General features: G+C 36.7%; 1 protein-coding gene across 3 annotated transcripts; it reads left to right on the top strand.

Moving 5' to 3' along the window:
• The first annotated feature begins 17938 nt into the window (after positions 1-17938).
• NAA15 (N-alpha-acetyltransferase 15, NatA auxiliary subunit) lies at positions 17939-63118 on the top strand. Of its 3 annotated transcripts, XM_036239794.1 has the most exons (19): positions 17939-18022; positions 21065-21169; positions 23907-24064; positions 25384-25518; positions 26753-26906; positions 30976-31095; positions 32482-32577; positions 32729-32835; positions 34792-34864; positions 37963-38132; positions 39248-39400; positions 39966-40094; positions 41164-41377; positions 45105-45298; positions 49490-49598; positions 51579-51677; positions 56244-56390; positions 57874-57971; positions 59648-63118. In XM_036239794.1, the coding sequence occupies exons 2-19, from the start codon at positions 21076-21078 to the stop codon at positions 59846-59848; spliced, it is 2451 nt and encodes an 816-aa protein (XP_036095687.1). In that variant the 5' UTR covers positions 17939-18022; positions 21065-21075; the 3' UTR covers positions 59849-63118. The 3 variants fall into 3 exon arrangements, with proteins under 3 accessions (XP_036095687.1, XP_036095688.1, XP_036095689.1); XM_036239795.1 differs by lacking the exon at positions 17939-18022 and having other exon boundaries at positions 21031-21169; positions 56247-56390; positions 59648-62389; XM_036239796.1 differs by lacking the exons at positions 17939-18022; positions 56244-56390; positions 57874-57971; positions 59648-63118 and adding exons at positions 54195-54225; positions 55828-55849 and having other exon boundaries at positions 21031-21169.
• Positions 63119-70101: the final 6983 nt, after the last annotated feature.

Genomic DNA, 70101 nt, shown 5'->3' with positions numbered 1-70101 from the left:
GTGGCTGCCACCTACATGACCCCAACCAGAGCCGGGGACAAACTGCAACTGATGTATGTGCCCTTAGTGGGAACTAAACCCAGAACTCTCTCTGGTCCACAGGCTGATGTCCTAACCACTGAGCCAAACCGGCCAGGGCTATATATATTCTTAGAGAATTTTTATAAGTGTTTACTTGAGCCAAACTGACAACATACCTGGGAGCAAAATCTCAAAATCTGAAACTAGTGATATATATTTTTTTAATTTTCTTTTTTTCTTTATTGGTTTTAGAGAGAGGAAGGGGGAAGGAGAGAGAAACAGAAGCATTCATGAGAGAACATTGATTGGCTGCCTCTTGCATGCCCCTCACTGGGGGTCAGACACACAACCTGGGCATGTACCCTGACCGGGATTGAACCAGTGACTTCTTGGTGCATGGGTCAACACTCAACCACTGAGCCACACCAGCCAAGCGAAGCTAGTGATTTTTCTTTTTTTTAATCCTCAGTTGAGGACATTTTTGCATTTATCTTGAGATTGAGTGGGAGGGGGAGAAAGGGGGAGGAAGAGAGAGAGAGAAACATCAATGTGAGAGAGACACTTCGAGTGGCTGCCACCCACATGACCCCAGTCGGGCCAGGGACAAACCACAACCGAGCCACCTGCCCTTAGCAGGAGCCGAACCCGGGCCTCTCTGGTCTGCGGGCTGACGCTGTAACTGCTGAGCCAAACCAGCCAGGGAGAAGCTAGTAATATTTTTGATCCTAAAGATTACATTTGAGCCTGGCCAGTTTGGCTCAGCTGTTAGAGCGTCAGCCTGCGGTCCAGAGAGGCCCGGGTTCGGTTCCCGCTAAGGGCGCGTACCTCGGTTGCAATTTGGCCCTGGCCCTGGTTGGTCATGCGGGTGGCAGCCACTCAGTGTGTCCCTTTCACATCAGTGTTTCTCTCTCTCTCTCTGTTCCTTTCTCTCCCTCCCACTCTACCTGAACAAAAAATGGAAAAAAATGTCCTCAAGTTAGGATAAAAAAAAAAAAAGATTACATTTGATTTTTTTTTTTTTATAGATTATTTAAATATGTCTGTGTGTCATCTGTAAGAGTTGTTTAATCTGGTTTTGCATAAAAGGAGAAATGAAAGTTTGTTTTTAAAAATATAGACCTAGCCCAGCTGGTGTGGCTGTTGGTTGAACATCTCATGTACCAAGAGATTGCTGGTTTGGTTTTATTTGATTCTTGGTCAGGGCACATGGCCTCGGTTTCTGGCTCAATACCCAGTAGGTGACGTGCAGAAGGCAGCCATTCGATGTTTCTCATTGATGTTTTATCTATCTCTCCCTCTTCTTTCCTCTCTCTCTAAAATCAATAAAAATATATTTAAAAAAAATTAAAAGTATAGACCTAGAAGAAAAATCCCTTAGGGTTTGTTGTTTTCTTCCACATATGATTGTTGTTCCAATTTAAAAAAAAAAATGTTTTCTTCCTATGATAATGGTTTCCATTAATATGATATTCTTTATTCTTCCAGAAAACTCTCATGGAGATTATAAGATCACCTTGATTATTAGTGCTTGGGAACTGGAACAAAATCTTAAGAAGTGGGGAAAGAAGCATGCTGGCATTTATTGAACATCTATTTTGAGCCAGACTTTATGCTAGACTTTTTTTTACACGTTAGCTGATATAAACTTTGCATCATTCTTTTGAGGAAATTATAAAAATTATTGCCAATACTTAGGATTAAATTGTTTAAAGTATATTTCTAGTTGCTTTATATACATACAGTCAGTCACTTGTATTATGTCAAGACATATGGGTTCCTAAAAGTTACTGTGCTATGCAAAATAATTCAATGAAAACAACTGGGCTTGTAGGCACACTCAAATGATCTAACTTGGTGATGTAGAGGTCACACAGCTTGGGTTTGGAGTAGTGCCTCCTTTACTCTGAAGTGTGACTAATTACTAAGCCAGAAGTTCTTCATCTAGAACCTGAGAATGCACCACTACAACTAAGGAGACTTAAATTTCTTTCAATATTTTCTTTGTTAGAAGAAGCTTTGTACTCAGAGTATCAGAAGTTTCAGGCTAATTCATTTCTAAAGATTTTTGTGGGGAGACTAATACTTTAAAAACAAGGAAATAAAATATTACATATTTCTTCAATTTGTGTTTTGAAACAGTTTTGATGCTCAATCATGTCTCCTGGTGTGGAAAGAATAATAGAAAGATTCTGGGTTTGAATCCTGGCTCTTCTTTCCTTTATCCCTTACCTTCTTTGAGACTGTTTGTAGATCTGAATAATAAGAAAATAATATTTCTCTAACCTACCTCACTGGTCAGATAGTGAAATATATATGAAAATGCCTGGCAAATAGTAAAGCATCTGTATTGGTACTTGCTCTATTGTAAGTGTAGTCCAAAGAACTTTGCCTTTTTGTTGAATTGATCCCATCTTTGTTTTGTTGTCCTTACCATGTATCTTTTATTCTGCTGGATATTTTTGGTATTTTGGAAGGTTTATATTTTTGTTTTAGTCAGTTATCTTTATATTTATACCTTTAAAAAATTTCCTTAGCCCTCTTTTTTTTTTTTTTTTTTTTATCCTCACCCGAGAACATTTTTTCATTTTTTGTTCAGATAGAGTGGGAGGGAGAGAGAAACAGCGACGTGAAAGGAACACATCGAGTGGTTGCTACCCCTACAACCCATCTGGGGCCGGGGACAAACTGCAACTGAGGTACATGCCCTTAGCGGGAACCAAACTCGGGTCTCTCTGAACTGCAGGCCGACACTCTAACCACTGAGCCAAACCGGCCAGGGCATAGCCCTCTTTTTTTTTAATCCTCACCTAAGGACATTTTTCTATTTATCTTCAGATAGAGTGGAAGGGGGAGGGAGTGAGAGAGAGAAACATAGAAATGACAGGGACACATTGACCAGGCTGCCTATCACACAACCCCAGCCAGGGCTGGGAATGAACCACAACCGAGGTACATGCCCTTGGCCGGAATCAAACCCGGAACCCTTTGGTCCACAGGCCGATGCTGTAACCACTGAGCCAAACCGGCTAGCTATTCTGACTTTTAAAAGTTATGAAAATGGCCCAGCCAGTGTGGCTCAGTGGTTGAGTGTCAACCCATGCACCATGAAGTCTTTGGTTGGATTCCCAGTCAGGTCACATGCCCAGGTTATGGGCCAAATCCCCAGTGGGGGGCATGTAGGAGGTGGCCATTCGAGGTTCTCTCTCATCAATGTTTCTATCTCTTCCTCTCTAAAATCAATAAAGAAAAAAAAATTTTTATAGTTATAAAGATAACTTTTTGTGTGGGTATGTCATTTTACTACCATTCTTCCACCCTCATCAATATGTTTGTTTTAGATTTAGTTCCATAATTAAATATAGTTAATATTCACCAACAGACCTTTTGCTGAAGTTTTCCCAGTCTCTTGGTTGGATGAAGTTTATTGTCAAGTAGAACTTTCTCAGCAATGCTTGTGAAAATCTCTTAGGTTTTTACATGTTCTAAAAGATTTCTTATAACCTTGATATTGGACAGCTTGGCTGGATATAAAATCCTTGACTCGCATCTTTTTTTAATTCTCACCCAAGGATATGTTTTCATTGATTTTTTTAGAGAGAGAGAAACATCGATTGGTTGCCTCCTGCACACCCCTCACTGGGCATTGAGCCCACAACCTGGGCATGTTCCCTGACCAGGAGTTGAACCAGCACTTCTCAGTCCATGGGTCGATGCTCAATCCACTGAGCCACACTAGCCGGGCTCTTTGCCTTTCTTTTATATCTCTTTTCCTTCGATTCTTATTTAATTTTTATCTGTGAAGCATTCCTATTTTTTATCACTTGAGATTATATATCTTATACTATGGTTGTTATTTCCAATATGATTTTGTTTTTCTTGTCTCTTGAGTTCAGTCTCCTCTTGTGTTACATCTTCCTATTGTTCATTCTGTTTTATATTTTGAATATCTGATTTGAGGTGGTTTTTTTTTTTTTGAGGTGTTCCTTTATGTCTACATTTGTTATTTAATTACATTTATTTCATGATGGAGTATTGTGTTATATCTTTTATTTTATCACTAGGGTTTTTGGTGTGTTCATCTGCTAAAAAATTTTTCACCTTTTAAATTCCATATAAATAGGTTGATATGGATGCTGGGTTCTTTTTTCTTTTCTTTTTTTTTTTTTATCCTGACCCGAGGACATTTTTCCATTCTTTGTTCAGGTAGAGTGGGAGGGAGGGAGAGGAACAGAGAGAGAGAGAGAGAAACATCGACGTGAAAGGAACACATCGAGTGGCTGCCACCCACACAACCGACCAGGGCCGGGGACAAACTGCAACCGAGGTACGCGCCCTTAGCGGGAACCGAACCCAGGTCTCTCAGGACCGCAGGCCGACGTTCTAACCGCTGAGCCAAACCAGCCAGGGCTCTTTTTTCTGTTCAGGTTACTTGTGATGGAGTTTACTGGACCAACAATAAAGACAATTTCATTTTTAGAGTGAGGTCTGGGTGGCTTCTTCAGTCTCTTGGTTCAAGAGCACCCTCTTGTTGTTACAACAAAATGCAATTTTTTGTTATTGTTTTGTTTTTTTAATCCTTACCCAAGGATATTTTTCTATGTATCTTCAGATAGAGGTGGGGAGAGGGAGAGAGAGAGAAACATCACTGTGAGAGGGACACATTGACTAGTTGCCTCCCTCATGACCTGGACCAGGGCCAGGGACGAACTGCAGCTGAGGTATGTGCTATTGACTGGAATTGAACCTGCGACTCATTGGTCCGTGAGCCAACACTCTAACCACTGAGCAACTATCTTCTATCGATGTAAAAAGCTATTTTATTTGTCTTGTCACAGTTCCTATTTCTAGAGAACTTTTATTTTTTTCCCTTTAATAAGGATATAAACAAAGATAATGAATTTTTTTCTTCAGTGTATAACCTTAGGTTTTTTGGGCTGCTCACAACTTGTTCAACAGTTTTATAAATATAAGCAGCCCATTGTTTTGTAGATGATTTTCAACATTATGACAAAAGTTCTATTTCTGTTTCCTTTTTTTTAAAATCCTTACCCAAGGATATTTTTCCATTGATTTTTAGAGTGGGAGGGAGAGAGAGAAACATTAATGCGAGAGAGACAGAACAGTTGGTTGTCTCCCTCATGACCACCACCAGTGCCAGGTATTAAACCCACAACCCAGGTATGTGCTGCGCACTTGATCGGCAATCGAACCTTTGACCCTTCAGTCTGTGGGCTGCCACTCTACTGCTGCGCCAAGCCGGCCAGGGCAAAAATTTCTGTTTCTTAATATTGCACAGGTGATTAAGACTTTGTTCTTTTTTTTTATCCTCACCTGAGGACATTTTTAAATTTTTTATTCAGATAGAGTGGGAGGGAGAGAGAGAAACATTGACGTGAAAGGGACACATCGAGTGGCTGCCTCCTGCACAACCCAAGCAGGGCCAGGGACAAACTGCAACTGAGGTACGTGCCCTTAGCGGGAACCGAACCCGGGTCTCTCTGGACCGCAGGGCGACGCTCTAATCACCGAGCTAAGCTGGCCAGGGCAAAAGATTCTGTTTCTTTACATTGCACAGGTGATTAAGACTTTGTTCATTTTTTTAAAAAATCTTCTCCCTCTCTGTTATTCAGATTGGATTAATTTTGTAGATCTATTTTTTAGTACACTGATCCTTTCCTGTTCATCTTCATTCTGGTATTGAGCCCATACAGTGAAGCCCCTTCCCCCCTAAAAGTGTTTCAGAGTGTTCACTGATTGCTTTCTCCAGCATTTTTATAGCTGAAGTCTTAAATATCTCTCTTATCTCTACATTGGTATCTGTTGATTGTCTTTTCCCATGCAAGTTGAGATTTTCCTTTTTCTTTACATGCCACATAATTTTGGATTTTATCCTGAACATTTAAAATATTAGTTTATCAGACTCTGGGTCTTATTTTAAGTCCCGTACAGGGACAATGTTCATTTTGTTTTAGCAAAATCTGGTTAGGTTTGCCTGGCTGCTGTGGCTCAGTGGTTGAGCGATGACCCATGCACCAAGAGGTTGCCGGTTTGATTTCCAGTCAGGGCACATGCCCAGGTTGTGGGCCAAATTCCCAGTGGGGGGCATTCAGGAGGAAGCCATTTGATAATCTCTCTCATCGATGTCTCTCTCTCTCTCCCTCTCCTTTCCTCTCTAAAATCAATTTTAAAAACTTAAAAAAAAATCTGGTTAGGTTCAAGCTGCAAGTCCCAACTCTGTAAACAGTGGTTATAATATCTTTTGAAGTCTTTATAGTCCTTTTTGGATCTGTCCTGCTTATGTGCCACCTAGTAATTAGTGCGTCTGGGGCCTGGACAGTGTGTTTGTTTAGTTCAGTTCCAGAGGTCTTTGCTGTCGTGAATAGGATCAGATCCATGGATATGTTGTTTGTCAGTGAACCTTGAAGCTCATAAATAACTTTGTGGGGTTGTTTTCCCCAGTTCCTCCTCCTTTGTGATTTTCTAATATTTTATACTTCCCTGGGGCACCTATTTTCATCCTTTGGCTAGAAAGCTGGGGCTCTAGTTTTTTTCACTGTTCGGTGTATTTTTGTGATTATGCCCATGTCTGGCTAGAGGTTTATCAATTTTATTGATCTTCTCCAAGAACCAGTTTTTGGTTTCACTGATTTCCTCTATTTTTCTTTTTATATTTAATTGATTCTGCTTTTACCTTTTTTATTTCCTTCTGCATATTGTGAGTTTAATTTGCTCTTATTTTTCTAGTTTCTTAAGGTAGAAACTGAGATGATAATTGGAGACCTTTTTATAATAGAGGCTTTTTTCTGACTACTTTTCTAGTTTTTTCTTTTGCCATTACTTTTCAGCAATTGGATTCTGATGTGCCTACCTCTAGTTTTATTTATTTATTTTTTTCTATGCTTTTAGTTTATTCTGCTGGGGTTTGTTGAGATTCTTGGATCTGTGGGTTTAGAGTTTTCATCACATTTGCAATATTTATATTTTTCTCACTTTGGTCTTTCTGTCCCCTCCCGATATTCCTTTTATGTATATATGTATTAGATCATTAGACAACTTGATGTTGTTCCACAGCTCATTTAATTTCTCTCTCTCTTTGTCATTTTATTCTTTCAGTTTCTATTCTGGATTGTTTCTATTATGTTTTCAAGTTCAGTACAGCCACATTAAGTTCTCTGCAGTAGTTTTATTTTCACTGCACTGGCTTCACATTCACTGCAATGTCTCATATTTTAAACCCATATGGTTATTATTTTTTTTTAAATCCTCACCAAAGGGTATTTTTTAAATTGATTTAAAAAATTTTTTTTTCCCTTTATTGATTTTTAGAGAGAGAGAAAGGGAGAGGGAGAGAGATAGAAACATCGATTGGCCGCCTCCTACATGCCCCGCCACCCTGGGGATTTGGCCCACAACTTGGGCATGTGCCCTGACTGGGAATAAAACCTGTGACCTCCTGGTGCATGGGTCGATGCTCAACCACTAAGCCACACTGGCCGCGCCCGTTTATTTTATTTTATTTTATTCTTTTAAGGGGTGGGGGTTGTGGAGAGGGATAGACAGAGAGAAGGGCAGGGAGGGACATTGATGTGAGAGAGACACATGGATTGTTTGACATCCGAATGTGCCCCAACCAGGTTTGGGATCAGTGTGTGCCCTTGACCAGGAATGGAACCTGAGACCTTTTGATGCATGGGCCGACGTCTTAACCACTGAGAGACACCGGCCGGGGCTAATTTTTCATTTTTGGTATAATATTTTTCTATTTTACCATTTCCATTTTAAAAATAGTTTTTATTTTTCTATTGAAATTTTATTGTTGTTAATCCCTACCCGAGGATATTTTCCCACTGATTTTAAGATGTAGTGGGAAGGAGGAAGGGGAGGGGTTGGGGGAGAGAGAGTGAGAAAAAGAGAAACATTGATGAGAGAGAGACACATTGACTTCTTGTCTTCTGCACAACCCCAACCTGGGCCAGGGATCAAACCCTCAAATCTTTGGTCTGCAGGCCAATGCACACTAACCATTGAGTCATACTGTCAGGGCTCTCTATTGAGATTTTTAAGTTTATTTATTGTGTCCATTGTTTCCTTTCAGTTCTTTAATATTACATAATAGTAACTGTTTTAAAATTTTGCTACTTCCATCATTATTGTTTCTGTTGATTGCCCCCCCCCCCCCCGCCATAAGTCATGGGTCAAAATTTTGTTCCCATTTCCAGTAGTTTTTCCGTAATATTGGGTATTATGGACTGTCTGGCTCCTGTTATCTTGAGTTTTGTTTTGGCAGTTATTTTGCTTGTGCATCAGCTTGTTCTTTTCAGGGCTTGCTAAAAGCCTTGATAAAAGTGGATCTAGATTAGCCTTATTCCTAAAGTGTGGTATTTTGGGTTGTCTTTGCTAAATCCTGGAGTGTTTAAAGAAGTCTCTAATTGAATGTTAGGAACCCAGATGTCTCCCTGTGTGGGCACTGGTAGTTGCTCAGCTCATGCTACTTGGTAGTTGTTTTTGCCCAGCTTCAGTAGAATCTTGCAGTGTATCTGCTCAGCTTAATATTTCACCAGAGATTCCTGTGCAGATTTATGAAGCTTCATCTATATATAGTTCTCTCTGGTACTCTGCCCCATGAATTCCAGCTACCTGAGTAGTTTCTAATTCAGATAATCTGCTTAAATCAAGGAGACCATCATGTTCTATATGGGTTGTCCCTCCCTGTTCTACCGTCTGGAAAATGCCTCTAGGCAGAAAAAAGGATTTTCTTGGGAATTACCTTGTTTTCCTTCTGAGACCACAGTCCTTTGTTGGCTCTTATCCAACAGTTGAAAATAGTTATTTTATACTTGTTAGTTTTTATTCTTAGTAGAAGCATGATCTGGTGGCAGAGTATGGTACAGTATTTAGCACATGGGATTTTAAAAAATCTATTAGAACAATTTATTCTGTTTTAATTATATTCTGTTTTTCTTTATTGTTCCTATAGCACAGTGTTAAAATGTAACTGCTAATAAAAGATAATAGTCTACTGTGTTCTAGTATTTTTGAAACTCTTGTATTTAAATTTTTAATTAACATATGCCCATGTTACAGGCAAGAGGACAGATAGAGTACTACGGTATTCATTCTATACCAAGGGAAACCCTTATTCACAAATCTGAAATGTCAAGAACTCCCCCAAAGACAAATTTCAGAGATAGGGTTGTAGACTTACATTTTTATTTAAATAGATGATTCTACTGTGTAGAACTTAATGTGTCTGTCCACCATGTTGTTTTGCAAACGACGCGGTATTTGAAATGAATTGAAACCTTTGCTCAAAGCCTACTATATGTAGTATTTTGCATATCTCTTTCTCTAAATAAAAGTAAGGTAAGTTACCTAAAGACTTCAAGCCTACGGGTTTGGTTAAGAATTAAGAATCTTGTTATGATATCCTTCTTCCCATATAGTTCTGCAAATGGGCGTAGACATAGTAGTTACATGGCATTTTTTAAAAACAAGCAAATGATAAAACACCAATCAGAAAGAATATATGTACCCCCATCTTTGTAGCAGCTCTATTTACAACTGCTAAGATCTGGAAACAGCCCAAGTGCCCATCAGTAGACGAATGGATTAAAAAGCTGTGGTACATATACACAATGGAGTACTACGCAGCGGTAAGAAAGAAAGATCTCTTATCCTTTGAGACTACATGGAGGGACCTGGAAAGTATCATCCTAAGTGAAACAAGCCAAACAGAGAAAGACAAATTTCATATGATCTCACTGATTTGTGGAATATAATGAACATAACAGTTTGAGGACAATCCCCTAAGGAGTGGGGAGGTGAGAGAGGGATGAACCACAGAACTTATATGCATGTATGCATGAACAGTGGACATGGACAACAATCTGGGGAAGGGGCAGGGAGGGAAGGGGGAGGGGGGAATCAGTGGGGGAAAAAAGCAGAATCATTTGTAACAAAAATTAATAAAAAATAAAAATAAAAAAAAATAAAAACAAGCAAATGAACCTATTTTTAAATGTTGTACAACTACACCATTTGAATGGTTCAAAAAAGAACTCCTTATAATTATATCTTCTATTATATTTTAAGACTGCTTTTATAAGGTTCTATTTTAATTAGACAAAAACCGGTGTTAAAGCTGAATTATACGTAGATCTGGTCTTACAAGTTTGGGGGAAAATTTGTTGAATGAAATATGTACTTTATTTTCTATTTTTCTTGTTTAACTCTGTTTGTTACTAGAGTTTATCCTTGGGTAAGAGCAGAAGTTTTGAGGAAAATTTATAGGATAAACTAAGTTGAATATTTATTTATTTTTTCCATTAAATTGTGAGACTGTTACTCTCATTTGTAATGAGTGACCTGTTGTAGTACTGCTTTTAGGAAAAAAAGAGATTAACATTTATTTCCTGAAACACTGGTTCTTGATGAGGAGAATGAATTCTTAGTAGTTATTGGGCAAATTATGTCATTCTGAGTTATTTTTACAGGTCACATTGACAGGAGATAATTAGGTTAATGACATTGAGTATAATTTCAATAAGGAAGACTGTCAAATTTTATTAATTAGGAACATAATTATTAGAAATTGAAGCTTAATTACTGTTTTAAAGTGTGATAAAATAAAAAGCCAAGTGCTATATAGTATTATCTTATTCCAAGAAAGTGGGAGTTTGGTTTTTAATTTTAATTTATTAAACTTAATTATTTGGTGGGATTATCCAGTTGATTTTGTGTGTGTGTGTGTGTGTGTGTGTGTGTGTGTGTGTATTTATTTTTCTCACCTTGTTTTTTGTATTTTTATTGCCAAACTAATAATTATGACTATACTGAGTAAGCAAAGAAAACAAAGCGAAATAACAGTCGAATTTGTTGATTAGAAGATCTGTTAGAAGATTAAAACTCTTGGCTTTAATAAAAATTATGGAAAAAATAACAAATTATGTTAATAAAATTTAATACAATTTCCATATGTGCTGGAAAGAGCTTTCCGCTGGGACTCAGAGGGTATAGACTATAGTCTAAATTTTGCCACTAGGTATATGGTCTCTGGCAAATTGCTTGTTTTCTAAATCTCACCTGTACAATAAGTATTGAACCTTTTGTGTTTAATTTACAGGAGTATCATGAAGATTAAATGAGATGTTAGTGTGAAATCTCTTTGAAAAAAATGTGGTACTATAAACAGTGTAAGGTATTTCTAGTAAGACCAAGAAGACAACAACTGGAATCCTGAGTATTTTAAGTTCAGCTATACAAAATAAAGTCACATTGTGCATGTCAAGTATGAATATCAGTGTATATGATCCTCTCCTCCCCCCATTGATCCTCAGAGAGAGAGAGGAAGGGAGAGAGAGAGAGAGAGAAACATTGATGAGAGAGAACATAGATTGGGCATGTGCCCTGACCGGGAACCAAACCGGTGACCTTCTGGTGCATGGGTCGACACTCAACCAGTGAGCCATACCAGCTGGGCAGTGTCTATGATTTTATGTGCTAGTTATGAATTATATAGGTTTACTTCATACTGTGGGATAGTAGACTGTTCTATAATTTTTGTATTAAAACTTTCTTGTTAACAACAGAATGCTAATAGCAGTTGTCTCTGTAAAAGGGAGTATGGTTTAATTTTTTTCTTCTCCAGCTCTCTCCTTTCTACAATGACTTTATGTGAATTTGTGTTAGTGGTTTTAAAACTTTTTTTGTTCATTTTTCCTGTTTTAGGCTACTTGACTGTAGTAGAGAGGTAGTTTTAATGGTTAAGTGAATGGCTCTGAATCCTGATTGTCTGGGTTCACATTTTTTTAACGGTCACTTAGTAGCTCTGTGAACTTGGCCAGATTATATAGTGATTTTCCTGGACCACAGTTATATCTCATCTAAAATGAGGATAAAAAGATACCTACTCATGCCATTGTTAAGATTAAATGAGACAACAACAAAAATTTATGATAAAAATATATATTCGCCCGGGTTATGGGCTTGATATGGGGCATGCAGGAGGCGGCTGATCGATGTTTCTCACATCGATATTTCTCTCTCTCCCTCTCTCTCTAAAAAAAAAATCAATAAAAATGTTAAAATATTTTCTTCTAGAAGCTTTATTATATACCTCTCACATATAAATCTGTGATACTTTTAGAATTTAGTTTTCCATTGTAGAGTCATTTTGACTCTGCTTATTTATTTTTTCTCTTATTTCTTCAATTTGGGTAGTTTCTATTGCTGTATGTCTTCCATTTTACTGATGTTTTCTTCTTCGGTGTCATAATTGCTTTAATTTTATCTGATGAAGTTTTCATTGTAAATAATCCTATTTTTCATCTGTAGAAGTGCTATTTGTTTTTTATTTTTATCTTTTAATTTTTTTTTTCTTTATTGATTTTAGAGAAAGGGGAAGGGAGAGGGAGAGAAAGACAGAAACCTCGATGAGAGAGAACATTGATGAGCCACCTCCACATGTCCCCCACTGGGGCCTTGGCCTTCAATGTGAACATGTACCTTGACCAGGAATCAAACTAGTGACCTCTTGGTGCATCGGTGGACACCCAGCCACTGAGCCACACCGGCTGGGCTATTTGGTTCTTTCTATATGTTCCATTTCTCTCTTCATGTTTATATTTTTAAGTTCTTGAGCATATTTAGAATAGATGTTTTGTTATCCTCATCTCATTATTCCATCATTGCTCTCTTTCATTTCTCCTGGTTATGGGTCATGTTTTCCATTATCTGTTTCTCACCTAATCTACTGATTTTTTTCATTGGCTAATGGGCATTATGAATTTTACATTGTTTTTATTGCATTTAACTCTCTTTAAAGAGTATTGGACTTTGTTATTGCAGGCATTGAGGGTACTTATACATCAGTCTGTTACTTCGTTAGGGTGGGTCTAGAGTATACTTACTCTAGGGCTAGTCTACTAATGAGTAGACCATTTCACAGTATTTACTGAATTCAGCTGTTAATCGAAGACTCCATTCTGGCTACTTGGAACTCTTGGTGCCATGTGAGCTCTAAGAATTATTGAACTTACTGTTTGGCCTTATGAAATTGTACCCTACATATGCAAGACTTTTGCAGCAACAGCTATATGGGATCCTTATGAAGATTGTTGTATCTCTTTCTCTGAATAGTTCCAGTGTTGGTTTTTTTTTTTGCCCCTTGCTGCTTCATCTTTTGATGTCATTGAACTTCAATCTTTTTCTCTTCAACTCTGTGGACTATTGTGCTCTGCTTGGGATTCTTTTTCCTGTGCTGTGATGTATAAAGCAGTGACATAAGCTCATCGTGGTTTTTTCCCCCAGCTCACATGGTTCACTATCCAGCCCTGACTGTTGTCCAGTGTCCAACAATATTTATTTCATATATTTTGTCCAGTTTTGTTGTTATTGGAGAAGGGCAAGTTAGCCTCACCCTAGCATGGCCAAAAGTGGGTAGTTCTTTTAATAAATTTTTACAGAAATAAATTTTTTGAAAGCTAATTGATGGTTTTAAGAACTGTGCACTTAAAACAACAAGTGCTGGCGAGGGTGTGGAGAAAAGGGGACTCTAATACACTGCGGGTGGGAATGCAGAGTGATGCAGCCACCGTGGAAAACAATATGGTGTTTCCTCAAAAAATTAAAAATGGAATTGCCATTTGACCCAGTGATTCCATTTCTAGGAATATATCCTAAGAAGCTTGAAACACCAATCAGAAAGAAAATGTGCACCCCTATGTTCATAGCAGCGCTATTTACAATAGCTAAGATCTGCAAATGACCCAGGTGCCCATCAGTAGATGAGTGGATAAAAGCTGTGGTACAGTTACATGATGGAATACTATGTAGCTGTAAGAAAGAAAGATCTCTCACTCTTTGAGAAGACATGGAAGGACCTGGAGAGTATTATGCTAAGTGAAATAAGCCAGTCAGAGAAAGATAAGTACCACATGATCTCACTTTTTTATGGAATGTCATGAGCAAAATAAGCTGTCGATCAGAATAGATCCAGAGACATGGAAGTAGGGAACAAACTGACAGAACTCAGAGGGAAGTGGAATAGGGAGGTTGGGAAGAGATAAACCAAAGAACTTATATGCATATATGTATAACCAATGGACACAGTTTGGGGAAAGCAGGAGGGGAGAGGAGAGGGGGTCAGTGGGGGAAAAAAGAGGGAGACAATCTGTAACCTTTCAACAATAAAGGCAAAAAAAAAAGAGCCCGGCCGGTGTGGCCCAGTGGTTGAGCGTCGACCCATACACCAAGACATCACTGGTTTGATTCCCGGTCGGGGCACATACCCAGATTGTGGGCCAAATCCCCAGTCGGGGGCATGCAGGAGGCAGCCAGTCAATGCTCTCTTTCACTGATGTTTCTCTTTCTCTCTAAAATTCAATAAAGAAAAAATAGAAAAGTGAAAGACCAGTGAATTTAAACAGTTCTTTGTTGTTTTTCCCAGAAAGGGGACAAATCGAGTGTCCCTTGTAACTAGCTTAGCCTTTACATCATAGCGTCCTGTAATGATTTTTACTGTGGTTGTTATAATTATATAAGAAAAAAAATTTAGGCTTTCTAAGTAAATGGGAACACTAAGTTTAGTTGCTTAGTTTTGTGTTTCTTTGGCTACATTTGGTTAATGATGGCTCGCAAGTTACAGCTTCTGCTCTTCCCTCCCTCTTATTCCCTGGTCATTCCTCCTGCAGAGTACTTAGTTGATCGTGAGAGGGGCAGAGTTAGGAAGCAGTTGCAGAGAAACTGGCCCTGATGGGACCCACCAGACTAGAGGATGGCAGTATGAGGGAAAGAACGTATTAAGGATAATAAGTGTTTTTGCATCATGATGTGACTGGATGAATTGAGGGGATGGTAAAGACTTGGTGAAGAATAGATTCTGGGAGAAAAATCAGTTGTGTTTTGGATATATTCAGTTTGAGATGTGAAATAACAAACATAAGGTGGTGAGTACATAGTTGGCATAGAACAACTCCAGTTGGCTGTAGCATTGAGCTTTAAAGCAATTGATTTATTGATGTTACATGTAAAAAGTTCATTTTTATTGTTTTGTTTCTACCTGTTTTTCTACTAACATTTGTCATCTTTTGCATTAACTATCCCACCCAGATTTTGAATATATTCATTAAACTGTTGTAGTAAAATTTGGTTAAGCTTTATAACAGTGAATTCTGTAACAAATACATTTATTTATTTATTTATTTATTTATTTTTCTTTAATCCTCACCCGAGAACATTTTTCCATTTTTTGTTCAGATAGAGTGGGACAGGGAGAGGGAGAGAGAGAAACATCGACATGAAAGGGACTCATCGAGTGGTTGCCACCCGCATGACCCAACCAGGGCCGGGGACAAACTGCAACTGAGGTACATGCCCTTAGTGGGAACTGAACCCGGGTGTCTCAGGACCGCAGGTCGACGCTCTAACCCTGAGCCAAACCGGCCAGGGCCAATAAAAAAAAATGATTATGAAAGCACATGTTGATACCTGAAAGTCAAATGATGAAAAAAAAAGTCATTTCTCTCTGCCACCCATGCCTTCCCACCCCAAAATCAAGCACCCTAGTCTTTATAGCCATTTTCTTTAGTATTTGTTTTCTTGTACTTTAACAATATATTATTGTTTCTTTTTTTTTTTTTAATCCTCACCAGAGGATGTTTTTCCATTTTTTGTACAAATAGAGTGGGAGGGAGAGAGAGGAAGGGAGAGAGAGAGAGAGAAACATCGACATGAAGGGACACATCGAGTGGCTGCCACCTGCACGACCAACCAGGGCCGGGGACAAACTGCAACCAAAGTACGTGCCCTTAGCGGGAACCGAACCCGGGTCTCTCTGGACCGCAGGCCGACGCTCTAACCGCTGAGCCAAACTGGCCAGGGCTATTATTGTTTCTTGATACATGACTTTTAGACATTTGTTGACTTTTTTTTTTTTTTTTTTTTTTTTAAACAAAACCTGAGGACACTTTTCCATTTTTTGCACAGACAGAGTGGGAGGGAGAGAGAGAAAGGAAGAGAGAGAGAGAAACATCGACGTGAAGGGACACATCGAGTGGCTGCCACCCGCACGACCAACCAGGGCCGGGGACAAACTGCAACCGAAGTACGTGCCCTTAGCGGGAACCGAACCCGGGTCTCTCGGGACCGCAGGCCGACGCTCTAACCGCTGAGCCAAACTGGCCAGGGCCATTTGTTGACTTTTGGTTATGGAAAATGAGGACTTAAAAAGCTTTGTCATTGCCGTGTTTGCCTACTTTTCCTCATTACCTCATTATAGTTATATCACAATATTTTGGTAAATCAGTATTTAAGATTTATATTTTTATAATTATGTATGTGTTGTTAACCGTTAAGCTAAATATTATGCTAAGACCACAATTCCTTTCTTATATAAGCTTTTATTTCTCCTGGAGTTAATACCTGTCTCATTTATTCAGTTATCCTGTTTTGTATACCTGTTGCTTTTTTCCCCGAAATGTGCCTGTATTTCTGTCATGTGCATATAAATAATATTTTCCATATTGTGAAGTACAACAGTTTCATTTTTGCCCTTGCTGGAAACTCATTCCATGGTGACTTTTGGCTTCCTGTTTTATTTTGGAGTGGTGGTTCTCTGGTTCTTTTTTCTGCATTAGATTGCTTATTCACTAAATTCTACCATGTCTTATTAAGTTTGTTTTAATCCTTTTTAATAGCTTTCTAAGGAAGTATACATAAAAATAAAATTTTAGCTTCCTGAGAAGCTTTTATTTAAGAAAAAAAATTTTTTTTCTTTATTGATGTTAGAGAGATAAAGAGAGAGATAGAGAGACATCGATGAGAGTGAACATCGATTGGACGCCTCCTGCATGCCCTCATTTGGGGATTGGGCCCACAACTTGGGCATATGCCCTGATCGGGAACCGAACCAGCAACCTCTTGGTGCATGGGTCGACGCTCAACCACTGAGCCACACCGGCTGGGCTCCTGAGAAGCGTTTAAAATGGCACTTTACTCTCATATACTTGATTGATAATTTGGCTGGGTATAGAATTCTTGGTTGAAACTTAATTTCACATTGAATTTTGAAGGCTGTGTATAGTTGCTTTCTGGCTTTCATCAATATTCTATTATTGCTTTGGAGTAAAAGTTCAGTGCTATTATGATTACAGATTCTTATGTGGCTTTAAAATTTTTTTCTTTGAAGTTCTTAAGGATTTTTTTGGGGGGGGGCCTTTGAAATTTCATTGTGTGTCATGGTGTGGGGTTTTTTTTTTATTTATTTAATTTTTTGCATGCAGTTGTTTGTCCATTTTTGCAGCTTGAGAGACTTCTTTCCTTCAATTAAAAAGAAAGTGTTGCCCTGGCCAGTTTGTCTCAGTGGTTAGAGTGTTGGCCCACGGACCAATGAGTCACAGGTTCGATTTGGTCAAGGGCACATACCTCAGTTGCAATTCTTCCCGAGCCCTGGTTGGGGTCGTGTGGGAGGCAACCACTGTATGTGTCCCTCTTGCGTCGATATTTCTCTCTCTCTCTTCCTCTCTCTCCCTCCCACTCTATTGGAATAAAAATGGAAAAATATCCTCGGGTGAGGATTAAAAAATAAATGAAGAAGAAAGTGTTGTTTTAAAATATAATTTTTATACTTTTACCTTTTTCAGTTTTCACTTTATATAACAATTACCAGACCTCTTGGCTTGAGCTAATGATTTTCTTATTTTTCCTATTCTGTATTCTGTCCCTTTGTTTTACTTTTACGTTCTATATTTGAACCTTTTGTAATGTTTTTTACTGGTATTTTAGTGGGATTTAGGAGAATATGGAAATAACATTTGATTGATCTGTTGTATTTAATAGAATAAGAAATTTAGCATTGAATTAAACTTTTTGCATTTCTTGCTAAACTCAAATTTTTATTTATTTTTTTTGCTTTGACAGAGATGTTATGAACATAAACAGTATAGAAATGGGTTGAAATTCTGTAAACAAATCCTCTCTAATCCCAAATTTGCAGAGCATGGAGGTAAGTGTAAATACCATATTCTTACAAGTAGATAAGGCTTTGTTTACTTGTCTGGCTTCAATTATTTGGGTTCTCTCACTCCCAGCTGCATTAACTGTTTTTCAGAGAGAATGGATCTTCTTATCCTTGACTCCTGTATTTTGAAATTAGTGTCAAATTCAAAACAATACACACATTCTACTTGAGTTCTGATTTATTCTCATTTTGAAAATAGACATGCTTAGTGGTTAGAACGTCAGCCCAAGTACTGAAGGGTTGTGGGATCAATTCCTGGTCAAGGGAATGTACCCCAGTTGCAGGTTCAATCCCCAGCCCCTGTTGCGTCATGCGGGAAGCAACCAATTGATGTGTGTCTCTTACATCGATGTTCTCTCTGTCTCTCTCTCTCCCTCTTTCTCTCCCATTCTATCTGAAAAAATCAGTGGAAAACCATCCTCAGGTGAGGATAAAAAAAAGGAAAACAAGCATGTTAGGAAAGGCTTATTTAAGCTTAAGTAAATTTATTTAAGATGTTATAAGAAAAAGTTGCTTTAGATTTTGGTTGAGATGGAGAATTTTATTCTTTATAACTTATTCAGAAAGTGCCTCTTTGGTCCTTTGCTTATGAAACAGCGTCTCTTTTTTAAGAATGAACCCCCCCCCCAAATATGTTTTTATTGGTTTGAGAGAGAGGGAGAGAATGAGAAACATAGATTGGCTGCCCCCACCTTCCCCCCACTGTGGATTTGGCCCACAACCTGGACATGTGCCCTGACAGTGAATCAAAGGTGACCACATGGGCCAGGGCCTAGCATCTTTTTATTTAGCATTGTATTTTAATTAATTTTTCAAGTCATATTTTATGCATGATATGTATAGTGTAACGTTCTGAAAGTTCTTTTGCCTTTTAGTTTTTGCCTATGTGAGGGTAGAATATGGGATGGTGAGATGTTTGTAGAGGAAGAGGGGAGAGTGTTTAGTTAAATTTGTGACGAGGCTAAGGAAAAATAAGCTTTCACAGGTCAGATTTGTACAGTTAGGAAACATGGCTCTTTGGTAATTAATTTGATAATGCTCTCTTAGTATTGAAGAGGGAGAGAGTAATAGTTTTCTATTAGCTTTCTTTGCTTTTGCATACTTTCGCATAATAACATTGTTTTGTTACATTGTTAATAAATATTTTTGCTGGCCAGCTGGATATTAAGTTTTTTATATTCATTTTCAAAGTATGCATATTAGTCATGTAACTTTTAGTAATGTAACTGATAGAGTTTAAGTATAGCCGAGTATAAAATTTCATTGTTCTAAAATGCATTTTAGATTTTCCTCATTTTAACATATCTAAAATCAGATTGCATATGAAGTATCATAATTTAATTGAAAATGTTTTTAAACAGTACATAAAATGATGGTTTGTCTTAAAGTTAATGGCTCCGGGTTCCATTAATTAAGGAACTTTCAGATGTTTGGTAAAACTTGTAAGAATAGATTTTATTTATTTGACAACAAAGGACTACTTTCTATAGTACTTTGCTAATTTGGCTATTTGCCAAATATGTTTGTTAGCTTTTTATACATGATTTATAACAATTTTTTTTAAATTCCTCACCTGAGGATATTTTTCTACTTATCAGATGTGGGGGAGAGACATCGATGTGATAGAACCACATTGACTGGGTGCCTCCCTCACAACCCAGCCAGAGCCAGGACAAACTGCAACTGAGGTACCTGTACTTGATCAGAATAGAACCTGCGACTCATTGGTCCGTGGGCTGACACTCTAACCACTGAGCCAAACCAGCCAGGTCACATGATTTCTCCTCTTTTTTGCTTCCATTTTGTTATCTGTACTTTTCTATAAATGTTGATTCCCCCCCACCCCTACCCCCAGGACAATACCTTTGAACCTTATCTTTTATTCCTAAGCAAATTTTCTATAAATTTTAAATTATAGTCCTGAAAGTTAAGCAAGTAAATTATAATGAATATTTTGTTCCTTTGTATGTCATAAAATATTATAAAATTAGAAATCTTTTTTTCTTTCTCAAAACTTTAATATTTCCCTCAACTCTCTCTCTTTTTTTTCCAGTTATCATCAAATAGAGTGGGAGGGAGAGAGGAAGAGGAAGAGAGAGAGAAACATCAATGTGAGAGAGACACATCAAGTGGTCACCACCCACACGACCCCAACCAGGGCAGGGACAAACTGCACCCGAGGTACATGCCCTTAGCGGGAACTGAACCGGGACTCTGGTCCGCCAGGCGATGTTCCAACTGCTGAGCCAAACCGGCCAGGGCTCCCTCAACTCTTTTAATCTGTTGATTGTGAGTGACAGCAATATGATAGCTTCTTTTACTTTTTTTTGTTCTCTTTATTGATTTTAGAGAGGAAGGGAGAGAGAGAGACAGAAATATTGATGAGAGAGAACATCGATTGACCACGCCCCCCACTGGGGACTTGGTCCACAACCTGGGCATGTGCCCAACCTGTAATCGAATTGGCAACCTCTTGGTGCATGGGTCAATCTCAACCACTGAGCCACACCAGCTGGGCACTTCTTTTACTTTTATATTTAATAGTATCCTAAAGAATCATTGTAAAATAATGAAATTTATGCATATCATAAATGTATATGTATATAATTTATGTGTATGTTTTAATCATTGAACAGTGATTTTAATCTTTATGTAATTTGTGTTTAAAGAAGTAAAGTTTGTTTTGTGATAAAGGAGTAATTATATAAGGTCATTCTATAGAATTCCCCCGAAGACCAGTAATACAGCTATTGTATCTTGTTAGCATTGAATTACCAGGTTTTAATGCACTTTTATGCCTTTCATCTAAAAAATATCTAGGGAGACCTAGAGTGCAGAAATGTGGTTTAACTTGGTTTGTTGATTTTTAAAATATTTTAATTCTGTGCAAACCTGGAAGATTTCCCAATAATCTTCGGTTCTTAGGATAATGTAACATTTGTTTTTGAGGTTATAGTTGCCTTTATTATTTTTAATTTTTAATTTCTTTTTTTTTCCTACCTTTTTTTATTTTTAAAAAAAAAATAGAAACTCTGGCTATGAAAGGATTAACATTGAACTGTTTGGGTAAAAAGGAAGAAGCTTATGAATTGGTTCGTAGAGGTTTGAGAAATGACTTGAAGAGTCATGTGTGTATCCTTTTTGAGATATATGTAAGGACTGTGTTGGGGTATCTTGAGCTGAAGCAGTAGTTTGGGAGTCAGTAGTTTTAAATTCCTCTTACTGTGTAACTCCAGAGGAGGTGATTCTTTCTTAAATTGAATAATAGCAACTGCCTTCATTCAGGGAACACTTTTATTTATCTACCATGTTCTAATATATCTATTTACAGATTATGGAATTGCCTTTTAAAAATAGCTGTGGAAGCTCTTCCCATGCTTCAAAAAAGGAGGCACCCTGCATACTTCGTCATGATTAAAGAAGGGTGTACGCTAAGGAATATTAGAGGCAATATAGTGCACTGATTAAGAGCACAGGTTTAGGAGTATGCTTCACTTAGGTTTGAATCCCAGCTCAGCTTCTTTCTGTGATCTTGGGGCTTAGTTTCCTCATGTATAAAATGAAGGTAATCAGAACCACCTCATTGTGGTGGTGTAAAGATTTAATGAAGCTCAACAAAGTCTCTGATAATGCTAATTACTATACTAGATAGATTTTATTTTATTAAGGGAATTATGATGGTAGGAGCAAGTACAAATGTCTGAGGGAAGATAGTGGAAAAAATTGTGGGTTGCTACTTATTAAATAGTTTTTTAAAAAATATTTTTTTGCCTATTTTGTGGGCTAGCACATTTTCAAGTGTTTACCAGGTTTTTTTTATTTTTTATTTATTTTTTATCCTCACCCGAGGACATTTTTCCATTTTTTGTTCAGATAGAGCGGGAGGGAGAGAGAGGAAGGAGAGAGAGAGAGAGAGAAACATCGATGTGAAAGGGACACATCGAGTGGCTGCCACCCGCACGACCAACCAGGGCCGGGGACAAACTGCAACTGAGGTACATGCCCTTAGCGGGAACCGAACCCCAGTCTCTCTGTACCGCAGGCCGACGCTCTAACCGCTGAGCCAAACCGGCCAGGGCTACCAGGTTTTTTGACATAGCACAGACTAAGAAACTGTAGGGATTTTGCTCTTGAGGAACTTAGTCTAGTGAAGGAGGAAGATATTTATTAGAAGCATATATAGAACATTTCTGAGCATTATATGAAATGTTAGTATGTCTTCAAAAATTATTACTATTCTAGTAAAGCAAAAATGACTGAGTTGGGAGTAACCAGAAACTAAAAAGGTAAGCAAAGTATTAATAAGATTGTTGTAGAAATCTTTTTATCATTTTTAATGATTGCATAGTGTTTTTATGTTATTTGCCATGATTTATATAATTGGGTTCCTCTGGATGGACATAAGACTCCTTGAGGGTAGATTTTTTTTTTTTTTTTTTTTTTTAATCCTCACCTGAGGAAATTTTTCCATCTTTTGTTCAGGTAGAGTGGGAGGGAGAGATAGGAACAGAGAGAGAGAGAGAGAAACATCGACGTGAAAGGAACACATCAAGTGGCTGCCATCCGCACGACCAACCAGGGCCGGGGACAAACTGCAACCGAGGTACGTGCCCTTAGTGGAAACCGAACCCGGGTCTCTCAGGACCGCAGGCTGATGCTCTAACCGCTGAGCCAAACCGGCCAGGGCGAGGGTAGATTTTTAGGAGGTAAAGATTAGAGGCACTTAAAAGGTATTACTGTGCTCAGGTGATTGAAATGGGGAGTAGTGAGGGCTAGATCATAAAGGATAGTGTGTCTCAGGCTTTCTAAAACCATATTCCAGCCAGCTGAGATTTTGTTAAGCTTTACTTTGTCATTAGTATTATAAAAACAGATTTTTCAAGTAAAATTTTATAATATTAAATATGTATTTTTAGTTATACATGCCATCTTAGACATTTAATATTTTACTACTCTGTTGATGATCCCTGGTGTAAACATTAGATTGAAAAATGTGAACCTGATCTGAAAGAGAAACTTCTATAAATTTTTGGAAAGGACAGTGGATTTATTTTTTCTTTTGATTATATATGTTTTAGAAAGGTTACTTTGGCAGGAGAAAATCAATGCAGACAGAACTGAAGGTGGGAGGATGGATGACTGTTGTAGAAATGAGTACCTACCTATATTAGGGGAGTGGAATTAGGTATTGCCCCCTTACATCATTTTTTTTTTAAATAACCTGTAATTTTACTTATTTGTGTCTTTTATTAGATACTAAGTTCTTTGCATGCATAAGACTGCACATTTGGGTCATCTACCATCCTAATTATTAATTTTAATATTTGTTAAATGAATAAATATGTTTATTTTATATGTGGTTGATTTTTAGGAACTTTGTACTGTACTAAGGGTTCTCCCCTAAGGATCTAACTAGCTTAAAGAAAAAATATATATGATTTAAAGTAATTATATGTCATGGATAACCATTCCTTTTTTCTTTAGAAATTATCTAATATTTATTGAGTATTTATTTGATTCTAGCCAGTGAGCACTTTATATGTTATTCCATTTAGTCACCAAACTACTATGCTTTGCTTTATAGACTTTATATTTACACTTTATAATTGAGGAAACATAACCAGACTAAATAACTTATCCAAGATCATAGAAGTAGCAAGGCAGGCTAGACCTGTTTTCTCTGGCTTGAAAAGCTGTAATCTTTTCCTTTATATTAAACCACGTTCTATCTTTATATTATCTCCTTTTTTTTAAGCTTGTAATTTTATAAAAAGCTATAGGTCATTGCGTTTCCTAGGAAATATTCCTGGAATATTATTTCTTGACTTAATTAAATCCTTTAGGTTGTATCCTTAACTAAATTTTTTAGGTTGGCATGTTTATGGCCTTCTCCAGAGGTCAGACAAGAAATATGATGAAGCCATTAAGTGTTACAGAAATGCGCTAAAGTGGGATAAAGACAATCTTCAAATCTTAAGGGACCTTTCTTTGCTACAGATTCAAATGCGAGATCTTGAGGGTTACAGGGTAAGTAAAACAGATAAATATTTTTTGTTCTAGGGGAAAATATTGTTAATAGTACTTTCTAATAAAAAAATCTTTCATTTTTAAAAAGAATTTAATTAAATCTTACACCCTCCCCCCCAGTAGCAATGGTGTTTATGACTAGACTAATCAGATTTTAAAAATAAATTATTTTACTGTGAGGCAGAGTTAGATTGCTGTATAGGATTTAGTTAATCAATTCAGTGAAAATTAGCATTAATATTCCTCAAATAAGCAATGCCTTTGTCTGCTGTTAACATGTAAATATAGCCTTTAGTAGTTACATTTTTCTTGGAAGCTTTTTTTTTAGTTTCTTATTTTTACCTTCATTGAAACTAACATTCTGTCTTTGTAGCTATATTTTAATTCTTAAACAGTCTATTAAATCAGATTATTTCATTCCTCTCTTTTTCTTCCATGTAGTACCTGCTGAGTTGTTTTCTATAGATCTGAATTCAGTAGGTGGGCATTGTATTTTTTTTATTATTATTATTATTTTTTTATCCTCACCCGAGGACATTTTTCCATTTTTTGCACAGATAGAGTGGGAGGGAGAGAGAGGAAGAGAGAGAGAGAGAAACATCGACGTGAAAGAGACACATCGAGTGGCTGCCACCCGCACGACCAACCAGGGCCGGGGACAAACTGCAACCAAGGTACATGCCCTTAGCGGGAACCGAACCCGGGTCTCTCCGGACCGCAGGCCGATGCTCTAACCGCTGAGCCAAACCAACCAGGGCTGGGCATTGTATTTTTTAAAATGTTTTTCCTTTGTACTATCTTTTCCATTTTGTCTTTTCTTAGACTTAGTAGATCATGAAATAATAAATAAAGAATACCTGGTCATAACTTTTTAAACAAATTGTAAGATTACCTTGGAGGCTTGTGATTTTTAAAAAATCCTTACCTGAAGGATATATTTTAATTGATTTTAGGGAGAGGGAAGAGAGAGAAACATCCATGTGAAAAACATCAATTGGTTGCCTCCTGTAAACAACCCAACCAGGGACCAGACTCATAACCTGGGTATTCACCTAGACCAGGAATCGAACCCACGACCTTTTGATGCACAGGACGACTCTGTAACCAACTGAGACACACTGGCCAGGGCTTCATTGAGCTTCTTAAACATTTCTTTGCTTCTATAAAGCTACACAATATGGATGTTTGAAATTGTTTTCTGTTATTATTCCTAACAGTGTGTTGCAAATTGCTCAGCATTGTGGGGGAATTAATATCACTTTAAAGAGCATTTGCTTTCACTGTAAACCTAAGAAAAAGGTGTTTTTCCCCCTTTAAAGGAAACAAGATATCAGTTACTTCAGCTTCGACCTGCCCAGAGAGCATCATGGATTGGTTACGCTATTGCTTACCACTTATTAGAAGATTATGAAATGGCAGCAAAGATTTTAGAAGAATTTAGGAAAACACAACAGGTAACAATCAGAAGCCAGACTTAGTAAACTAGGTCCAATTCTAAATATAATTAAAAGAAAGAAGTGTACATAAACTTGCTAATTTTTTATTTTGAGATAGTTTCAAACTTAAAGAAAAGTTGCAAGAATAGTATGCAAAGAACTTCATAGAGAAGTTCACACACATTACTAATTGTTAATATTCGTCACATTTACTTTATAATCTCTTTGTATTTATTTATCTGTTCAAATTTTCTTCCAAAAACATTTTAGAGTAATTGCAGACCAATGCTCTTGTATTCCTAAATGTTTCTGTGTGGTTTTTCCTAAGAATAACTCTGTACTTGTGTACTATATAAATTATATAAAAATTAGGAAATTTTACATTGATGGACTATATGTCTAATCCATAACTCATATTCAAAATTTATTAATTGTCTATATCCTTTCTTAGGATCCCCCCCCCCCCCCCCATTTCAGGATCCAATTTAGAATCATACCTTGCATTTCTTTATCATTTTTCTTTGGTCTCTTAATCTTTGGAAGTTTCGAAGACTTTCTTTGTATTTCATGACATTGATATTTTTGAAGAGTACAGGGCAGTGCTCTTGTAGAATGTCCATCAATTTGGACTTGTTTGGTGGTTCCTCATAATTAAATATAGTTACGTATTTTAGGCAGGAAACCGAAGAGTAATGCTCAGCCCTTCTCAGCTTGTCACATTAAGGGGCAAATGATGTCAGTTTATTCCATTTGCTCACTTGGTTAAGGTAGTGTTTATTAGGTTTCTTCATTCTAAACTTATTTTTTTCTTTGTTATTCTTTCTCATTTTGTTTGATAAGCAATTTGAGACTTTATGAGTATCCTGCTCTTAATCAAATTTTACTATTTTAGCATTCATCGATTATGATTCTTGCTTGAATCATCTATTTCAATGATAGTTGTAAAGTGATTCTCTCTTATTTCTTCTAGATTTGTTATTTAACATTCTGCTGTTAAATAAGAGCTTTCCATTTTTTCCTATTTATTATATGTAAGGGCTTATGGATTCATGCAAGAACTTACGGATTCTTAGTCAGTGGATTATAAGTGAATATTGTTATTATTAACTGCTCCTGGACAGATATTTAGAAAAATTTTTTAAATGAGTTTTATTAATCAGATAGTATCCTTAGACTTCTTGAGTGTATAAATAATTTTCTAATGTGAAAACAAAATTCTTACTGTTATTAATTGTTTTATATCCATATATAGACATCCCCTGATAAAGTGGATTATGAATATAGTGAACTCCTTTTATATCAGAATCAAGTTCTTCGGGAAGCAGGTCTCTATAGAGAAGCCCTGGAACACCTTTGTACCTATGAAAAGCAGATTTGTGATAAACTTGCTGTAGAAGAAACCAAAGGTATTTTGTTTTTTCTTTTAAAGACTGTCATTTAGCCAGGCCCATGTGGTTCAGTGGATTGAACATCGTCCCATGGACTGAGAGGTCCCAGTTCAATTCCGGGTCAGGGCACATGCCTGGGTTTCAGGCTCAATTCCCAGTGGGGATATGCAGGAGGCAACCAATTGATTTTCTAGCTCTCTCTTCCTTCCTCTCTCAAAAAATCAATAAAAACATATTTCTTAAAATGTCGTTTATTCTAGTATTATGACAAAGAACAAGTCTAAAAAACTAGTTGCTGTTGATAATTGCATATAATTCAACTTTTTTAAAAAAAATCCTCACCGCCCTGGCCAGTTTTGCTCAGTGGTTAGAGCGTCGGCCTGCGGTCCGGAGAGACCTGGGTTCGGTTCCCGCTAAGGGAACGTACTTCGGTTGCAGTTTGTCTCTGGCCCTGGTTGGTCGTGCGGGTGGCAGCCACTCGATGTGTCCCTTCATGTCGATGTTTCTCTCTCTCCCTTCCTCTCTCTCCCTCCCACTCTATCTGTACAAAAAATGGAAAAATATCCTTGGGTGAGGATTAAAAAAAAAATCCTCACCTGAGGATATTTTTCCTTTTTTTTTCTTTCAGATAGAGTTGTAAGGAGGGAGGGAGAGGGACGGTTTGGGGGAGACACATCGATTGGTTGCCTCCTGCAAGATTCTAACCCGGTCTGGGCTTCGAACTGTAACAGAGGTATGTGCCCTGGACTGGGAATTGAATCTAACCTATTGGTCCATGGGTCGATGCTTTAACTGCTGAGCCAAACTGACCACGGCTAATTCAACTTTTTGAGGTTAGAAAACCTGTTTTTTACTTATGTACTTTGAATAATTTGTAATCTGGGAAAATATACATTTAAACAATAAATATTATTGATATAGGTAAAAAAAAATTGCTAACAATAAAAATATTTGAATAAAGTGGCTCAAAAAATATTTTTTCTGTAAATAAAATATTTTTATCTTAAAATATAGGGTTTGATCAGAACATAAGGGCATTTGGTTAATTTTATAAGACAAGGAATTTCTCAAAAACATCTCATTAGCAGAACAGGATATATACACCAGATTTCTTATATGGATCAACCAGTTTTTATTAAAGTATATTAGGGACATTTATAAAATCTTTGTAGTTTTTCTGGACATAGAAAGAACATGAATAGAAACCAGAGATCTAGGTTTAATATGTGTGGATTGCAGTAGGAGAGATAGATCTTTAAATAAAGATCTTTAATGCTGCCATTTATTAGAGGCCTGAGAAAAAGGATTCTTAACAGTTTTAAGAGTTGAGGAAATGATAATGGAAAATGAAAGAAGAATGACAAGTAATTGAAAATATAAGTACTTCCTAAGAATTACCATCTGAAATGTTGCTTTGCCCATGTTAGTCCAGGGAACTGAAGTTTGCTGTTTTCAGATTCCCTTGGCTCCCCTTGAAGTCGAACACAAGAAAACCATGGTATCTGTGTGCATACTGGATGTAGCCATTATTTGTCAGGTGGACTTTCAGCCGACAATATTGCTACTGGCAAGAAAAAAACAGAAATTTAAGGTTTCTGTACCTCAACTATGAACTGTAGATCCTGAACAGCTCTCTTTATTTGAATTGTAATCCCATAACGGTCTGTTAGTTATAAAAGGAGGAGATTTATGACTTAATTGAAAGATCACAAGATTGGAAAAAACTGGTTTGGGTTCCTTGATTGGCTGGTTGCTAACTAGCTATATGATCAGGGACAAGTCTTAGGCCTTAGTTACTTTAGGAAAGTACACAACAATTTTCAAAAATACTCTTTAAGTACATTGTCTCATTTGCTCCTCTTGATAACTTTATTACTGAGGAAGAATGAGAGATCAAGTTAGATGAGAACTGAGAATTGACCAGTGGATTTTAGCAATTTGGATGTCATGGTTGACCTTAACAAATGCGCTTTCTGAACATTTGGAAGAAAGGTGATAAAAGTCTGAGCCAATCAAGTAAATTTAAATAAGATTGAAAGTAGAGGAATTGCAGATAGCATGCCTAACTGACTCACACAAGTTTTGCTGAAATAGGGAAACAGTGATGGATAAAGTGGGTTGCAGGATCAGAAAAAGGTTTCTTCATAACACGTGTTTATATTTACTTGAGAATGATCCAATTGACACAGGATATTTGATATAGTAGAGGGGTTGTGATCTAGTGGATACGTTGAAGGATTAGCCTTAGATAACAACATGAATAGTTTATCTCCAGTAATAAGAGATGGTAGAGTATATGGGCAAGTGAGTGTGTAGATGTAGTGGGCATTTGGGACTTCTAATTGCTTCCATTTTCTCAGTAAAATATGAAACAGAGCCATCAGTTCATTCCATAAAATATGTATTGAATACCTGCAGTGATTCAGGTATTGGGGAAGGGAAATGTGAGTAGAATCATCAATCTTTGGGAATTCCAGTAATAAAGGCATTGTGGTCAGGATAATTTGGGAGAGGGTAAGTGGGCATGTAGTTAGGCAGAAAGTGTCATTAATTTTTATTCCACCAGTTTCTTTTACAAAGAATGTGGAAAAAGATTACGGAAAGGAAATGTGGATCGGTGTAGTGTAGGGGAGAAGAGTTGCAGGATATTTTGTATGTTTTTAGTGAAGTGGGCTTTTGGTTAATATAGAGCAGGCTGTCAACCTCGGCACTTATGAGATTTTGGGACTGAAATGTTGGGGATGGAAGTCTACTGTACATTACAGAATGTCTAACAGCATTGTTAGCTTCTACCCATCAGTACCAGTATTGCCCACCTCCACCCCTCCTTTACTGTGACAACTAAAAATTCTCAGATATTGCTGAATGTCTCCTGGGTGGCAAAAGTGCCCCTGGTTAGAACCACTGGTATAGACATTAAGAACATGGACTCTTTCGGCCAAATTGCTTGGGTTCAGGTTCTGACTCCAACAGTTAACTAGCTGAAAGACCCTCAGCAAGTTAACTTAAGTCCTCTCTGCTTTACAATGATGAAAATAGTAGTAACCTACCTCATAGAGTTTGGAAAACTGAGTTAATGCATGTGAAACATTTCAAAGTCACTAGTACACAGTAAGCACTCAATAAGTGCTTGTTTTTGTTATCTGCTGAAAGCAAAGGGTGTAAGGATGAAGTTATGGTTTGAAAATAACCTTTTTGGTCAATAGGAGCCCTTTAAGGAGAAAGATTCTGAGTAGTGTTCGAGGCTTATGTGAGCTTGGAGCTTATATATTTTTAGTGAAACCGGTGCGGTGCCTCTGTCCATTCATCTGATGACTTTGCTTTCCTGTATGAGAAGGTGTGGAGGAAAGAAACAATTGGGATGATCCAAGCATTAAAATTGCTAAATTAGGGAGTAGAGGTTTTAAGACTGATTTTGGTATTTGGGGCTGCTTATATCATTCAGGAATGAGATTGGTTGTGCAACCCAGAGGGGACATGCAATGAATCTACATGTTACTGAGACTGCCTGAAGAAAAAGAAGGAATGGTTTTTCTGTAAGGTTGAAGGACAGGACTAGTGAGACAAGAAGAAGGACGACAAGTAAATTAAGCTTAAAGCAAGATGCGTATTTGGTAGTTGGAAGCACTAGAAAATGAAAGTTTGGGATGTGGCCGTGACTGTGGGCTGCTACAGCAGCATAGTTTTACAGTTAAGGGATGATAAGTTTAGGGTATTGGATTGGATCATTAATTTATATGTTAAAATTGTCCATATGATGTCAGGAATAAATAAGTAGTAGGTGATGGTTTGTTAGTTGTGTTGTGTTAGATGAATTTGGGAAAGTAGCTTCAAGTTAGACAAATAAATATCTGAATAAATTGAGGATGTGACGAGAATGGCATTTCTAAATATGAACTTCATAAAGGGAGAGACCATATAATTACATGGCACATAGTCTTGTTGAAGGGAGTTGGGAACTCAGGAGGATACCAAATTCATCCACTGCCAACATTGAAGAGATTTTTAAATTTGAGGAAAAGTTAAAGTTATAACCAGGGAATACTTAGTTAATTTAATTTGTTTGTTTGTTTGTTTGTTTTACCAGGGGAACTTCTGTTGCAATTATGTCGTTTGGAAGATGCAGCTGATGTTTATAGAGGATTACAAGAGAGAAATCCTGAAAACTGGGCCTATTACAAAGGCCTGGAAAAGGCACTTAAGCCAGGTAGCATTGTTTAAAACTTACTTTCTAAGTTTTAATTGCTTATTTTTTTAACATGTGTTTTATTAACTCATTGTAAAACATAACTAGAAAAATAGTGGTTAAGAATTGAATCAGAATCTGAATGCAAACTTCTGATTAATATGGCAGATGGAACATTTTCTTAAACCTCTCCTACACAAATTCGTAGAAATAGTTGAGAAACAAATTAGAAACAACTTTTAAAAATTCACAAATGCATGGAAGCATCAAGAGCATGAAGGGGAAAGTTCTACTGACAGAAATGGAGATGTCTCCCTGAAGGAAAGAAGCAAACATAACTTCTGTGGTCACCCGTGGCCACAGCAGAGTGGCTTGCCAGGAGCACATGAATGTAGCTTCAAGAACAGTGCTTTCCTGGGAGGGAACAGGGACTAAATTTCCATCACTCAAATAAACTTGGGTTCAGAGATTCTTCTCCTCTCCCTGCCCCTACCCCCTTTCCCTCATCACCCTCTCCCGTGAATGGGACTCACTTGTGAGGACAAGCCCAGAAACATGTCATCTATAAATAGGCCTGCCTGTTCCTCAGACAGTATGATCTGATTTGAAGTTATATTTCCCTCAAGATGAGTACTGAGCCATCTCTGAGACATTGATATATGCAGGAGAAACTTCGTAACAGAATGTCATACTACCTTAGGAACACCAGCACTGGATTGATAGTCATCAGTGTTAGCAAAAGGGAGAGTAGAGAGGTAATGGAGGAATATAAGATAACAGGGAATTGTAGCCATGAAATATGAATAATGATGAGAAAGTACCAATTAGGAATCTGAGAAAAGAAAAACCTACTTAGTGACTTAAACATCTTAATAGATTGAATAAAAGAGAGGCCATAGCTGAGGGAAATTAGTGAAGTGGAAGACTGATGGACTGAGGAAAACTCTCAGCTGAGAGTACAAGAGAAAATGTAAAAGAAATAAAGAGAAATGGAAGATAGGGGACAGATCCAGAAGCTCCAAAATAAATCCGAGGAGAGGAGTTAGAAAAGGAGAGGCTAAAGAAAATAGTGAAGAAGCCGTACATAGAAATACAGTAATTGAGCCTTTCTCAGAACTCAAGTGCAACAGTCCTCAGATTTTGAAAGACTACCTAAAATAAAACAAGATAAAGAAAACTGTGTATTTTATGAGGATAGGAATTAAAATGTGAAAATATTAAAAGGAAGGAAATATTTTGAAATTATTGTTGATATATCTAAGTGGTTAGATTATAAATACTTTTCTTTCCATCTGCAGAGGTTCTGTTTAATATGATAATTTTTATATACTTTGAGAAATTTGAAGTTCACTAGAAAAATACAACAGTTACAATTACATTACTTACAAAAATTTTTTTTGTTTGCAGCTAATATGTTAGAACGACTAAAAATTTATGAGGAAGCCTGGACTAAATATCCCAGGGGACTGGTGCCAAGAAGATTGCCATTAAACTTTTTATCTGGTAAGTGAGAATAATTGAAAAGGAACGAAAAGGATAGTATGATTTACAGTTTCCTTGATTTTTAAATATTGAGTGTGCATATTGAGATTAAAGTCTACATTGCTAGAATTGTCCAGGTGAATGTAAGCCAACAGGATTTTTTTCTTCCAAGGTGAGAAGTTTAAGGAATGTTTGGATAAGTTCTTAAGGATGAACTTCAGCAAAGGTTGTCCACCAGTCTTCAATACTTTGAGGTCATTGTACAAAGATAAAGAAAAGGTAAAGCATCACACAATTTTTGTTACTATAATTTCTTTACTTAATATTTGGAATAATTGATTTTTGCTTATCTGTGCACATAGTACACATTTCGTGAATCTAGTGTCAGTCTTCCTAGCTTGTAGTTTAAATGCTCCTGTGCCTCTTTTTAAAATCTAAATAACTTACTGCTTATTTGTTTTCTCTGTCTAATAAGTCAGTGTAGGTATGAAGAGTTGGTAAAGGAGTGATTTCTTTAATATTTTCTCTAATCCCTGCTCATGGTGAAACTCAACTCATGTTTTATACTCACTTTAGCTTAGTATTCTTTCTCCCTTTTTATTTGGTAGAAAAAAAATTCTTTCAGAAGAGTTTATTTGCTGTCCCAGTAAGTTAACTTACTCTTTTAGCTACATATTACCATATTCAAATGCTTGTTAAGAGCGTGTTTTGATCTTAATTTAGATTATTTTGCTTGCAAGTACAGTGGCATCAAGACATGTTGGTTGGATTAAAAAAAATCAGTTACAGTGAAGAATCAGAAAGATGGGACAAACTAAACATGCTAAACACTAACCTAAAGCACATAAGGTACACTTATTTGCCAGTCTTTTGTTGAGAGGCCCAAGGCATGGGCTTTACTGATGACTGTTTCGCTTTTTTTTCTTGCATAAATCACATTTATAAAATGTGGTCTGTTATTTTCAGTTTGGGTAGAGTGATAATTTGATGCTTGCAAAGCAGTCTTAATTATAGAATTCCTGTATATTTTTATGGTATATATGGTTGTCTCATTTAAATCTAAATTGGTTAAAAATATCTAATTTATCCTTGAGTCTTTCTGTGGTATTCAACTTATAGAAACAGTTTTTTTGTTGTTGTTCTCATTTTTTATATTTACATAATATTGAATTACATTTTGCAATGATAATAATAAGTGCAACTGATTCAAACAGGTTTGGGAAAACAAAACTTAGTAAGCATGTAGCTCAACTTGTGGGAGCAGAAGAACATGGGCACACCAGAATAACCTAGCTGTGGCCATTCTGTCCTCACGGTTTTCTGAGGTAATGGAGAGAGCTGGTGTTAATTTGTTGGATCAGTTAAGTTGAGGTCATTTAACAGAGCTTCTATACTGCAGGAATGAAGAACTTTTTTTCTGCCCAGGGCCATTTGTATATTTATTATATCATTTGTAGGCCATACAAAATTATCGACTTAAAAATTAGCCTGCTATATTTGGTCAGGCTAATTTGGCTGGTGCGTGTGATGTTAGCTGGTATTGATTTTGTGGGCCTTACATGGCCCGTGGGCCACATGTTCCCCACCCTTGTTCTCTAGCAACAGAAATCCATTATAGGTAGATTAAGGAAAGAAGGGAATTAATAAATTAAAAATATTCACAGATCTCTTAGGAAGCCAGGCATAAGAAGTATAGTTATGACTCGGGAGAAACCAGAACTTGGATAGCCACTCATTCTCCTGGACCTCAGGAAGCACCCACTGTTCCATGTTGGTTTTATTAATGGTTTCCCCAGGATTATGAAATTGAAAGCTGATGCTATCATCTGCTTATGAAATTTCTCTTTTCACATAGCATTAAATTTTGATTTCTGAAGAGCAAATACTAACTTGGGTGTTATTTATATGGATTGAGATAAAAATGAGTCAAAAATAATCTATAACATTGTCTCTTTTTGTCCAACCCTCTTCTGATTTCTAGTTCAGTTTGATGCTTTATTTTATAGCAGGGAAAGTAGTTGCCAGTGTTTTCAGAAAGTTATACCTCAGTATACACCTTAAAAAATATATGGTTTACTTGCTTTAAAATTTTTATCTATAGGTTGAGATTTATACAAGTGTGTGTGAATGTTTATTTAGCCCTTTAATAGTAAATAACACATTTTCCACAGAAATAGTAACTATATATATATATATTTTTTTTTATTAAATTGTGCTTGTGTATTTTTACTCTAGGTGGCAATCATAGAAGAATTAGTAGTAGGTTATGAAACCTCTCTAAAAAGCTGCCGGTTATTTAACCCCAATGGTAAGTGCTCAAGTTTTGGTTTAAAAATTACCTTGAAATTTAAATATACTGTGAAATTCTTAGAAGGTCAGTATTTTTCATTATTTAGGCAATAAGTTTAGTATATTTAAACATTTTTTCCCTTTAAGCTAGGGATGCATTGATTTGATTGAACATTGTGTGAAAATATTTGGTAAGAAGAGGATCACATCAGGTTATTTAAAAACATTTTATATAAAAGTTAAAACATCTCCAAAACTAGATGTAATAACATACTGATTATCCATTTACCCACCACCCAACTCCAGTAATTTTTAACTCATGGCCAAACGTATTTCATTTATATTCTTACCTGCTTCCTTCTACTGCCATGTTATTCTGAAGCAAATCCCAAATATCACATCATTTCATCGATGAACATTTTAATATTCTAAAGATCGTAACCGTAATATCATCACGACACCTGAACATTAATACTTTTGTTGTTGTTGTTGTTGTTAATCCTCACCCAAGGATATTTTTCCATTGATTTTTATTAGAGTGGAAGAGAGAGGGGGGGAGAGAGAGGGAGAGAGAGAGAGAGAAACATCAATGTGAGAGAGACAGATCGATTGGTTGCCTCTTGCACAACCCCGACTGGGGCCAGGGATTGAACCTTCAACCCCAGGTACGTGTCCTTGACTAGGAATTGAACCCATGACCCTTCGGTCTGTGGGCCCAACACTCCAACCACTGAGCCAAACCCGCCAGGGCAATACTTTGTTAATATCAAAGAAAAAAGTCCCATGCTTACATTTCCAGTTATCTTAGACATGTCATTTTTTATTTTAGTTTTTGAAGTTTGTTTGAATGAAGATCCGGGTGAAATCTATTCGAATTTTGTTGATATGTCTCTTAACTCTCTCTTTAAAGAAAAAAAATGTTTTCACTGATTTTAGAGTGAGAGGAAGGGAGGAGAGAGAGATAGAAACATTGATGAGAGAGAAATATCAATCAGCTGCCTTCTACACACCCCCTACTGGGGATTGAGCCTGATGACCTCTTAGTTCATGGGACAACACTCAACCATCTGAGCTACACCGGCCAGGCTTGACTATCTTTTAATCTATAGGTTTTCCCTCCATCTTCTCTTTCTGCAACTCGTTTGTTAATGAAATTAGATTTTTTTTCTTGAGTTTTCCTCCAGTCTGAATGTACTCCCATGGTGTTGCTTATACATGTTTTTCCTTTGTCGTCTGAATTTATTATAAATTGGTAGTTGGGTATATAGTTGTACTGTCTAGTATGATAGCCATTAGCCACATATGGCTATTTAAAAAAATAAAAGATTCAGTTCCTCAGTTGTAGTAGCCACATTTTAAACGCTGCTCAATAGCCATCTTAAACTGTATGCCCACTGTATTGGACAGGGCAGATACACATGTCCATCATTGCAGAAACTTCTAATGGACAGGTCTGGGAAGAGACTCGATGAGATTTAAAAATTTGAGAGGTTATTTGCTTTTATTTTGTTTTAAATGCAAGAGCAGTGAGCAAGATTATTTCACAGGTGGTGGTATATTCTTCCATCAGGAGGCATGGTAGAATTTGTTATACATGTTAGCAACTGATAGAAATTATAAACTGGTGATATTCCATCATTTATTTTTATTAACTTAAAAGAGAATTTTTTTTAATTGTTTTTGTGCTTAGTTCATTATTTCAGTGTTTATAAGAAAAGCAAGATGAATGCTACTTTTTCTCCCTGCCTCTTCTACCTTTTTTTCTGTTTTATACCAGTTTTCAAATATAATGAATTGGTTTAGTAGCATCCTTCAAAGATGGCTAGTACACGTCTTAAAGGTATTAGGAATTCCTGGATTTAAACATATTTATGTTTTAAATCATCACAGTTTTAAATGGTTCCAGCCTTCTTATACCATGGTAGTAGTTGATAGCTTCCTTGTAATTTGGTGTGACATGATTATTCCAGTTTATCTGTACACTACCCATAATAGACCTGGAATCAGTTGTTTTTCCCAAGGAGCCCTGGTTCTTGCAGTGGGAAAGCCCAGTATGGGAGCTGGGGTGCTCAGTGCTGTTGGGTTGATCAGTGTTTCTAGGTCTCAGATTAATTTTAATAATACTTTTTAGAAGGGGTTACCATGGTTTCATTGGTTAATCATCATAATATTCCTTTGATTATCAGCATTTTCCTACATATTTTACAAATGTGGAAGAGGTTCAATGACATGCCCAAGAATATGCAGCACTTTAGTTGCAGATCTATCAGATCGGGAGTTGGTGAGTTCCACTCCTATTGTTTGTCCACTGAGCCATCCTACTTTTACCAGGAAAAAAATAAGCAATCTGTTGCTTTCTTTGAAAGCAAATAACAATTCTCTGATTTTAGAAATTTGTGTTTAAAAAGCACATTTTAATGTGTGGGTTGTGTATTTAACTTACACATTTTCTTATGAATATATAAAAACTAAATTGCAAACTAAAACATACAATAAGCATTTTTACTTATCTCTTTTTTGGGTATGGTTTTTATTCTACCCTAATTATGAATTGTTGCATATTATTAAAAATTTAAAATAACCACATCACAGATATACATGTAGTTTAGTACATTAGCTAGAAACCAATTAAATAGTTGGACCTTGTTTTTTTTAACTCACATTGATGGAAAAAAATTTTTTATTTTTATTTATTTTTTCCTCATATATAACTTCCTGATCAATACACACTTTCATAGATCTAGTATAGCTTGTCTTCCCCTGACACTTCAATTGCCTTTTAGGTAATTTGTTTAATCTTTGATTTTATTTATCTTCCATATTTTATTATGTAAAGTTCTCACTAAATTCAAGGCATTGTGCTAGGGGCTATAATGATACAGAACGGAAAGTGGTCCCATCCAAAGATCTTACAAATTTAGCTGTAATTTTATAGCTAGATAAATAAATAACATGGTTCAAATTGCTTTCTTTATTAATAAGGATAGAGTACCCATTTGGAGGTGGGTACCCTCTTTATATATATATATATATATATATATATATACACACACATATATATATAATGACTAATCTTGGTTTCTTTCCTCTCCCACCTGCCTCCCCCACTTTTTAAAGATGATGGAAAAGAGGAACCACCAACCACATTACTTTGGGTTCAGTACTACTTGGCACAACATTATGACAAAATTGGTCAGCCATCTATTGCTCTCGAATACATAAATACCGCTATTGAAAGTACGCCTACGTTGATAGAACTCTTTCTTGTGAAAGCTAAAATCTATAAGGTAAAAATCTGTTCCCTTTTTTTCTTATAAGGTAATAAGACATAATTTTTTCTACATTCTATAGATTGTTAATGCTATAAGAACAATGACTATTTGATGGCTTATAAAACGTGGCATAACAAACAGTACATTCTCAGTCTGATTACTTTCAGACTTGTCATGGTTGTGCTTATTGGATCACTCATCTATATGTACACACACACATATGGTCATTTATATATGATTCATATATATTCTCATTCGTTCACATATATATCTGGTTATTTTCTTGGTTTTAAGTAGTAAGGGTATAGGTAATCGAAAGTAAGTGTATTTGCTGTGAAATATTTGTTTCTGTTAACATTTGAGTATGATCACATATCAGTATCTGGTCATGTTAATGAAATTACACTGAAGATTCTACTGTGAATTTTACATATCTTACCTCCTCTACTCTTGGGTCTTGCATGAGAGTTTCTAATCATGATTTAGCATCATCTTAAAATAAATTGGCTCTTAATACAAATATAATTTAGTAACAAAAACTCTTGGGGAAAAGATTGTAAACCAAAAATTTATTTTCTAAAAATAAAGAAATTAAGTAATATTCTAAAAGCACCTTTCAGAGCCAGGTTATGTTCATTAGTTTTGTGACTTTGTCAAATGGACTAGTTTAATTAGAACGAGGATAATTGTGGAATGTCCACTAATGATCTTAATCAGTAATGTTTCCATGGTTCTTTTGTGTACAAATTTGGTCATCCCTTTGCCTTTTATGACTTGACATTGAATTATATTGTTCGCACTGAAAGATTTCAATTATTCTTTATTTTTTGATTCAGCCATTCTTTTTTAGTATTCACTGTGTGCCAGGTACTGTTTGAGGTTATGAAAGTAGACAATAATGTTAAAACAGGTATTTACTATTAGAGAGCCTATATTCTCTGTATACTTTCAGAAAGGTATCAGAACTTACATTAGGCAGAATTTATGCATCTACATTGATTTGGGTCTTAAAATTCAGAAGAATACGTACCTTCCATTTGTGGTTTTAGTCATTTATCAATAGGTAACTAATTACTTGCATAGTAACATTAGCATACTGACTGGTTTATTTTGTTTTTGTACCCTGTAAGCATGCTGGGAATATTAAAGAAGCTGCGAGGTGGATGGATGAGGCCCAGGCTTTGGACACAGCAGACAGATTTATCAACTCCAAGTGTGCAAAATATATGCTAAAAGCCAATCTGATAAAGGAGGCTGAAGAAATGTGCTCAAAGTTTACAAGGGTTTGTACAGCATATGTTCTTACTTATGAATAAACAGTTCATACTTGTATACCTAACTTATTTTTCAAAGTTTGTTTCTAATATTTTTAATATTAAAATAGGATTTTAATTAAATCACCTTATCAGAAAAAAATTAATCAATTTTAGTATAAAACATTATTTCCTTCTTAGATGGTTGTACATGGGTTTTGAAACTGATATATGATGGATGTTCAGATGAGTTTTTTAGGAGTGAAAGAAACTAATATTAATTGAGTGGCTGCTATGTGCTAGTGTTCTATTTCTTATGTTACTCTCCAACCCTAATTATATAGATATTTTGATTAATTGTTTACAAAGGTACATTTTGATTAATTGTTTACAAAGGTACATATTTTGTTTAGTGGTTAGAAATATGATTTCTGTTTCTTTCACATATTTATTCTCTCTTACTCTGAGAATGGGTTAAAAAACAGAAAATGATTTTGAAAGAATTCAGATCAGTTGGCCATCTTTTTCTGAAATCCTGTGGTAGAATAATGTATTTGGTAAGAAGTGGTCTTGAATATTTGTGATTTTCACATAGGAAGGAACATCAGCGGTAGAGAATTTGAATGAAATGCAATGCATGTGGTTCCAGACAGAATGTGCCCAGGCTTATAAGACAATGAATAAATTTGGTGAAGCACTTAAGAAATGTCATGAGATTGAGAGAGTAAGTATCCTGAACATATGAGTTTTTCATTTTATTCTGTTAAATTTTAAAGATTTGGGGGCAAATTCTATTGTTTTTTCTTTTTTCTTTATAAGTCACAGTAAGTGATTTCTAAATGTTAGTATTTACAGTTTTCATAATGGAAATAGTATAGACTACATTTTCTGCAGACTTCCCCATTGTCTACTCTTCTTGAAAGAATTCATGTAAAAATCTTTGTGGAATCTTTGTATCTTATGTTTTCATTGATCTTTGAATGTTTCTTTCAAAAAGCTGCAGTTTCTTTAATAACATACAAAGTTTATTAAGTTGTCCTAGAAGCCTAGTCATAGATTTGATTAGTGATACCATCCATATAGCATTGATATTTATAAGATAGGAGCTTAGAAGCCTTTTTACAATATTTCTTTAGCCTATGTAATTCCTCATTTTTGATAAATTCATTGTTTTCTTAGTCCTCTTTACTTTTTATTCTTTTTTTGTGTTTTTCCCAGATAAAAATAGTTTATGTAATTTCATGCTTGTTTTGTTGTTGAATAGAGAACCCCAGACCTTAGTTGAATTGTGTTGGTTTCTGGCTGCTTGATTTACTTGCTTACTGATTTTCCTTCTACATACCAGCATTACCATTGCATAGGATTCAGATTTGTATCCTCAGAAAAATGACCAAATACTGCATATTATAATACTTTACAGATTGTTCTAAATATAAAAACTGAATATTTAACATATAAATCTATATTGCATCATTATGTATACTGTTAGATTTGTCATGGAAACTTTAAGTATAATTAAGGAAGGAATAAATGTATGTTTTAAAGTATTGTGTTTCCTCTTCATTCAGCAAGTAATTCAGTGCTTGGTGTATGCATTGTACTCTGCTAGGTGATGATGACCAGTTGTATTTGCTTATTTGATATGCAAAGAACTTATATTGAATGATTGCAACTTTTTATTTTATTTTACTTATCTTTTCATGCCTAGGACACAAGTAATTCCAAGGCTTTGATTTTGTAGTTTTCTTTGACATTGCTATACTTCAGTATAATAAAAAAGACAATTTTGTTAGCATTTTATAGAAATCACTGATGACCAGTTTGACTTTCATACATACTGTATGAGGAAGATTACCCTTAGATCATATGTGGACTTATTAAAACTAGAAGATGTACTTCGACAACATCCATTTTACTTCAAGGCAGCAAGAATTGCTATAGAGATATATTTAAAACTTCATGATAACCCCCTTACAGATGAGAATAAAGAACATGAAGCTGATACAGGTATGATATAATATACAAAGATGTCTTATTGTTTGCTATGGTATGGGTATGTGTATTTATGTTTTTGTGTAATATAAATTTTTCCTAAGCATTTTGTTAAGCATCTTGTGGGAAGATACTCTTATCCAGTCGTTCACATCTGTGGATTCAACCTACCATGGATTGAAAATAAAGAGGAGGGCCCTGGCCAAGTCACTCAGTTGGTTGGAGCATTGTCCAGTGCACCTAAAGGATGTGGATTTTGTTATTTGGGGGAAATCCTGGAACCAATTTCCCAAGGATACTGAGGGATGATTGTATACATGTTTAGAAAATGAGGACAGTCATTTTGTGAATTTCTCTAAGCAACAAAAGAAAAATACTGTTTACTTTGTATTTTCAAAAGTTAAGAATTTAATTTGTAAGAACTGATAATTATTTCTTAAGAAGTTGAATTTCATGAGTTTTACATTTAATAACTGGTTTATTCAATACTGTAAATTGCTAGTTCTAGTACTATAAATTACTATATAAATAATGTTGGCATTATACATTAGTATTGTCAGTATGTCTAGTTATTCCCCTTTTTAATGATAATTTGTAATTAACCTACTAAAAGATGAATATTGCTTGAACATTAAAAGCCAGGTTGGAGCCTCGCTGGTGTGGCTCAGTGGATTGAGCGTCCTCCCATGGACTGAGGTCCCGGTTTGATTGGTCAGGGCACATTCCTGGGTTTCGGGCTTGATCTCCAGTAGGGGGCATGCGGAGGCAGCTGATTGATTTTTCTCTCATATTGATGTTTCTATCTCTTTCTCCCTTCCTCTCTCCTTAAAAAAAATCATTAAAAAACTATTTTTAAAAAAAGCCAGCTTTGCATTAAGCTAGTAAAATTGCCCAATGACTTATCATTTGACCAGTTTTTAACATGCCTTTTTTATAGCAGGGTGTCAGGGAGAAATCTTCCTCAGATAATTATGTGGGAAAGAATCTCAGAATGAAAGCGATCTAGGCTTGTAGAAGGATATAAATTAATTATATGTCCAAAGATTTTGTGACTCATGACAAAAATGTTACAGAATTTGGGGCATAAAAAAGTGTGTCAGATTTTTTTTCTTCAATTCTAAATGTATTCCTTTTCTGATGTTACAGTTTGGTTTTTTGTGTATTCTTCCTCCTGCTAAACACCTTTGTATTTCTTTTTTGTTAATTCATTATTAAATTTACAACCTGTTAACAAAGAACAGTTGAGAACATTCTAAGATCACAACATTGAAATCCTTGTATAGATTTCACTTGAATCTGTTGTTACCTGTTGTTTCTTCAAGTAGAAAGAAAATGCCAGTAAAATTCTGTAGAAAAATTTATAGTTGAAGCTGAGAGCTGAGACCTCTGGCTTTTGTTTACCTTTTTGTTCACACTTCCTGTCTTCCTTCTCTTCCTCATATTGTACAAATGATTCACAATTTACTCTATTTATACAAAGTTGAAACAGTTCAGAAACATACCCAGCAAATGTGAGAAATCTTTCACTTTTCTCCTACCCAAAGGTTATCTCCTTTCAAACGGTTATCCCTACAAAATTTCATTTTCCTTTATACACAATTATAATTTTTAGAGTCTTATGTGTACAAATACTTTACACATACATTTCCAAGTGATTCTTTGTAGTTGTTTGATTTTTCTTTTCAAAAAAATTTTGGAAGCCCATAATGGGGTAATAACATATGCAGTGTTCGGCAACTTATACTTTTCCCTTTTCATGTCATAGTATTGTTCCATGTCTGGATGCAGCTTATTATTATCATTATTGATTATTTTAATGGCTATGTAGGAGTTTATGTAGATTTATTTTTTGACCATCACAGTACTATAGTAAATGTCCTTGTACATCATTATGAATATATTTATTTAACATGGACTGTTAAAAGTGGAAATTGCTGGGTCAAACAGAATTTGAAATAGTGCCAAATTGTTTTCCATAAAAGGTTTATCAGTTTTTATTGCCACCAACACTGTTTTGAGATTGTCTTTATTGCTGACACTGAAAATTATTCCTCCTTTAATTTTTTATTTTGGGACAAATACCTAATTTATAATTCCTAGATTTTTAGGAGTGGAGCATCTGCATATGTATCTTCTGTGAATTGGCAAGTTCTGTACATTTTCAGGACTCTAATACTTGTGTATGTATTGCAAGTATTTTATTATTATTATTTTTAATCCTTACCCAAGGACATTTTTCCATTTCTTGTTCAGATAGAGTGGGAGGGAGAGAGAGAAAGAGAGAGACAGAAATATTGACGTGAAAGGGACACATCGAGTGGTTCCCACCCACACAACCCAACCAGGGCCAGGGACAAACTGCAACTGAGGTATGTGCCCTCAGCGGGAACTGAACCCGGGTCCCTCTGGACCGCAGGCCGACTCTCTAACCGCTGAGCCAAACCGGCCAGGGCCCACCCATTCTTTCTTTTGAGACATTGCAGTTTTACCTCAAGGGATGTTAATTTTATTCAGTGTCAGAATTTTAATTTACCACAATAGTTATTCATTATTTCATCAGCAAATATTTAGTGTTTTCTGTGTATTTTGATATGTTGTGAGGCCCTTAAAATACAAAGGTTGCAGGTAAGACAACAGTCTCTGCCACCAAGTTGCTCACTGTCTAAATCAGAAACAGATGTGTACATCAAGCTATGTAACAAGCAAAATACAGTGTGGAGCAAGTAGGTGTGCTGTTGTGAGTACGTGAAACACAGAGTTTATTCTTTATATATATATATATATTATAAATTTTTTCTTTCTTTATTGATTTTAGAGAGAGAGGAAGGAAGAGGGTGAGAGAGATAGAAACATTGATGTGAGAGAATATCGATTGGCTGCCTCCTGCATGCTTCACACTGGGGATTTGGCCCATAACCTGGGCATGTGCCCTGACCAGGAATCGTACTAGAGACCTCCTGGTGTGTGGGTCAGTGCTCAACCACTGAGCCACACTAGCTGGGCCACAGAGCTTATTCTTATATTATTATTTATAGATAATTCTATTTTCTATACAAACAACTGTAGACCTACTTTTGCCCCATTCTGCATATAAGGCATAGTGGCAGCACAGAGTGGAAATGAGCAACTGTTTGACAAGGTGAGAGAAGGCTAACTAGGAGAAAGTATAGTCCAGAGTCGTAGAGATATTAAACAGCTTGTTATATTCCTAGAATTTTAAGTAGTTTAATGCTGTAGGAACTCGTATGCATTTGTGCTTTGCTGTGGTTGCAGCACCAAGTCTCTATCTGTTTTCAGAAGTTTTTTGAAAAGATTACAGGGCTTTCCATCAAATGTAGAATCATTAAAAGGCTAGGAACAGTCCTGGCCGATTTGGCTTAGTGGTTTAGAGTGTCAGCCTGCGACCGATAAGCTGCGGGTTTGATTCTGGTCAAGGGCATGTTTGGTTGTGGTTTGTCCCTGGCCCTGGTCAGAGTCGTATGGGAGTCAACCAGTCGATGTGTCCCCCACACATTGGTGTTTCTCTTTCTCCCCCTCTCTTCCTCCCTCCCACTCTAACTGAAGATAAATAGAAAAATGTCCTCGGGTAAGGGTAAAAAAATAGGCTAGGTACATATTGACATATAAACATGTATAATGTCATGTTTTTGTGGGAGTTTATATGGGAATATTTAGTAGTAATAGACCATTACTAATCTGATAAACATGCTTATAATTTTATTAATTAACTTACTGCCTGCAGCAAACATGTCTGACAAAGAACTAAAAAAGCTACGTAATAAACAAAGAAGAGCTCAAAAGAAAGCCCAGATAGAAGAAGAGAAAAAAAACGCAGAAAAAGAAAAGCAGCAGAGAAATCAGAAAAAGAAGAAGGATGATGATGATGAGGAAATTGGAGGTCCAAAAGAAGAACTTATCCCTGAGAAACTGGCCAAGGTACTTGATAACTAGTGTTTATAGACAATTGAGTGAAATTTCACAACCAGCTATTATCATTGTCCATTCTTATTCAATCAATTTGATTGTAGATTTTAGAGCGAAAAATCATTTTAATTTTAGTCTTTTATCCCCCGCCCCCTTCCTTTTCATTTAAACCTTGAATTAATGGATTTTGATCCAGAGTAATCTATATGGTGTAGTGGAAAGTTTGGGCTTTTGAGTCATTCTGATCTGGGTTCACGTATCAGCTCTTACACTTCACTGTGTGTCTTGGACACTGTGTCTAACCTCTCTGATGTTTTTCTCATCTGTAAAGTGGGCCTAGGAAAATTCCCTACTAGGCAGAGATGTTAGGGTGAGAGAAAATAAATATGTAAAGAATGTTGTGTATCTTATAAGTGGTAACATGTTTGTTTTTATATCTAGGCAAGTTTTTATATAGAGACTCACTTGTTTAAGAGAGTTCTTTAATGTATTTTTCACTAACCCATATCAGTTTACAGTATTTCTTTAATGGACTTTGCTATTTAAACCTAATATAAAGGTGAAACGAAGATAAGATATTCATTGTCACATGAACTATTTTAATTAATAACATACTTATGCAGTTTCTCTTCTGGCCCTTGACATCCTCCTACTCCATGTAAAAGTAATTGCATAATTTATTATGTTAAAGCAATATAGTAATGAGGACATTGCCTTAGGGTTCATTCAGTTTTAGACTTACTAGTAGCTAAAATTCCAAAATCACTGAATGCTTTATAACTAAGAAAAATTATAATACCTAACAAATAGAATTGGAAAATAGTTTTAGAATTATACCAGAGAAAGATAAACAGTAATATCTGATAGCATTATTACTATTTAAGAACCATAGAGAGAGAACTCTAGCTTTGATTTCACAAGGATATATTGACATCTTTTTACAAATAATTGCATATTTTCAAGGAACAAAGGTACTACCTTTTCATTGTTTTGGGGAGTTTATTGGGAGAATATGCAGGGAAGTGAGTGAGCATAGAAAATTGGCCTTTTAGGCCTCATGGAGAGCTGCAGTTATTCAGGGATAATATCAACTTCAGGGGCCTTCCATCTTTATGCAGCTTTCTTTATTACCACCGCTTGACTACCGTAACTGACTCTCTGCCACCATTATTCTTTCTACTTCCTTTCTCTCCACCCCATGACCTTCCTTACTGACTTTTTTCTTTGTAACTCTTCATGTCTTGCATGATAGGTCTTCAAGGAGCGGACTTGTTTGGATTGAGTGCCCCCGTAGAGCAGAATTCTGTACCAGGCCTCCTTATAGACTATTGGGTTTTCCTTGTGTCAAGCCTGTAATGGCTGCATTTGGACCAGATGTCAAATTCTAGTCTAATCTTTGGAGCTAGAGGGTTTTGGAGTCTCAGAACAAAGTAATGCTTACAGAACGTGCTGTATTTGGAAGAAGCCTAATAGAAGGCTCTTTAGTATATGAACTAAATGAACTGTTCTTTAGTATATACTGTTTTTACCTGTTAGGCACATGACACTCTTCCTATGTAACTGCCTCCAAGATGCTCCTGGTTTAATAGCATCCACATTTACCCATTTCCTCAATGTGGTGGCAATGCCAAATTAGATCAGGCCATCACGACCAGAGCTTGCATTGTAGGCCACATTAAAAGCTGCCTGAAGTCTGGGCCTATAATCTGTACTTGCTTTTTTTTTGCGATCCTGTATTTCTATTCTACATTCTTACATGCGGTAAATGCTAAGTTTAGTGTCTCCAGTTGAGAAGAGTATATATAAAACATAAATAAAACACTACTAAGTTAGCAATTCCTATTAAGAAAGAGAAAAGGGAAATAGAAAGAGGTTTAGTTAGTAAGCCTAATACTCAGTTAATGGAGTACAGACTCTGAAGTCTTGGTGGACGCTGTTGCTTGTTTCTCCAACCTATCACGAGGCAGCAATGGGTATTTATGAGTTCCCTCATGTACCACCCTCCGGTTCATCCTGGCCTTCAGTCAGCATTCATCCCAGCTGGATTTTTCTTCCCTGTTGTTTGTGTACACACATTCTTTATTAAGCGTAATGAGGCTTTAGTATTCTGTCTGTATAGGGTTTAATAGTTTCACATTTTTGTTGCTGTGCTGAGAGTGTAAGGGAGATAAACTCTTACACATCATTGTCTTAACATGGATTAGATTTCAGGTTAGTTTATAAATTAATATGATCAAAAGTGCCCTCACAAATGTCTTATATTGCCAATCAATATAGTTCAATTCTACATTTATTTAAGTAAATTCAGATTGTCATGACTGAATGTAAATTTTTTTGTTTTGTTTTGTTTTTGAGAGAGAGAGAAAAGATGTATAATGCTGGCAATTCTATCCATTACTCCACTCAATAAACATAGGACCCCAACTCAGTATGAGATGATTTCAGTTAGTATAATGCTTGTATTGATTCAACTTTCCTATATTCCTTGTTTTCTGTTTTTGTTTTTTGTGTTTTTAATCCTCACTTGAGGACTGATTCGAGAGAGAGAGAAGCATCCATCGGTTGCCTCCTATATGCGCCTTGACCTGGGATCACACCCAAAATCTGGGTATGTGCCCTGACTGGGAATTGAACCCAAGACCCTTTGGTGCATGGGACGACACTCTAACCAACTGAGCCACACCAGCCAGGGCTGTTTCCATTTTGTTTTTGTTTTAAATTTTTTTATTTTTGTTACTCCTCATCTGAGGATATTTTTCATTGATTTTTTTAGATAGAATAGGAGGGAAGGAGGGAGGGACAGAGACAGAAACATCAACGTGAAAGAGACACATCGATTAGTTGCCTTTCGCACGACCCTGGGGATCACACCTACAACACAGGTATGTGCCCTTGACTGGGAATTGAACCCATGACCATTCGGTCTGTGGGCTGACACTCTAACTGCTGAGCCACACTGGCCAGGGCTGTTTTTAATAGCCATATCTAGGTGACCCTCATTTCGGTCTATACCCCTAACACCATGAAAAGCTTGACACAGACCAGTGGCAATTTTAGTTTCCAGTTCCTTTCCTTGGTAGACATTTTTCCACTATATAGCACAAATTCCAACTCAGTAGAACTTAAGAGCCATGGAAATAAGTAAAATATTTACAAATGTTTGAGAACAGCATACTTATGAGAGCCCCTACTTTCTCCTTTATTTTTTAGTATCTATAGCTATTAGAGTGGCATTGCCAGGTATTGATTTCTGGTTTAGAGCATGTATCCCTCAGAATAATGCCATAGATAATACTTCATTGCTTAACTTTTTCTTTTTCTTTTTTTTTTTTTTTAATGCTGCCAGTCTGTGTTGGTGAAACTACAATTACTGTACTGGCAGATACATGTGGACCGATAAAGCAAATCCACATTCCATTGAAAATAAATTGTTATTGCCTCTATTATGAGAGAGGGCAAATATAAAATCCAGATAATTCACTGCCCTTCTGATACATACGGTGGTGTTCTCCACCCTCACCTCAGTCTGCAGAGAATAGTCTTGTTTCGATACTCAATTTAAGAGTATAACAGTAGCACAATTATATAGTAAACATTATACCTGCCCAGTAATGATTACAAGTAAGTAATTCATATGACATTTACATAATTACTAAAAGGTGGTAGAGACAGAATATAAATCTTTTCAAATGCCAGTCATATGGCATTTGAACAATATGGATTTCTATAGAATGTATAGTGGAACAAAGCAAGACAATGGATGTTTTACTACTTTTTTAATAGCTTAATTATACTCACTTTGTTTGCATTAAAAAACAACAACAACAACATTTACTCATTCTGTAGTGTTCTCTACAGTTTTTTTTCTTACCCCTCTTTATCCTCTTTCACATCTCCCTTCTTTTGGTTATCTTACCTGTTTCTCTTACTGTCTTTATTTCCCTGATTCTATTGTATCTTCTTCCTTGCTTGTTGGATAATTTCTATCCAGAGACAATATAAACTCTATGGTTAAAAACCAGTGAAGAGTTCTAGAGTTCAAAATCTCCCTTCTTAGATTGTGGGAATATAAATATGACAGTTATCCTGGGTGGTGGGTTAAGTGATTACTTTTTTTTTTTTGAGTGTTTTTAGTAGAAAGAATAACACCACATCCCCCCAAAATCTTACTTCCATTTGTATAATATCTTTTATTTTTGTTAGGTTGAAACTCCATTGGAAGAAGCTATTAAATTTTTAACACCGTTGAAGAACTTGGTGAAGAACAAGATAGAAACTCATCTTTTTGCCTTTGAGATTTACTTTAGGAAAGGTAGGCAATTAGGATATAGTGGCCCTGATAACACTGATCACTTTATTTCTTAGATACAGTCTCCCAACTCTGATAGCCTCACCACTATAGGATTTTTTTGGCAAATACCAATTCACCTTCCTTACAGAAATGCCTGCTATGCACAAAATGTTGTGAAGTACAAGGATATCTCTTCTAGGACATTAAAATCAATAATAGATGTACATGCATAATTAGGATTAGGGTCAGATATAGAAACTTCCACATGCGTATGTAGATCAAATTAGTTAATACATGTTGAGCTTAGAATAGTGTCTGGTACACAGTAAGCATTAATAAATGTTAGCTATATTATTAGCTGTTGTTAAAAATAGAAGATGTGATGCTTGAACTGTATGCTGAAGAATGGCTCATATTTCCACAAGAAGAGATACATAGAAGGGAAGAGGCTTTAAGAAAACACAAGTGAAAAAAGAAAAAAGAAAAGAAAACACAAGTGTATATAAATAATGTTGAGATTGGCTATATTGCCTGAGCCAGGTAAATATAAATGAGGGGTGTCTTGGTTGCCAGGTTTAGAGTGCTTATACTATAGTAGATACTAAGAAGATTTTATGGTATTGAATTGGTGTAATCCAAGTGGTCTGTTAGGGGGGGAAAGTTATCATTAAGGTGATGCTTATTGAAGGGAAGAGAAACTGGTTAGTAAGATCTAATAGAAGGTTGTGCTCCAAGCTGTGTAACTGTCTTACTAAAAGAGATTGAATAAAATGGTACCTTTATAAAGGGGCCATTTAAAGATCATGTTTAGCAAAAGTATAATATTGGGGAAAGGTTGCCATATACCATTGTTTGAAAATAGGACACAAAACTAACTATAGCGTGATTTTCATTTTAATAAGATAACCTGCTTGGGTATGTAAAATAGGAAAGTAGCCAGGAAGAAATAGATAAAAAGATAACAGAGATTATCTCTAGGTAGAATTAGAATATTTTCTAAAATATTTTCTGTTTCCCACATTGATTGTGTTAAAATTTGGAAAATAAATTTAATAAATAGTCTAGTTAATTTTAAAGTTTTAATAGTTACTATAACTTCCATTTAACCAATACTTTTAAATTAATCAATCCCAAAGTATAAAATGCAAAAGCTGTTTTGCTTAAAGTCGGGAATGGTGATCTGAATTCCATCCACATGGCTTCTGAGTGTGTTCTGACCTCTGAAGGGCTGTCAGCATTGGCAGTCCACTGCAGGGGAGAGAAACGGGTGCGCCAAAAGGCACAGCAGTGCTTTCGTTTTATGAGTGTTGAGGGTAAGGGAAAAAATATTGGAGAAGCCTGGGGTTTTGAATTTTGATATTTGGAGAATGGTGCCAAATTAGGGCAAGTCTTAAAGATATAATCGTAGATGGTAGAAGTACAGTGAGGATTCTGGTGCAAATTTCCTTCAACAGGTGGAAGCACTGCTGAAGCTTGGGAACATGGGTGTCAGTAGGGGACAGCATAGACAGGGATTAGAACGTCACTGAAAACTCTACCTTTCCCGGGGAAGGAGGCCGGGGATTAACAGGAGAGGAGCAGTCAGGTAGAGAGCAACCATTACACAGGTCAGGAAACACAGGAATGGAGATAGTTTTAAGCATATAAACAAAGATGTTTTCTAAGTAATGAGAAATAGCCCTTTATTTTGATTAAAGAAGGTTAGAAAGTAAAATGGCTTCAGATTTGTTTCTTTGTTTATATGGCATTAATTTAAATGTTGAATGCTGTCTAAATTTTTTATACTTCATAAAACCTTTTTTCTTAAAGAACATTGTGTGAAAAAATAGTATAGTAGCTAATGTTGCTAATCTAAGGAAATCTTTGGCTTCAGTCATATGTTTTGTAGTTCAGATGTGATTGACTCTAAATTAGTTTTTCTATTTGTAAGATCTTAGTCCTCCAAAAGAAGGCATCTTATTTTAACAAATGATAAAAATATTTTACTTTTTCTTTTTATAGAAAAGTTTCTTTTGATGCTACAATCAGTAAAGAGGGCATTTGCTATTGATTCTAGTCATCCGTGGCTTCATGAGTGTATGATTCGACTCTTTAGTACTGGTATGTTTTTGTTTTCCATTTCTTAAATATTTGATTACAGTAGTTGATAGTGACTATATACATGATCTGTACAAGTTTATCATCATAAACGCAATCATTTTTAAAGCTGTTGCATACTAAATTAGCTGAGGGGGAAAAAGCAGGGTTCTTGTCTTTGTGTTGAAGGTCTTTCTTTTTTAAGGCTAGAGATGTTACCTGATTTTGATGTAGCATCGGTCAGTTCAAGTATTTGAGAATCACCATTGTTTCTGTTTCTGAAAAATTACATATATAAGTTTAAGTTTTGAATCATGTTTTATTATGTTAAGCTTCTTAGTAAATTGTTCTTAAATGGAAGAATCTCTGAAATGGACTGGTTATCTCCTTATTTATCTATCTAGCACATCCTTTAAGTCGTAATTTTTATTACTAAATATAGGTTTAAAAGAACTTTAAAATAATCATTGTACTTTTGAAATATTTGACAAGATTCCATACATTTTAATGTGAAGTAGAACTACAGAATTTTAGAGAATGAAAGATGGAATTTTATGCTAATTATCTCACTTTATAGTTGAAAAATTTAGGATCCTTAAAGATTAAATTACTTATTCAAGGTAACAGATGATTAATAATGAGGCAGGGCCCTGGCCGGTTTGGCTCAGCGGTTAGAGCGGCGGCCTGCGGTCCTGGGAGACCCGGGTTCGGTTCCCGCTAAGCGCGCATACCTCGGTTGCAGTTTGTCCCCGGCCCTGGTAGGTTGTGCGGGTGGCAGCCACTCGATGTGTCCCTTTCACATCAATGTTTCTCTCTCTCTCTCTCTCTCTCTGTTCCTCTCTCTCCCTCCCACTCTACCTGAACAAAAAAAGGAAAATTTTTCTCGGTGAGGATAAAAATAATAATAATAATAATAATAATGAGGCAGGGATGAGAGCCCAGGTCTATTTACTAAAGAGCTTTAAATGTAGATAAAGTACTCCTGTAGTCAAGTAGTGGTGCTGTTTCAGTTTGTAAGTAACTGGAGAAAGGAGAAATGGAATTTTTACTAGAACAACCTGCAGAATTTAGAAATACGTTTAAATTAGTTTTATCTCGTTGCTACATACTCAGGCCCATATGAATCCATTTATTCTAAAAATAATGAGATTAAACTGGGCACCTCAATCATTGTTTTGAAAATTGCTAAATTGTCCCAATTAAGAACATTGTTTTGTCTTTGAAGAAAAAGTAAAGCTTTATTTAAATTATATTTATTGCTTATCAAAGAAATGATTCTTGTTATAGAAACAGAATCATAGAAATGTTTTTCCTCAAATCTTTTTTTTTTTTTTTCTTTATCCTCACCCGAGGACATTTTTCCATTTTTTGTACAGATAGAGTGGGAGGGAGAGAGAGGAAGAGAGAGAGAGAGGGAAACATCGATGTGAAAGGGACACATCGAGTGGCTGCCACCCGCACAACCAACCAGGGCCGGGGACAAACTGCAACCGAAGTACATGCCCTTAGCGGAACCGAACCCGGGTCTCTCCTGACCGCAGACGGACGCTCTAACCGCTGAGCCAAACCGGCCAGGGCATTCCTCAATCTTTTTAAATTTAGAAAGTAATATTATGCAAACTAGAAGAAGGAATTGCTGTATTTAGAGAAAATAGAGAAATCTCTTTTTATAGTCTCTTTTTTTATATTAAAAAAACTTTGAGCCCTGGCCGGTTTGGCTCAGCGGTTAGAGCGTCGGCCTGCGGTCCAGAGAGACCCGGGTTCGGTTCTTGCTAAGGGCACGTACTTCGGTTGCAGTTTGTCCCCGGCCCTGGTTGGTTGTGCGGGTGGCAGCCACTCAATGTGTCCCTTTCACATCGATGTTTCTCTCTCTCTCTCTCTCTCTCTTCCTCTCTCTCCCTCCCACTCTACCTGTACCAAAAAAGCAAACAAACTTTGAAATTATGAATCAGAAAATTAAGGCTAGAAATAAGAGTTTTAATCTCTTCTTGGTTAGGATGGAATGCACTTAAATTATTTTCAAAAGTAACATACTTTTTTTTATATGATAATTCTTTCCTGGGTAGTAAAGTAATACATACATATAAGTGCCATGGAGTTAGAGACTTTCCATTAAATACGAATTAAGAGTGGCATTCCTAAATGTATTTGCTTACAGTGAGTGTGTGGATTGATGCACTTGTGACTATCTTCTTGCAACAGCTATTTCAGAAAATTAAAATGCATATTAGCTATTCCTATTTCTCCAGGTGTTCGGCTGACTTTTTCAGAAAGAGATTTACAAAGAGATCCTTATTTTGACTAAATTTAAGTAATGAAAGCAGTGATAATTTGTATTGATTAAGATGCACTGTGGCCTGGCCGGTGTGGCTCCATGGTTTTGCGTCAACCCATGCACCAAGAGGTTGCCCGTTCGATTCCCAGTCAGGACACGTGCCTAGGTTATGGGCCAGATCTCCAATGTAGGGCATGCAGGAGGTAGCCAATTGATGTTCTCTCTCATTGATGTTTCTATTTCTCTCTCCCTTCCTCTTTCTCTAGAATCAATAAAGAAAAAAAAAAAAGATGCACTGTATCTTCAGAAAGCCTTCAAGAAGTTGGGTAGACTGCTTAATAGCTTTATTAAGAACAGATGTGTACTTAAACACACAAAATTGGGGCATCTTTGTTATACCCCACAGGATTCCTTTTAAACCAAGTTGAAAGTAAAGTCATAATGGCATTAGAGCTGAATTCTTTAACTAGTTGCTTGTTTATTTGAACCACCCAGTTCTATAGAAAGATAGAAGAAATGCTGTTTAACCAATAAAGGACATATCAATCAGTTACTCAATTACTAATTATGTGTAAAATATTTTACTTGAAAATTTAATACTCAAGAGTTCAGTGGGGGTTTTGTTTTTTGTTTTTTTTTTAAATAATTCTCACTTGAGGATATTTTTCCCATTTATCTTCAGACAGGGGATAGGGATGGGGAGAAACATCAGTCTGAGACACATCATTTGGTTGCCTTCCATATGACTCCAACCAGGGCCAGGGACCAAACTGCAATCGAGGTACATGCCCTTGACCAGAATCGAACCTGTGACCCCTTGGTCCATGGGCTGACTCTCTAACTGCTGAGCCAAACTGGCCAGGGCAAGAGCTCAGTGTTTATTCAGCTTAGGGTAGTGATTTGTTGTTGAAAATGAAAGCAATTTAGTGGGTTGTTGCCAGCATTTAAACACCTAAAATAAAAATAAAGTAGAAAATACCAGCATGCATTGCACAAAGTAAGGATCAGTATTCTGTGAAACTTTAGCTTCACCAATACATACTTATCAGAGTACAAATACTTGGTTATAGACAAAGTTAGAAAGCCACCAGCATAGTTCCTAACCAAAGGAAAATCTATTTATGTTTTCAATCTATAACAAAAATAGTAACTATAATTTATTGAATATCTACTAAATAGCTCTTTTAAATTTAGCCTTTTCATACTGTGATCCTTCTAGGTTGGATATCACTTCAGTTTTATAGATTAAGAAATAGGTTCAAACAGGTTATGATTTGTCCAAACCAAATATATACCCAGGTCTGTCTGGCTCAAAGATCCAGGCCGTCTCTCTATACCAAAATAGTACAGGTGTGCCTCATTATATTGTGCTTTGCTGTATTGTACTTTGCAAACACTGCATCTTTTTACAAATTGAAAGTTTGTGGCAACCCTGCATTGAGTAAGTCTATCAGCACCATTTTTGCAACAGGCTCAGATGATGGTTAGCATTTTTTAACAATAAAAAGTTTTTTTAAATTAAGGCATGTACATTGTGTTTTTTTTTTAAAGACATAATGCTATTGCACACTTAATTAACTATAGTATAGTATAAACATAACTTTTATATGTACTGGGAGACAAAAAAAAATTGTGACTTGCTTTATTGCTATATTCACTTTATTGTGGCGGTCTAGAATTGAACTTGCAATATCGCTGAGGTATGCCTGCAATAAAACAAAGCATAACTAGGATGTAGTGCAGAGAGGTGGGAGTCAGCTTTTCTTTATCCAAGTCCCATGGCCTGGGAATATACTTTGGTGGTCCTTTGGAGTTTATTCTATAGTCATAGCTCAGTTCATTAGCCCCTGAAAATAAAGGTCAGTAAAGTCAACCATGTTTCCTTATAATACCTATAAGTTTGTAATGCCTTACTTGGGTATAGAAGAAGATGGAGATGGTGAGGAAAATTCTGTTGTCTTCAGCACTGCTATTTGCTGTGACATTATTTACCAGGTAGGTGCCATCAAGCCCCTACTGTACAGACTCCCTTAAAGTCGATGGAAACAACACCTAGGAGTTTATAAGGCTGTGGAACTACATCTTTTGTCATCTATTTTGTTTTGCGTTCTTTTCTGGAAATGTATCATCTGTCAATTAAATGTCTTTGAGTGCCTTTAGAAAGTCATTAGATTACTCTGCTGACACATTTAAATTAAAATTCTTTACATTTATATAGCTCTTTAAATGTTGAATTATCTGTAGATTTGTTTTAACTCCTACAAACTTTATCAGACTGTCTACCTACTAATAGAGTTTGTTTTTCATTTGTTCAGCAGTGTGTGAAAGTAAAGATGTACCTGATGCAGTTAGAACAGTGTTAAAACAAGAAATGAATCGTCTTTTTGGAGCAACGAATCCAAAGAATTTTAATGAGACTTTTCTGAAAAGGAATTCTGATTCATTGCCACACAGATTATCAGGTAATTAATTGTCCTTTTCTTAGCACCTAATATAACTTCATTTTTTATTATAATGGGTTAATGACAACGTTACACATTTTTCGCATGGGAGAGGCAGCGTGTATATATCACATTTTAACCCATGAAAACAGGCAGCATAAATATGCTTCCCATACAGTTTTAAATGTCCTAGACAAAAGTATGACTATGAATCAAGGTCAGTAGTTTCTCCTGATTCAGCATAGGCATTACAAAGAAGCAAATATAAATGAATTTAGCTATGTTACATACAATGAAGGAGGAACTTTTTACTTCTTTCTCACATCACTGTGCTCTTAAAATTCACTTGGATTTGGCCATTATCTTCCATTCTCATGTTTTCGTAAGAAAACAAACTTGACAGTGCTACACACCAAAAACCACGCACAGGCAAGGGTCACCTGGCAAGAGTCTATGCTGGTGAGTCACATTCTGGGCTTGATGGGATCATGTGGTAGTGGTTATTTATTTTTTGTTAATCCTCACCCGAGAATATTTTACCATTGACTATTTTAGACAGAATGGAAGGGAGGGAGGGGGAAGGAGGAGGGGAGAGAGAGAGAGAAACATTTACTGGTTGCCTCCCACGTGACCCTTCTGTTCGTGGGCCCACACTCTAACCACTGAGCATAACCAGCCAGAGTACGTGGTGTGTTTTATTTTAGTACATGCTTTAAAAATACCTGGCTAAGAAATCCAGCAGCTTTGTATGCTTTTGCGGGATTCTGAATTCAGGTTTTTGGCTCATATCATCAAGGTTGAATATTTCCCTAAACCCCAACTTAGGCTCTTTTTTTTCTTTTTGAGAGAAAATTATTCATGATACTCCAACACAAAACCAAGTATTATTAGAATATTTGCATTTCTTTATAGTCTCTCTTATGTTAATCATCCTTTTTTTTTTTTTTTTTTTAATGTTGACTCTATTATAGATGTCCCCTATTCCACCCCCCTTTTGCCCAGCCTGCCCCTCGCTTCCCCCCACCAGCCCTTCACCTTCTAGTTTAGAAAGTTAGGCTACTTCTGGTTTGTCCTCTCAGAAGTTTTTAAAACTAACACTGTTACAAATAGCTGTTCTTATTTTCCTTTTTTTTTTTTTTTTGCAATCCTCACCCGAGGATATTTCTCCAGAGAGAGTTGGAGGGGGAGAGAGAGAGATAGAGAGAGAGGAACATTGATGTGAGAGAGACACATCGATTGGTTGCCTCCCACATGACCATGACTAGGGCCGGGGACCAAACCACAACTGAGGTACGTGCCCTTGACTGGAATCAAACCCGCGACTATTTGGTTCTCGGGCTGCTGACACTCTTAACTGCTGAGCCAAACTGGCCAAGGCTATTCTTATTTTTCTAATAAAGTGCCACACTCTTTGTGCACATATAGCTTGCCTTTTATCTTTGAATGGAGGATAAATGCTAGTTTTACCTTGAAATAAAACACTTTCTTTTTTCTTCTCATTTAGCTGCCAAAATGGTATATTATTTAGATCGTTCTAGTCAGAAGCGAGCTGTAGAGTTGGCAACAACACTTGATGAATCCCTCACCAACCGAAACCTCCAGGTAAAATTCTTCATAACCTTTTTGTGTGAGTGTCTGACTGCTTTTTGTTCCTCTTTTCATCAAGAGAACAATTGCCACAAATAATATGTTTTGTTATTTAGGCATACTATTCTTCAAACCATTATGAATTCGTGTCAGAAATTTAACCTTACCTTAAATTTATTTAGGTTTGTTTGTGCACATGTGCATAGTTGAATACTTGGCATTTAATAACTAGTTTCACATCTGTTCCTTGGAACATTTTTTTTTAGAAATATGTTTTAGAAAAATCATAAATACATTTCATGGTTAATTTTGGGTTTCAATTCATGTCTCATTCTGAGCAAGCAGTGGTCTCCATGAAGATTCTGACATATTTATGTTGTATTTACCATGGATTGCATTTGAATACTCATTTAGTAGTTTATAATATAACATGAGATTAAGTAGAGTGAAAGATAATATGGGTATGTTGCAAAATATCGATTCTAATTTAGACTAAAAAAGGACAGCTCCCTGTGTGATGAGCAACCACATTTTAAAAAACACTTGCTAAAAGAAAGTTAAATATGTTCCTTTGATAGCAAATGAAGGAAATACCTTTAAGGAAAAAAATTAGACTTTTTGGTTGCTAATTAATGCAGCATTTAGATCAGAATCCTTCTGGACTGACAAAGTTTATAGGATATTATATATCTGGAAACTACGTTGTGTTTTCCAAGTGAAAAGATGAAGAAGCAAAACATGAGAAATACAAGGCAACATGAATCATTTAGAAATATAAGAAGTAGTGGGGCAGGATAGGGATGAGGGTGTCTGAAGGGGAAAGAAACATTTGTAACAAAAATAAATTAAATAAAAATTGGAGAAAAAAGAAATGTAAGTCCGGCTGGTGTGGCCCTGGTTGAGCATCACCCATGCACCAAGAGGTCGCCAGTTCGATTCCCAGTCAGGACACATGTCCAGGTTGTGGGCCCAATCCCCAGTAGGGGGCATGCAGGAGGTGGCCAATTGATGTTCTCTCTCATCAGTGTTTCTCTCTCTCTTCCTCTCCCTTCCTCTCTCTCTCAAATCAATAAAGAAAAAAAATGTTTTAAAAAATAAATATAAGAATCAGATGTACTTAGGGGTTTGGTTGGAAAAATTATAAATTTTCATGAACTTTTTTTTTTTTTTTTTTGCATATATGCCCTTTGTGTGTGATACTCTCTTTTCTGCTTAGATATTGGAAGTACCTTAAGGCTCTCTTTAGCTTGAATACAAGGTTGACAAACAATGTCTGATTTTGCCAATGGGCTCTTAGCCTCCAAAAAAATTAAAAGGCTTAAGTGCAGTAATTGATATTAGCATGTAAATTTTGACATTTATATGTAGTGCCAGGCTAGGCTGAGGTGAGGTTGTCTCCCAGGATCCAGCATTTGCTGAAAGTGAGCATTTCTTTAAATGTAGCAACCTATACACCTTGCTTGCCCAACTTTAGTCCTGGCCCTGCCTAAACATTCACCCTTTGTATAAACCCTGCAATTCTGAAGAAACTAGTTCTAATGGAATATATATGTGGGAGGAAATGCTTCTGTTTATCTTAAATATGTACATTGGCTTCTTATTTCAGAAATCTGTTGATAACAAAATATCAAATTCACAGTAAATCTTTTCTATTGTACAAGCTATAACACAACCCTTTTTTCTTTCTTTAGACATGTATGGAGGTATTAGAAGCCTTGTGTGACGGTAGCCTAGGAGACTGTAAAGAAGCTGCTGAAGTTTATAGAGCAAATTGTCATAAGCTTTTCCCTTATGCTTTGGCTTTTATGCCTCCTGGATATGAAGAGGATATGAAGATCACAGTTAATGGAGATAGTTCTGCAGAAACTGAAGAACTGGCCAATGAAATTTGAACATCATTAAACAAGCAAATGGAATGACTTTGGACCATATCTAGTATATAATATTTTTGTCACGCACCTGCTGCATTGCTCTGACTTACACAGAATGAGAAGAGTAAATGTTCTTGCCTTCAAATAGTGTTTTACGTTTTTTATCCTGCTGAAAAAGTATATATAAAATACCTAACATATTACAGGATATAGGTTCAGTTTCTTAAAAAATTAAAAGCTGCTAAAATTGAGGGGTAAAAAAAAGATACCTATCTTCTTCCTACCTACCCACCCATGTTTTTAAACTAATTTATATAAAATCTGGAGGCTGTTACAGCTAACAAAGCAGGTGTGTGGCAGAAATATTACTTTAAATTTGTCTTGTGAGATTTTACTATATCTCAGACAGCATAAATGCTGTTTTAGCACTGGATTCTTTCACTGAGCACAAAGAGTTGTTGGGGCTTTAGCATCTGACTGGTTTTGTTACGGGGTTAATCTGGCCATAAAAAGTATGCAAATGTGAATCACTATTTACAGAGAAACCTACAACAGATGCTTGATGTTGTAGAAGCTGGGACATATAGATACCAAGCAGAATTCTAAGAAACCTAGAGGGTGTTCAATATGCTTGTGTTTTCAAAATTCACTGTACATGATCAGTTTGGTGTTCTTGTACCACAGTTTTTAACTGAAGGAACCAGTTGGAACAATCTCAATTTTAACTAAAACTTGAAGAACTAAAATAACAATGCAAACCTTTCAGCATTGTTTTGGCCAAACTTGTTAAAACTGTAATGCAAGAACCAAATGCACTGTGATATGGCACCAACTAATTAGCAAGCATGAATTTTTTCACCCCAGAGTGAAAAAAGGAAATCTACCATGGCTTGAAGTTAAAGAGCAGAACTCCTGACTACCATTCTATGACTGATCAAGAGACTAATAGTTAAAAAACCTCAGCAGGCCTTGTTCACGATATGCAGAAAAAAAGTGCTGCAGTTTAGATACCTCTGGAATTTTTCCACAGTGTCACAGGTTTGTAATACTTGAAGCCCTACATTTCTAAGAATATATTTCTTGCTCAGTTGTTTCAGGCAAGCCCAAGACTTTGTAATTTTTAAAGGGCCCAAGATTTTTTTTTCAATAACAGACCAGCTTCTTTTTCCTGCAGTTACAGATGTAATTTCCTTTTTGTTGTCAAAATGAGGTACCAAATATGATGCAATAAATTGTTTTGAAAAACAGTTGTGTGAATATTTCAACTAATCTGTGTTGGGCTTCTGTGAAAACACACAGGTGGAAACAGAGGTGCAGGCCAGAGCGCTGTAGTACGCTGGGAGGCTAGTGCAGCCGCGAGCTCCGCAGAAGGGTCTAGTGCTGGTGTCAGGGCGTTCCACAGTGCAGTGCAGGGCTGCTCCAGCATCGAGGCCTCGGAAGGCTGGGTGGCCGCAGGTACTATGAATGTCATTGCTAATTCGTTCGAAAGGAAAACAGAACTGTTATTTTGATTGAGAAAATGAGCCTTAAAAATTTTGTTAAACCTTATACACTGAGATCTAGCCGCCAGTCAAGGTTCTCACTGTATTTGTAAGATCTGAGCAAATAAGATTAAGTAAAATGAATCAATTATATATATATAATTGACCTTTTTGTGGTACTTTTATGGAAAGTATATTCTCCACGGAATTTCAGGAGACCTGATCATTTCACTGATTGGACAGTTGTGCTAAACTCAGCCTTTCATAGTACATTCCTGCATTCCACATCCCAGTCTAAAAATTTAGTGATGTAAAGGAAAGTACAAGCTGAACTCCAGTGCTTTGTTATGTTTTATTAACTGGCCCTGTCTCAGGAACATCTTAACAGATGGCAAAAAACCCAACTTTTTTTCAACTTCTCCTATGAGTGGCAACTGAAGTTCTTACTGTCGGGAAAGAACACTAGTGCTACCTCTGCCACTAATGAGGGGTTTGGAGGAGGCACCAGCCATATGATAGGGGTGTATGTGTGAATCATGTTTAAATTCTACTGTATATTGAAATGGAATTTATATATTTGTCTTGACAATGTTCAAATGATGTAGCTTGTCTTAGAATGAATATTCATGAGTACTCAACTTTCAATGCAGATGTTACCGGTGAGGAGCTAAATTCCTAACATACGTATTGTAATTCCAACCCAATTTTACTGGAACTATTGAATAAATATCTTATTTTCTTTCAGGTTTACTTGATAGTGAATACATTGTCTGGTGTCAGGGGACCTTGACACGGTCCATTTTATGTCCAGACATCACCCCTAAGACATTGTACTGTACTATTTTTCCCTGAGTAGTATCAACTGGGTCATCTTACATTTGCCTCATTCACTCTATTAATTCCAAATGATACTGTGGGGGGTAAACAGGGTTAGAAAAACAAGTGGAAAAGAAAATGCAGTGATGTTGTAATCTAAACAAGTGCCTTATGTTTATTGCTAAGAACTGGTGTTATCAACCCTTTTGAGAAGAAAGGGTCCCTTGACCTGTATTAACATAGGAAAGTAAAGTTCTTTTTGTTTTTCTTCATATTTACTACTCTTGTCATTTCTCATTTAAAAATTAAAGTCTGAGTAGGTTAGTTTACTCAACTTGAGATAGTTTAATCATACACTTTCAACATTTTTCTGTATCTATTTATTATGCACAACAATAAAGTGTGACCTTTAATGGCATGACTAAAAGTAGTCCCAGCATTAGTGAATAGCTTTCCATGGGTTTTATCAGGCCCTTGTTTTTCACAGTGTTGTTCTCCATGGTGTGTTGCTGTTAGAGCTGTGAAATGAAAGCTGTGATTTTAAGAAGAGACCAGGGAGGTGTGGGTTAGATTCAGGTAGTTGTGATAAATTCAGGGAAGTCTCTTCTGCACAATTTCTAGGAATATTTTACTTGCCACGTGTAGCACCTGTTTAGAAAAAAGTAACAAGTGAACTGTTGGATTTTCTTAAAAGATAACGTATGTACTTGTCTTAGTAATTACCAGCCTTAAATTTTGAAATTACTCAAGAGAATTCCAAGAGAGACTGACCTTTCAGATGGAGGGTAGTCTTATTCTGGCTCATGCTCCACCTCTTTCAGTTACAGACAGGGTTTCTTGATACCATTCTGCTAGCATCTGAACTTCACCGAATCCACTGCCAAAACAAAGTCCTGTGAAATGGCTACGTTGCACCATAGGGAGCTGAAACCTTGTTTTGTTCCAAGTTTTGATGGTTGGAAATCTCACAACTTATAGCAATAAAACATTTTGGAAAAGGTTATTCTTTATTGAATTGCACTTTCACCTTTCAGTATGTGACCTACGAGATGGATGTTGAAATAAAAGTATTGGTGTGCGCAAGAGGTTGTGAAGAATGCTTTTTGGTGAGGCAGAAGAATGACATGCTCTAGATCGTACAGCCTACTTACCACTGCTACCTCCATAGAGGGACGTATCCTTCTTACAATATACTAATGGGCAGAAGGAAAGGGAGCAGTGTTGAAGGAAAGAGGGTCTGAAGGTTTCCAGCCTCAGTTTATCCAATTGCCTTTGAAGTGATGCCATCTTGGGATTGTAGCAAGGAGAAAGAAAAACTTGGTACTGTTTATATTAGAACTTTACTAAGTTGATTATAGACAAGCTTGGCATCTTAATCTTTAGTGTTCCTTGTAGAGTTCTATGTGCCAAAAACAATATAGACCTTGTTTCAAGGCTGCTTGTAGTAAAAGTAAAGTTGATACTTGGCACTCTAACAAGACTAATGTACTTCTTAAGAACATTTTTTATATTAGGCTTTTCTTTGTGTCTATTTTAAGGATCTATTATTTCATACAATTGGTATAATTCTTCCTAATTGAAAACAAATTGATGGTGAAGAGTAATGATCAAATTTTTTTTTATCTGTTAACAAAGATTTCTGCTGTTGCTGAATCTTCATCTTGACCTCAAGAAATATACATTTTCTTCTCCTTTAGAAACAACAGGAGTGAAGAGATTTTTGGAATATGTTCTGGATCCCATGGTTTGCTTTGAGCTAATTATTACACTTGCCTAATCACCTCTGTTTTGTGTAACAAATGAGCTTCTCTCCATGCATTCTATGGCTGCCTTTCCAATCAACCATGGTTTTCTAACACTGGGCTTTCATACACTTGCCACTAGTTTACTTTGCTCTGTTAAGTTTACTGGGTCCATTGTCTAGTGCTTGATGTCTCACTGCAAGTGGGATAGGACTTGGGTTTTCTAAAGTGTTCTTCCAAAACTCTGGTGTTCCTTCGTTAATGATGAATAAATTAGCTACCACCTCTCATCTTTCTTTTGAACTACCTTTTTGCCTTCCAAGTAGTCACACTGCTGGTTGATTGCTTTCGGAATGGAAAGGGGGCCATTTAACGAAGTAGATAACAGACCGGTCTCCCAGATCCTTTAAGTTATGAACTATGGAATACTAAATACTAATTCTTCCCTTTATTAACAGTAAAAAAAAAAATTATGCATTAATAACAGTAATAGAAGTTTTCAGAAACACATTGAGTTAGCATTGTTAAACTGTTTACATTATTTGTTCATCTGTTTATTGAAAAGGACCGAAGAATAAACCAACTGCTTCATTTGTAACTTTTTTATAACAAACTTTTATTTCAAGAGCCTACCTGTTATTTCAAGCATTCAGTTTCAGCATTTTTCTGAGAAATGTCTAATTACAATATGAAGTTAAATGATTAATGCTTTGATTCAGACTCATGTAAATCCATTTCTAATGCGATGTATGAAGTCTTCAGGATTTACACTGGGTACATTTTAGTATAAAGGTATAGTGACTAGGAAAATACGTAGTAGATACTCAAATTCTTGTTAAATTTGCTGTAAATACTAATATTGCTCTACAGATTGTAGAAAATAGCAATAAAGTACTATTAACTTTCAGGTCACCTGCAAAGGCTCAAACATTTTTTATCCCTTACCTGTTGATTTGAAGTATTCCCACTCATCTTCCCTTGTACCCTCTCTGTTGGGCTTCAGGAGTGTCCTCAAAATAACACAGATCCATTGTATTTTCTTTATATTGAATAGCTTTCTCACATCTAATTTTTGTGGGTTTTTTCCCCATAGTTTGTCAGGAATGGTTGTGACTGGCCTTGTAGGAAGCAGATGACTGGAAGACTATCCTCCAGCTTTTTGTTGCCTGTTCATTGTGGCAGTGAATCTATTCATTCTTCATGTGCCTAGCAACCACCCACCCAGGTAACACATCCCGTGGAGTTGTTATTACAAAGACTTTCACTCACTAGGTGTTTTTCACACAGTAGGAGAAGACATGCACACCAACTACCAACTACCTCTGTTTTCTACTGCCTAGTATCTCCACTTTTTTTTTTAGAGTGGAAGGGAGGGGGGTGTGGAGAGAGAGAGAGAAACATCGTTGTGAGAGAGACACATCGACTGATTGCCTCCCACAAGACCCACTCTGGGGCCAGGGATTGAACCTGCAACCCAGGTATGTACCCTTGACCGGGAATCGGGTCCAAGGGTCTACACTCTAACAGCTGAGCCAAACATGCCAGGGCTGTATCTCCATTTTTAATCATGACGAGAAAGGAGATACTAGGTAGGGATTGCAGTTATCTCTAGACACTTGACCTACAGCAGTGTTCACAACTAGTAGCTGTGCTCCACCATTGATCTATACTTAGGATAGGCAGCTGAGTCCTTTTCAGTCACAGATGTAACCCTGGTTGTGTATTAGAATCCCAGGGGAACTATTTTGAAACTACACAAACTTGAATGCCCAGGCCCACCTGCAAAGATTCTGATTTAATGATCTGGAGTCAGGCCTGGGTATTGGTCCTCCTTTCTTTTTCCTTTTTTAAAAAAAGGCTAACCCAGTGATTCTAAAGTACATCCAAAGTTGAGAACCAATGTCTTTGATTAGGAAGAAGCTTAAAACATATAGTGTTGGGTTTTTTTCCTCAAAGAGATCCAAGGTTGCAAACAACCATGTAAGTGCAGAAAGATTAACTGGACTGCAGGCCGACGTTCTAACCACTGAGCCAAACCGGCCAGGGCCAGAAAGATTCACTTTCCCCCATTTTATATTAAGGGGAAGAACTTGTATTTGAATTTTGTCAAGAGCTGCTGGTTAGTTTTAAAGTCCATGTTTTTTTCCTACTTAAATCGCCCCTTCATGGTTTTATTAGATGTCATGTTAACTTGTCTCCATTGAAGCAACTGTTCTAATTGCCGTACTTCAGTGTTTGGTTTTTGAGTGTTTTGGTTTTTGATGTTTGAGTGTTTTGGTTTTTTATGTTAATGCTTTGGTTTTTGAGTACCAAAGCAAAGCACAGTGAGCAGACTTTTAAATAAAGATAGGTGGTAGATCTTACTCCCTGAAGATTGGTACACACCCAATCCTTAATTAAATTTATATTGTTTTCTCCCTGAAGAACTGCATTTTTGTAAACGAGTAAATTACTTTTCAAAATCTCAGATGTGGAAGGAACCATAATTCTAGGACCAGCAATTTAAATGTGGGCCTGTTGGTGCGGAACCTGGAAAGTAGGCTTACACGCTACAGAGTCATATATCAAACTAAAATGTGCTTTAGGGGATCTGTTGAAAGAACATTCTGGATAGAAGTTCCAAGTCTAACCAGTCTAGTATTTTTCTTTGATAAAATAGGAATTGTTTTTTGTGGACCACCCCTCAATTCTGTCTAGTTTATTCTTGTCTGGTTGAAGGAGTTGATAAATGAGCCTGGTAGTGTTGACAGTGTTCATCACCATTCTTGAGTCGCCAGAACGTAGATGGTTTTCCCTCACCTTTGCAAACTGAAAGGTTTCAAGTGTTCAGTTTCCTCATGGAGAAGATTTGCCTTAGGATTCAGTTACTTTCCTCTGATTCTTGTGACTACATAGCCCATTTCTGGTATAAACCCTGGGATTTGATGTACAATAGTATATGTAGTTTAAAACAAGCTTTTAAGTCAAAATAGAACTAGGTTTAAATCCTGGCTCAGGTCCCTTAGGCAAGATGTTAAGAATTTCTCGTTCATATAGTTGTCGAAAGGATTAAGTAACATATGGTATATGAAGTGATTACCACAAGCATTTATTTGTTTTTTTTTTGTTTTTTTTTTTTTTAATCCTCAACCGAGGACATTTTTCCATTTTTTGTTCAGGTAGAGTGGGAGGGAGAGAGAGGAACAGAGAGAGAGAAACATCGACGTGAAGGGACACATCGAGTGGTTGCCACCCGCACAACCGACCAGGGCCGGGGACACACTGCAACCGAGGTACATGCCCTTAGCGGGAACCGAACCCGGGTCTCTCAGGACCGCAGGCCGACGCTCTAACCGCTGAGCCAAACCGGCCAGGGCCACAAGCATTTATTATAAATATTTTTACAGAAGGATGTTCTTTTCTGTTTATCAGTATTCTACTTGATTATTTTTGTCTACTGCAGTACATTGGGCCTGAAATGCGTAGCTTATAATCTTTTCCTAGATACCAACAACTCAATATTTGAATTTTCCCCTAGTATTTTACTTAACGTGTGCTAGTACTTACTCTATTTTGCCTTTTCACACACTAAAGGAAACCACCTGTAATACCTCCATCCTCCATCATCATTTTGACATTCAGGGAAACTTAACTAGTGTTAGTGAACTTGGCAGATTTGAGAATGCTGCTGTGTAAAGTTATTGAGAAGATGTTAAATAAGGCCAGTCCCAGTGTGCCTCCTTCCACCCATCCAGGAGTTACTGAATGCCTGCTCCCTCCAGGAACTATGCTTCATACTAGGGAAATAAGACAAACAGTCTTTGTACTCACATTTTTCTTTTCTTTTTTTTATCCTCGCCCGAGGACATTTTGTTTTTGTTTTTGTTCAGATAGAGTGGGGGGTGGAGGGTGGGGGGTGGGAAACAACAACGTGAAAGGAACACATCGAGTGGTTGCAATAAGCACGACCAACCAGGGCCGGGGACAAACTGAAACCAAGGTACATGCCCTTAGCGGAAACCAAACCCAGGTCTCTCCGGACCGCAGGCCGACGCTCTAACCACTGAGCCAAACCGGCCAGGGCTGCACTCACATTTTTCAAAGGCGGGTAAAGGAGACAGACAAATCAAGAAATGGCTGCAACTGCAATATATAAACCCCTAGCAGTCAGTACTTACCTTGTTAGAATGTACTAGGGAAAAACAGAATGGTCACTGAAGTTTGGAAAGATAAAGTTAAGTTTTTCTAGACAGAAGATATTATGTGCCTGAAGGCACAGACATGAAACAAAACCACATATTCGGGGACTTGATGTAAACTAGTGTGAACAGAATCTTCGAGAGAGGCTGGGGCTGGAATTACAGAGAGATTTAGATGATGTCCTTACTAAAAAGCTGGATTTGGCTTTGTGGAAGCCCGGAACAGTTACTGGAGAATTAGGGAAGGATGATTAAGCGTTTGAGAGAATTGTGCTACTAATGTGATCGGGGAGATGCAGAGCAAGATTGGAGGTGCCAAGACTATTTGGGAGACTCAAGTTGAGCTAATGAATAATAGCTCATTGAGCTCTTGCCATGTGCCAGGCAATGTAGTATTTTGCATCATTTAATCCTTAAAAACACCGCCCTGGCCGGTTTGGCTCAGCAGTTAGAGCGTCGGCCTGCGGTCCGGAATGACCCGGGTTCGGTTCCCGCTAGGGGCACGTACTTCAGTTGCAGTTTGTCCCTGGCCCTGGTTGGTCGTGTGGTGGCAGCCACTCGATGTGTCCCTTTCACATCGATGTTTCTCTCTCTTTATCTCTTCCTCTCTCTCTCTCCCTCCCACTCTATCTGTACAAAAAAATGGAAAAATGTCCTCGGGTGAGGATTAAAAAAAACAAAAAACAAACAAAAAAACCACCAAATGAGGTCAGTATCACTCCCATTTAATAGAATATTTGAGGATCATAATTTGCCAATGGTCACACAGCTTGTGATAAAAATCTGCATTCAAGGCCAGGTGTGTCTAACTCCAGGGGGCTTGCTTCTGATCAATGTAACCTGCAAGAAGTGGTAAGGACAACAACAGTAAGTATGAAGAGGAGAGCAAGATATACAAGAGATAAGAAGGTGGACCCTAGATCGCCTGTTGGAAGGAAGCAGATGGTGAATGGAGAAGAAAAAGTTAATTATGTCCAGGGTTTTGGCATAAAACACTTCTTTTGATGGTATTGTTAAACAGTAAGAATTGGGAAGAAGAATCGCTCTAGCAAGTGTGGCTCTATTGGTTGAGTGTCGCCCTGTGCACTCAAAGGTCATCAGTTCAATTTCCAGTCAGGGCACATGCCCAGGTTGCCGGTTCTGTCTCTGGTAGGGTGTGTATGGAAGTCAACTGATGAGTGTTTTTCCCTCTCCTTTCCTCTCTCTCTCTAAAGTCAACTTTAATTGGGAAAAAGAAATTGAGGGAAAAAGTGAGGTCCTTTTCAGCCATGGTTTTTTGGTGCTTATGGGACATTAAGTCCCAGTAAGATGTTTAGTTGGCAGCTAGGTATGGGTCTGAAACCTAGAAGACAGGGATTGAACAGTGAGTCTGAGTGGTGGGTGTGGCCTGGACAAGACTGCTCAAAGAGATGAGCAAAGATGATGCCAACAGAAGCAGGTAGAAGAAGAGAAGCTAGCCCTGGCTGGTTTGGCTCAGCAGTTAGAGCATCGGCCTGCGGTCTGGAGAGACCCGGGTTCGGTTCCCGCTATGGGCGCGTACCTTGGTTGCAGTTTGTCCCCGACCCTGGTCGGTTGTGTGGGTGGCAGCCACTCGATGTGTTCCTTTCACATCGATGTTTCTCTCTCTCTCTGTTCCTCTCTCTCTCTCCCACTCTACCTGAACAAAAAAATGGAAAAATGTCCTCGGGTGAGGGAAAAAAAAAAAAAGAAGAGAAGCTAAAAGAGACCAAGAAATATTCAAGAAGTAGAAGATAATAGTACTGATGAAGTTGTTCAAAGATTGGGTTCAACAGGGTCACTCAAGATACTATCATTCACCATCTATTTGGTAACATTTTACGAGTCTGAATATCAAATGTTGGCAATGATGATGAAAAACATCATTGGCACTTCCAGGCACTGGGCATAAAAAATGATCATCATTATGAGGGCAATTGGCAATATTTGTTTACTAAAATTAAACATACATATCTTAAGAACCAGCAATTCCACCCTGTAAACCTTCCTACACATTTGCCAGAGAGATGTGTCAAAATTTTCATTACAGTGCTGCTTAT

This window comes from Molossus molossus, unplaced genomic scaffold (assembly GCF_014108415.1).
Source record: "Molossus molossus isolate mMolMol1 unplaced genomic scaffold, mMolMol1.p scaffold_m16_p_4, whole genome shotgun sequence".
Taxonomy (NCBI): Eukaryota; Metazoa; Chordata; class Mammalia; order Chiroptera; family Molossidae; genus Molossus; species Molossus molossus.
Note: the sequence above shows the minus strand (reverse complement) of the source record. Positions and strands in the feature narration are given on the sequence as shown.

Coding starts and splice junctions, on each gene's coding strand:
- NAA15 (XM_036239794.1), top strand. CDS start 21,076: ATGAAAGGATTAACATTGAACTGTTTGGGTAAAAAGGAAGAAGCTTAT. Junction 32,578..32,728: donor GCCATTAAACTTTTTATCTG/GTAAGTGAGAAT, acceptor TTTTCTTCCAAG/GTGAGAAGTTTAAGGAATGT. Junction 49,599..51,578: donor TGAGATTTACTTTAGGAAAG/GTAGGCAATTAG, acceptor TTCTTTTTATAG/AAAAGTTTCTTTTGATGCTA.